Below are 72,089 nucleotides of genomic sequence, written 5' to 3' on the forward strand. Positions count from 1 at the left end.
TTATTTGTAAGTACGTATGTATGTATGTATGTATGTACAAAAACAAAATCAAACATTGTCGGAAACGGTTGTTTTTGCTTTTTGCTTGTTAACCACCTACGACAGAACCATTTGTTTATTTCCGTATGTGTGTGTGAGTGTATATGTGTGGGTGTGTATTCTTACTATATGGGTTAGTTTGAACTTTTAATAATTGGTTTAATGTTTTAATCATTTTTATTCTGACTTCAAACATTTTAAATATTTAATTTTATATTATTTATTATATTATTTATATTATATATATTATATTTTTTTTGATTTGCCCATTTTACCGTTGAAAAACTGTGCTTTTTCATTGCACTTTTCAGGGTCATTTCTGCTTTATTCTCACATGAAAATGTTGTTCCTTCTTTTGTGTTTTTCTTTTGTTTCACTTTCCCGTTTCATTGCATTGTTATGAATGACGTAGTTTTGCTTTTGGTTTTTTTTTTGGTTTATTTGATTTTGCGCTTCCATTTAACGTAGGAAATTTCAGCAATGCACTTGCCGTCGTCATTTCATGAATGAAATTTTTTTTTTGTTGTTTTTAATTTAAAGTTTCGTTTTAAGTAAAGAAAAAAATATTTAAATTGGAGAAGTAAATCATGAGAAACGAAGATTATTCCTGAATTTATTGTTTAAAATGAATAGAAAATATTTGAGGTTATGTTTTAAATCGTCAATAGGACCGTGTACGAGTTCGAGTAAATTGATGGTAAATTGAGGAAAATAGTAAATTATGTCGGTATGGCAGCGAATGTTGGTATTTACCAGAATTTCGAGTAAAATAAATTAAATAAAAATTAGGTAAATTAGGTGTTAGCATTGTGAAAATTTTAAAAGATGTTTAATAAATAAATTTGAAAACTTTTAACCAAAAATAATAAATAAATACAATAAATAACTAAATATATAATAATATATAGGAAATTTCAATTTACTTTACCTCAATTTACTCGAACTCGCACACGGTCTTAATAGATCTTTCGTCATCACCGAACAGTCTGATAAACTATCAGTGAAGTATCATCCTAAGAATCTTCATCTTCTGAACCCCAAAGCCGGGTATTAATAGAGAAAATGTATTATGGTTGCTTTTTACTACGGGTTTCCACAACTTCTGAGGAATGCGCAGTTTCTATGAGTGGGTTCCTATACACCAATGACCAGAAAGAACTGCAGTAAGCCTTGCAGGGTTCATGCAATTTCTTTTGATAAGTTCCGAGTTAATATATATATTAAATATTTACTTTGTGACTTCATAACAGGTGGTAACATCATTCATATGCTCTTGTCCTTCACATCACTGCAAGCTTTTTAAATATTCTTCAGTATGTAGAATATAGAATATTTCACAATGTCAAAATCAATTATATTTTGTATATTCTGCAATTTTTAACAGCTGTAAAAATTTAGCTTTTTGCAAATAATTGAAATAGTGCACTTTGGTGATTTCTTATAAAATGACAAAAATTGGATATCGTAGAGTAATAAAATTCCTCCATATGAAAGGACGATAATGCAAGGTTGCCGTAAAAGAATTTATTTCTTCCAATTTGATTCTATCATTGTTCATTCCTTTTAAATGAAGAAATTTTATTATTGAACGATATTCAATTTTTATTATTATATTTATTTATAGCTATAACTAAATGCAGCTGATTGGTACAGTTTGATTGATAATTAAATTTGTTGAATCTAGTAGTTATTTTTACTTAAAATCAGTTTTCTCTGTTCCCGTACCCAAAAACAAGTAATGTTCGAGAGTATGTGAAAGAGAGTTATTATTTCGTACTGTACAAAATTTATTTAAATTTTTATTGAAAAATAACTTTCAGTAAAATTCAAGTAAAGGGAAGTAAAAGTAGTTGATTTGCCCCTTAAAATAATTTACAGTTCATTTTATAATTAATTGTAGTATATATATATAAAGTAATGCAATGTTATTAAAATTCTAAAACTTAAACTTATTGTAGGCTTTAAATAAAAAGCGATTCAATAAAGACATATTGTAAAATTAAAAATATATATCATCATAATGCAAAATTTTTATATCGATATATTTTCTAATTTAATTAAATTGAAAAGTGAAGATTATTTGAATAAATATTTTTAATGAAATCACAAACTTAATAAATAATCTGTTAATTATTTATATGATAATGAAAATCCATACAAAAAAAAAGAATTTTTTATTAATGACATTGCGAAAAATAAGAAGAAAGCAGTGACATATATATATTATATATATACATATATATATATACGGCGACAATTTAAGCTTACATATAATTGAAAATTGATGTATTAAATTATCGGAACCAACTCTACTGTTATTCAAATTATGCTGCTACCCTTTACATTACTACAAGCCTTTTAAGAGTTCGAGTAAATTGATGGTAAATTGAGTAAAATAGTAAATTATTACGGTATGGCAGCGAATATTGGTATTTACCAGACTTTCGAGTAGGGTGAATTAGATAAAAATTAGTTATTACCATTGTGAAAATTTTATAAGATGTTTAATAAATAAATTTGAAAACTTTGAAAATTTGAAATTTCAATTTACTTTAGCTCAATTTACTCAAACTCGCACATGACCTATATATTTAGTGGGTGCCCTAATTTTTTAATATGTAGCATATATAAAATATTCGACACATATTGTAATATAAACTAGTTATTAATATCTAAATGTCCATTCCAGTAATCAAATGAAATGTAGACATTAAAATATACAAAGCTGAGCATTTAGACAAGAAATATTTTAACCAAAATTTAAAATAAATAAGGGGAGGAGGGGAGAATGTGCTATTCCTAGATAATAATTACTGACTAGAGGTAAACTCTATGCAATGGGTTGTTGTAACCACGATTGAAGTCTGTAGTTCTCTTTAAAAAAAAATTTCTTTTTACTTTTTCTTATGACATCAGCTTGGCATATGTAGGTGATTGGAGCTATTAATATTATAAGTTCAACCAAAAATTAAATAGGTGAAATTTTAAGTTATTGTCCACTAATATAATAAGAATTCCTTAGGGTTCAATTATTCAATTTTTTTTTTTTTTGCAATGAATGTATCAGATTAGTTTAGATAATTAATTAATAAGATTAAACGTATATAATATAAATGATAGATAATTGGTAATATATGAATTAGTGGTATAAATGGTCAAAAATTGTTTTTAACTTATTAGCTGATGATTGTTCAATTAAAAATATTATTGGTCTAAAAAGAAGATAAGTTTTGTTCGAAAGTTCATTTGAAATAAAGTATTACACTTACAAACTTATTTTAGAAATTTGTTTTTATTTATTTTAATTTATTTTACAGAAAAATCTAAATTTTTCACCAAATAAGTTATTTAAAATTTAAATCGTTTTATGCTACGTGCCGCTTGATGTCGCAGCAAACAGTAAAATGAAAAACATTATTTAACAGCTGATGTTGACAAGTGCAGAGAGCGCACAAGAAAGACATGCCACACAATAGCAATGATGAAAATGACAATAAAGTCGCAGCAGAAGTATAGACGCGTCTCATCACTTAAGTTTTAAAATTTCTTTACTTTCAAATTATAAATAAAACATAAAAATTATATAGATTATTAAGTGATTTCTTCAGTAATGTAATGTATACAATTTTTATAAAATGTAACGGCTTTAAAATTCTGACTAAATAAATTGTATGGCAACAGTACAACAGCAAATATAAATAAAACCTCAGTTGGGAGAAGTGTTAAAATAAAATTAAAGTGTAAATACATATTTGTCACATAGTTCACATTAAAAAACAACTAAAATAGTTTTTTAAAATAAGCTGGTAAAAATCTTTGTTTAAAAATTTGGTAATTAAAATAAAAATTAAATATTAATATTAAAATATTTTAAGAAAATTATTTGAGCAGCGAAGAGATAACAAAGAAAATAAGAGATTACCAGCTTCGTAAAAAATTGATTATAGCACAATTTGTGTAATAGAGTGTAATGTGCGCATATATGTGAAAAAGTTAAAAAAATTAATGATATAGGTAAAGTTTGTGAAATTTATATAATTTTTTTTTTATATTATTAAACTAAAAAAAATTAAAATAAAAAAAAATTAATACTAAGTTGAAATTTGATTGATACAATAAAATTTGTGTAAAATTGTATGTAAAAATATTTAAAATTTTATATAAAGAAAACTAAGTGTTTAAAATTATTGATTTCTTGAAACTATGTACATTATTAATATTTAATGCATACTGATAAAAGTTTACTGATAAAAGAGTTATACTTATTTAATAACATATCTTAAGCAAACCTATGTGTGGCATTTATAAGTAAATTGTATTATTTTGGTAGTCTTTTTACTAGTCTAAATTTGTAATATGCGCAAAATTGTTTTTTGAAGTGACTTTAATTTTCCTATAAAAATACTATAGAAAATAGTATTTATGTAGGAAATAGTATACTTATACAATACGTTAGAAATATTTATTTATAATTTTCAAGATTTTTTCTTATATCCCTAATACTAAAATCATTAATAATTTTTTATCATAATTATTTTGTGAGCTATAACTCTATTTATTTGTATATTTTTCTTTTTTCCGATATTTTATGGGAGACTTTTTCTTATCACTTTTTTATGCTCTATTTTGCTTTGTGTATTTTTAAAAATGAAAAGAATACTATAATTTTCATATTAAAGACGTTTTCTGTAATGTATAAAAACATTTCATTTTTCATTTTTTGTATTATTTATCATTATTGACATTATGAATATTGAAAAAGAGATCAGTGTTACATACAGTAGTCTACCATCTGATGTCTGATGCATCTTCTGTCTCACACATTAGATGGTTATAAGAGCCCATTGTAATATTACAATTGGCGCTTTTTCAAGGAAATCTAATTCAAAATGGCATCTCTACTCTTTTGATAAAACAGACAAGGTGCCAAAATTCTTTTTCCCTGATAATAAAGAAGTACTTGAGCAAGGCTACACTATAAACACCTTCTAGCTGATGCTAAGCAGTGCCAAAGTTTATGCTTGATATTTTCATTTTCCTATTCTGAGTCACAGTTAACAAGCAGATGCCTTGATGTTGAAAGATTTGTTGAAAAGTAAATATAAATATAAAATTAGTTTACAATAATTTAAATAATCTTTCTTTTTAAATATTTTTCCTAGAACAAAAGATCTTTCTATTTGTTAACTAAGACTGTATGGACTAGGTGATAACACAGAGTCACGGTCACAGTCACGTTAAATGTAAAATTATTATTTTCAATATAAAAATTAAAAAACTCACTAAAGTTCTAATCTTAATAAAATGAAAGAATAAATGTTTTTTTCCTAAAACAAACTCACTAAAGTTACATATAAAAATATAAAATAATTGAAGATAAATAAACAAATATGATCGGTAATGTATATACCAATACTATTTTTCTCTTAAAAACGTTTTTTATAATTTTTTTTTGTTATATATTTATATAATATATAATATTTTTAATATATTTATATAATAATTTTTGTTCTATTTAAATTATTTATTTATTTTGTTGATTAAATTAAATTATAATTAAATTAATATATGAAAAATTGAATTAACTAATTCAATCAAATAAATAAATTAATTTAAAAATAAATTAAATAAATATAATAAATAAATTAATTAACTATATTAATAGAAGAAATATATGAATAAAATAAATTTTTATTTATTATAATGTTAAATGAAAAATGTTTAATTTTGGTTTTATTTGAATCATTTATTAATTTTTGCAATTAATAAATGAATTAAATAAATGTATAGAAAAAATAAAATAAATAAAAAAATGAATTAACTAAATCAATAAAATGAATGAATTAATTTAAAAATGAATTAAATAAATATAATAAATAAATTAATTACTTTAATTAATAAATGAAATATATGAATAAAATAAATATAAGTATATTGAAAAATTAAATTAAATAAATAAATAATAAAATAAATGATAATTAAATAAATTAAAATAAATTAAATAAATAAATTAATTAGAATGTTCATATTAGTGTCGAATTCAATACTTATATTATTAATTATATATTTATAATATATATTTTATTATTATTATTTATATAATTTTATTATATAAAATATATATATAAATATATATATAAAATATATATAAATATATTTTATATTATATATTTATTATACTTAATAAAATATATATTATTAATTATTATATTATTAATAAGATATATTATTATTATTATATTTTTAATAAAATATATCACATTTGGAACTTCAATAATGTCTGGAACTTCAATAATGTGTTCCATTTCCAGCATTAATCTACGTCTATTTTTATATGTTTATTTACATGTATTTAAATATGTTATTTCTGTGTATGTTTATAATTATTATACACTGAAGATGGTCTAATTTTGTATAAAAATTAAAATATAACCAAATATTTAACACAATTTAAAAAGTGTAATTTTATTTTATTTAAAAAATATTTTTATAAATTTATGTATTAATGACATAAGCGCAATAACAAATAAAAAAACTAATTGAGTATTGGTCGTTATAAAAATTTATTATAAAAAAATAAACAGATAAATTAAACAAATAAAGTCAGTCAAATTAATGAATTAAATAAAATAAATAAATAAATTAAGTAAATTAATTGAATTAATTTGTTTATTATTCCAAAGTTAATTTTTTGTAATAATTGTGTAAGATTTGTGTAATGCAATAAGTATGCCAAATAAATTTGTGTAATGGTGGCAACCTATAATTTACTCTAATCAAATAAGAGAAGGCAATTTTTATGAGAATAACAAAATCCAACTGTCAAAAAATGAAGTTGTGAGAATAAAATTAGTGCAGAAATTAAACGAAGCACTGTTAGCGGAGCAGAGTAATGAGACCAATAATATTTCTGTTCATTATTTAAAGACACTACAGTGAAGTGAATGCGCGGCGGATGGATGAGAGGTCTTTGATAAAATTAAGAAAAATATCAATTCAACTAAAAAAAAATAATGTGAAAAAAATTATTAAATTTATTAATTGAAATAATACTGTGCAATATATTAATATTTTATTTGTATTCAAATAGATATTTAGTGAAATAAAGTGAACAAATTAAAAATGGTGAACTAAAGAAAAAAAAATTAGTTGAACCAATAACAAGAAGGCATGTGAGCTAATCATTTTAAAATTCATAAAAAAAAGTGTTAAGTTTTGTATGCAAAGCAATTGTTCGAAATATAGAGAAAAGAAAAGTTATTAAAATTAAAAATATATAAAAAACAACAATAAAAAAATGAAAAACATATATAAAACTGTATTGGCAATAAATTATGTTTTCTTTACAAGGTTTTATTACGAAGTGTTTGGATAATTGAAATATTCGCTTCCTCTGCAGCTGCTCTTTGAAAATTTACGTCGTTATACATACAAACAAACACATGCAGACGAGAGTTAATTGGCATAATCAAAATTAAAAAAAAAAGAAAATAACTTAACTATTAATAAATTTGGTGGTCGTAACCAAAAGAAATCACTTCACAAAAACAAGAAAAAAACTATATTTATTTTATATGAAATAAAATAATTAATTATAATAAAAATGACAGACTTTATGGATTCGACGCTGCTTAGCAGTATGTCGTCCACTTTTAACGCTGATTGCGCCACCACCACGGAAGAGGGTGGCGCCCTCTTAAATCTTGATTTGGCCGAGGATAAAACATTAAAATGGCGTAAATTAGCAAATAATCAATTTGCTAGCAAAAATAAAGAAAAAAAATTTATCAAATCTGAAACACAAATAGTGCAATTGCAAACAAATGCTGAGCATATACAAGAGCAAAAGCAGAATGAACAAAAACAACAACAACAACATCTGCCAAAGCACGAAAATACAGCTATCAATGATGATAATGCTACTAAAATAACTGCACAAACCACAACAACAACAACAACTACAGCAGCAACAGTAACAAAAATGATGTTAAACAATGAAAGTAATAGTAAAAATTTAATTGAAGAAAATTTGGAAATCGTGCAGGATACTACAAAACAAAACGACATTATAGTAACAGAAAAAGAACAAAAAATATCGGAAGGGGGGCTAAGAGTGCAAAAGAATGGTACTAATAAAGCCGATAGTGGCACGGTTATTGCTGCTACTTTTAATGAAACAGCATTATCCACCGTTCAAGGCCAGCAAGTACATAACAACAAAAACAGTGCTATGCACGACGACAACGACAACGACGACGACGACGTCTTTGTTATTCGTGCAGCTAGCGTCGGCGCAGAAAACAAAGCGAAAACAGAAACGAAAATAAACACAACATTAACAGTAGTAGCATCATCGCCACCACAAACGAAAAATGCTGATGCCCAAAATTTGGAATTATCAATTGCCGATGCTGATGCTGATGCTGTTGCTGTTACTGTTGCTGCTGGTACGATTGATACGATTGGTAATGTTGTATCTGCTGGTCTTATCATAAAATTGGAAAATGAAAATTGTGTTAAAAATGAAAATTGTGTTAAAAATGAAAAGACCGCAAAAAATACTGTCGCTCTTACTGCTGCAAGTGAATTTTCTGCAATACCAACAATAATAGCAACAACAACAACAACAACAACAAATACTCAAACCATTCGAACACAATCAACAGTTGCAGAAACAAAAATAGCAAAATTGCCTCCAGCATTAATTCCAACTATAACAGCTCCAACGTCAACATCTGCAACACCACTTGTTGTTGTTACAGCCGCTGCAGAGAACGCTGTTTCAGCTTCCTCGCCGATGACTGATGACGTTGGTTTTACGGCAACTGATAAAAATGTAAGCATTGGCAATACAAAATTAAAAATTAAAATTATCATAAATACTAACAAAATTTTTTAGTACATTTTTTTTTCTGCTTCTTCTTCTTCTATTGGAAATTTATTTATTTTAACTAAAGCTCTTCGTATAAAAATATTGTATTGTATATACAGGTTATATTTTTTCTCTATTAGTAATTAAAAAGTACTTTAGTATAGAAACAGATTATTTGTGTTCTCTTATTAATATCTATATTACATTAATAAGAAAACCTATACAAAATTTTGAGAAACTATTTAAGTTTACATATTCCAATTAACTCTTGCTAAAATGATATTACGTGCCAATCAGTTCGGGTTCGTTGTTGTAGTTGTTGTCGTATTTCTGTTGCCCTGTTGTTGTTTTTGCCTTTGTCGTATGTATACAGCGTTGTTTCTTCGTTTTTTCACTTTTTTTCACTTTTTTGCTTTATTGTTGTTGCTAGTCTTGCGTTTCTTTATCATTAATTGCTTCTTTCCATATTATTTGTTTAATGCAACATAAATTTTATTTTATATTATTTTTTCTTACAATTCTATAGAAAAATTTAGTTATTTTTAAATACAGAAATTAATATAAATAATATTCAAATATTATAATTTATTGTATGTGAAAATCGTAAATTTACTTATCTATCTTTTATTAGTTAACTTATTAGTTACTAGTATCCGAAAAAAAAACCTGAGTCATTGCTTAGCACATAGTTTGCAACATAAGATAAAATTTATTTTTATGTTTTCTATGAATGTTTTATTTCTTTATTTTTTTAAATTTATTTTATTTCTTTATTTATTTTATTTCTTTAGTTATTTTTTATTTTGTTTCTTTATTTATTTTATTTCTTCATTTATTTTATTTATTCATTTGATTTATTTCTTTATTTTTTTAAATTTATTTTATTTCTTTATTTATTTTTTTTCTTTATATGTTTTATATCTTTATTTATTTTATTCATTCATTTGTTTTATTTCTTTATTTATTTTATTTCTTTAAATTTTTATTTTATTTCTTTATTTATTTTATTTCATTTTTTGTTTTACTTTTAATCGATTTGAACAAGTTATAACAGAGCATTGTAATAGATTTTTCTCAATCACAGTTTCATCTATTCCATTTTTCATTGTTGTAGTTTCCCAGCCGTATTTTTTAAAAATAGATTTTTATCGATAAATTATATATATACGTAAATTATATATATTTTTTTATCTTTTATTGTAGTAGTTCCTCATTGTTTTAGTTTATTTTATAAATAATATTACATTGTTTTGTATCAATTTTTTTTGCACTTAGGCCGTATGCGAATTCGAGTAAATTAATGGTAAATTGATAGAAATAGTAAATTATGTCGGTATGCCAGCGAATGTTGGTATTAACCAGAATTTCCATTAAAGTAAATTAAATAAAAATTAGGTAAATTATATTATAAATAATATAAGATGTTTAATAAATAAATAAATAAATTCGAAAATTTTCAACCAAAAATAATAAATAAATAAATAAAAATGTACATAAGCGCAAAATATCCCTAGGAAATTTCAACTTTACCTCAATTTACTCGAACTCGCACACGGCCTTAATAGTTTACAACAAATTAGAATATATAATTTTGTTGTAGATTTTTAAAGCAAAGCTTCATCTATTATATATTTAATTGTAATAGTTCCTCATTGTTTTATTTTTTTTTGTATTTCAAAAATAATAGTACATCATTTTGTTTCATTTATTTTATATTTGTTAATAGTGTTAAATATTAATTATAATATAAATATATATATCTTTCATTGTTGCTGTTTTATGCCGCTGGGAGCCACAAAATACACAAGTTGGGATGTGGATGGGTAGTGATTAGGGAATGGGAGGTGGAATGAGGGAGAAGGATTAGATATGCGATGGGTGAGGAATATGCTACTTCATTGTAGTAGCTCCTCATTGTTTTATTTTTATTATTTATTATATATTATTTTAAATATTTCATTCTTTTTTTTCCTTTTTTTGTACTTATTAATAGTCCTAAATAAATTATCATATAAAACCATTGCTTTTCTTAAAGCAAAGCATGATATATTACATTTTTATTTTATTAGTGGCCTCCTGTTTTTTTCGTTTAAATTAATATATTATAAGATTGTGATAGATTTTTAAATCAATAATTCATCTAAATATCTTGCGTTGCAGTAGTTCTTCAGCTTTCTTTTTTAAAAACCAATTTTTATCGATAAAAGATAAATAAAAATATGTTTATATCCCTTTTTACAGTACTGTAATAGTTTATTATGGAACTGAGAAACGACAAAAAAATTATTGTCAAATTTCGTAATCAACAAATTTATTTTTAATATTAAAAATACTTTATACGACGTTCTTCACAAAAAATATTTCTTATTTTAAATGTATAAATGTTTATTTGCTTTTGTGGCACGTTTCCTATTTTCCGGGCACGCCTATTAGACAATGGGTTTTAGTAAAAATAGTTACATTAAATAATTTTTTATCTACGCTATTTATCAATATATTTTAATTTTTGGGAATTTATACGTGAAAACGACAAAATACGTCTACTTGCTACCCTTCGTGTGCGTAATTAATATGTAAAGTGTAAACTCTAGTTGGTACTAGATGGCGTATATATTTGTTTTATTAGTTAATAGCAAGTTGATATGCAGATATCTGAGTTGGTGATTCATCACCTTAATTCTATTATATCTGTGGACAGTTTTAAGTCACACTAAGAATAACTGAATACGGGGCTTTATAATATGATGGATCTGATGTCTTTGTATCTGCCTATGTTTATCAGATTTCGCTGTATTTTTAGGTTGCTGAGTGTTGGATTATTAGTGTAACCAATTCAAAGCTTTAGTAACTTTTGTTGTTGTTGTTGTTGTAACCCGCCGGGACCTGGTTGTGGGGTCCCTTTGGGAGGTGTTGAACGGTACTTGGTCGCCGTAGGTGACGAGTGGCTCCGGGACGTAGACCCGACCGTTCTTGGAACCTTTAGTAACTTTTAAACTTGTTCTCTTAAGAAGTACGCTATATCAATATATAACATATGTTACTCATAAATAATTTTTGTACACATAACTGAAAAATTCATATACTGAAAAGAATCGTCATTTACATACTGCTAAATGAACTGTAAAAACTTAGACTTAGAAATATTTAAGCTCATATAACACAGTCTTAAATTAACTGAGCAGAGAGAATGTCAAAATTTTTACTGGGTTTCTGCCAGGGCACTGCGCGCTGAGGTACCACATTAACCAGTTATGTTACCAAATTGACAAGAAAAAATGGAATTTATCATTCTTTGTAAATTGAGAAATAGCAGAATTATCCATCCGGCGGCAGATTTCTTGCTGCTTATAACATAAAAGACAATATAACATCATATATGGTGCGTACGTTTATTAAAAACCAAATTTTCGGTTAAAACACCTGTAGTTAGTACAATAGAACACCTGAGTCGCGGTGTTCTGTATTCTTTAATTAATAAATAATAAATAAACCAAACTTTGTAAGAAATTATGTTAGTAAAATAAAGATTATAGAGTTAAAGATAATATTACTAGTATACATATATAGTATATAATAATAACAGTATATAATATATATATATATTCATAAAATCAGTGTCTTTTGCATCAATAATTCCAACATTGATTGAAATCGAGAGGCGACTAATTTTCAATCTTAGATGAGATTATACTATAATTCTAAAGAATGTTATCTTGTTTTTTCTTATCTTGTTTTCATATATAAAAATGTTTCTATTTTTTGCTTTCAGTTTCGACTGCCCTCTTTCAATTAAATACATAGTCGCTATTACTGATAGAAATGAACCATGTTAAATGTAAATGTTTTATTTAGTTTAATTTTATTAATTAATATTGATTTTGACTTCATTAAATTGATTTCATCCAGAGAAAATGTTTGATATCTATCTTTCCTATATTAAGTTCTGGAACAAAGGGACACTTTAAAAATATGATTTATTCCATTATATTTTTGATTTTGATAAAGAAAATTAATCTAGAAAAAATTCATGATATTAATTCAAATTTTCTAAGTTAAGTTCCAGAACAACGGGAGTCTTAAAAATATGATTTATTCCATTATATATTATTATTGATTTTATTGAAGTAGATTAATCCGGAGAAAATGTATGATATCTATATTTTCTAAGTTATATCCTCAATCCGAAACTTGTCTCAATTAGATTTTAATTAATTTCATCATAAAATCAGTCTTGTATGTATCGGTACCATTGCACTGATACTAGTACATAATATCTACTTCGTAGTGTTCGCTTGTCCTAGTGTGGCATAGGGCAATAGGGCCGCATACTAGTAATATGCAGTAACTGAATCCCACATTCCAACATTAAAAATATTTTATTGGAGTTTTTTTTTCAACATACCATAATTTTAAGGATGCTCTTCATTTCTTCATAATTTGTTATATTTTACTTGAACTCCCTTTTTACCGCTAATATTCCTGATTTTGTACCAGTTGTACTTGTTGCTATAGTTTTTATTTCTGTTGCAATACATGTGTGTGTGAATGTATAGGTATGAATGTAAGTAAATATTAAATTTGGCTATAAGTGGTATAAATAACTGGTACTGTGGCTGCTTTTAACTTGATTTATCTAATATTAAAGTGTAACAAAAAGAAGTAAATGCATTTTGTAGTGCTAAATAGGTTAAGATGTCTTAGTTTATTTATAACTAATTAGTTTTGATATGTTTAATTTATTAATGTCTAAATAGGGTAATTTGTTAAATATTTGAATACTGATGTAGATTCTTTGTAAATAAATATTTAGTATATTAACAAGACTACTATAATATTAATATCTAATTTTTTTAATTAATTATAAATTCCTATATAATGGTACTAATTAAGTTACCAGTACGAAAAAAACAGTCCTTTCTTTACCAGTTAATTATATTTTATTAGCTAATTTAATAGTTAGCAAATATAAATATAAGTGACGATTGTTCTAATGTGCGGAAGTGTGCGGGGCACACCCTAACATAACTTGCAAATTATGAAATTATATATATAAATTTATTAAATATCTTTACATACAGAATTAATATTATTAATTACATTTTCATATATATATTTTTAAAAATTAAAGTTTTAGCAAAAACAAATAGAATTGTCTATGAAAACTCAATTAATTTGCTTCTCTTAGGTACTTATAGTCGTTAGTTGTGCTAATAAGTTTGCAGCTCATATCGCAAAACATTTCTATCATATTTCGTCTTTCCCTTTTAAGCAATTGCATTCATAAATTTCTGTCATAAGTGTGCACAAAAGTAGAAAGAACAAAATAATGTGCGTGTACTCTAGCTTCGTCTCTCCCCTTTTAGCTGTGGCTTCAGCGAATAATAGCCGCTTTGTGTGCGGAGTAGCTGGCCGCACATTTATAAGCTGCAAGTGCGTTCGATTTTGTTTGATCACTGCATAAACATGTATGGTTCTAAGTACAAACTCATTTGTTTGAAAAATGTTGATTTGATGTTATAAGAAGTATGTGAAAAGTTGTATTTATTCCATATTGATGTAATATTAAACTTATATATAAATTATTAATTTTTATGTTATGTTTTATGTTATTTTGTTAATGAATTGTTAAATGTTATATTATGAATATATTGTTGCCTAATGTGATGTAGTTATTATTAATAAAACATCTTATATATTTCAATTTATCATTTTTAAGTGGTAAATGTAAAAACAACATTGTAGAAGGGCCAGATACCCTTCCAGATAGGGCACGCGTCGCCACTGAACTATAATATATATAATTTCGCAATATCACTACTTTAAAATAAACAGTAGCATTACTAATATTATCGGAAACTGATTTATTATATTATATTAACGCTTTTGCGTAATAGGACTTTATTTTAAAAAAATTTCTATATAAGTTTGCATCTTTAATATTTTATTTTATGTAAAAATCTTAAAAATGACACATCAGCGGAACTTCTTTTCTTTGTGAGTTATGAGAATATTTTTTATATATAGCAAAAAATTTTAGATTCTTCATATTATTTTATTATATCTAAATTTTAACTTTTCATCTAAAAGTTTCTATCTGAAAGTTAAAAGTGATCACAGAGTGTAGAGGAAACAGATATGCAGTCATTATCTTTTTTAATATTTGAATGCATATATAAATTATGTTATGAATATATTACTGTATAAAATTGTATATAATTTATTTAATTTAATTAAATTATATATAAAATAAATTTGCTCAAGTGAAACACATAAAAGTTGGATTAAAATGCGGTGTTGACGTATTTAAGATTTTTACTTACAATTAGTCATCAACTTGCTATGATGTTTTAGAATGATAATGTAAGCTTCTGTTTTGATTACAAAACTATATTTTTATTATTAAAATAATCTTTATTACGAATTTGTTTATAATTGCTATAAATTTCATTTAAGAATTTACAAATGAAAGTTTTTTTTTTTCAAAAAAGTGATTTTTATTAATAATTAATTAACGTAATTGCTAAATAAGTGAAGAGTAAAATAGTTCAGATAATATTTTTTTCATTATAACCTTCCGATCTTATGTATATATAACAACATATATATATGAATTAATATATGTATACAAATATATAAATGTATGTATATAAATATATGTATTTAAATATAGGTTCATAAATATATGTATCTAAATAAATATGTCTATAAATATATGTTTATATATTATATAAATATTGGGGTTGTGTATGTGAGTATAAATAGGTTTAAATACTAATAATTTTAAATGTGTATGTGTATATTTAAATAAATGTGAAGGATATTAACAAATCACGGGAACTGTTTTGACGATAACACGAGATCTTTATAAAGTAAAAAATTTGAAGTTTTCGTATCTGTGATCTGCGAAATGTTGAGGGACTAAAGCTGTCTCCGAATTACACGGGTCGCACGGGCATAGTGCGACTTGTGGAATAACATTAGCATGACTTTCTCAGTATTACGTTCCTAGTTTAAATTCTCTTCATAAAAAACAATATATAAATCATGCAACAAATAACGCCTCTACAAACAGAATAGTATTGAAATTTAACAATTAAAATAAAAAATATTAATTAATTCAATTATTCTACAGCTGGTTTATGATTTCGTTTTAATATAAAGACAGCAAATGAATTTGTTAATAATACTTTGACAGCAAAGTAATAAAACTCCAGAAAAATTCGATTCCTGGTACTTGCAGTCTCAAAAAATATTATTTACGAATAATTAAATACAAGAATTAATTTCAAGACCACTGATGAAGAGTACTTGGCAATACTCGAAACTGCGTTGTATGGTCAGCCAAATTTTAATAAATTAAATGAATATTTGTCTTTGTCCTTTCTTTCTTTGCTATTTGAATCCGTCTAGCAAAAAATATTTGCTTTGACGACCTTTTATTTTTCAAGTCAAACCTTTTAAGAAGGAACGATTATCTAAGGTTAACATATAGGTAATATGTTAATCTCTAGAAAGCAGATCTAGGGAGGATGTTGAGCGAGGTTCTAAAAGTAGTTCACATAACTACTTTTTACTATTTATTTTTAATACTTATCTCGTTCTTCATACGCATCAATAATGTTAAATAATATATTGATAATTTTTCCGTCTTCAATGTAATTGTTATGCATTCTGAAATAACCTTAATCTTTAAACAGTTTAAAAAGTAGAATTATTGACCTTTGCTTGCAGCATTCTGATAATAAGGGAGCTTTTAAGGCAACCAGTTAGAAGTATTTATATGTGGGGCACATAAGTCGTGCATCTAGGTGAGGGGCTGAAGCACCCTTTGAATTTAATCGATTAGCTATATGCACAGAAATACATTGTCAATAAAATGCTCTTGAAACTGAGAATATATATATGTATATAGATATGGAAGAATAGTACATACCCATAAATTCTTGTAAATAATACAATACTGATATTTTGAAATTGATTAAACTTAATTTCTGGTAATGAAGTATTATCAAATAATTTTAGTTAATCTATTAATTGCAATAAGTATTGTTCATACGTTAGCTATCTATCTTACCTAGGTGAATTTTTTCTTGGTTAGGTGTATTTTTTAATACTTAATGAATTATTTAACCACTTAATGAAAATGCAATAACCATTCAGCTTACATATTATATGGGCTTAGCTATGAGCTGTTTGTGGGCCCTACAGAAAATTCACAGGTGTTGGTGGGTACACCTTAATCGACCAACGAAAAATGATGATATAGCTGTATTTCCCCCTTATTTTCAAGACGGCAAAATTATTTTTATTAAATAGTTTTTGTATTTTATATAGATAATTCCAGATATTTTGTACACTAAATGTTATCTATGTCTCATATGTTTGTAAATTGCATGGAAATGTATGAGTTCCAACTGATTGAATGCTTAAATCTCGAAACCCAGTGTTTTGAGCATATACGGATCCTTGAGCTTATGAATTGAATATAAGCTAATAAATAAATATTCAAGTATTTTGTAAGATCAGTAGCTTGCTGAAGATTACATATATATCTATGTTATTATTATATCTTGTTATAATTTTGAAGCGTTTCAGTTACAATAATTTTTTATTTAATTTATTTGATATATATCATAAAATACTACATTAAAACGTTATCGTTAACGTTGGTGTTTCAATAATCAATGGTTTTCGTATAGTTCCCAGGTTTGTGTTCCGTCACATTTCATATTAAAATATATGAGTAATAAACACTGCAAATTATTATTGTTTTAAAAAAATTCAAATGCAATAAAATAGTTTCATTCAATTACGTATTAATAATGAAGTAATAAAATAGTAAATTATAATGCTATCATTTATAAGTATATTTATATATATACTCGATGTGTAAATAAAAAAGTTTTCAGAGAAATTATGCTACATTTTCATTGCATTTTGAGATATTTGCAATGTACCCTGAAATACCTATATATCAAGTATTCCTAAGTATGTTAAGTGAAATTTATATTAAATAAAAATATGCGATTTCAGAAATTAGTGAAAAATATTTTAATATTGTGCATAAAACAATTTACTGCATAATTCTCTTAACAATATATTTAATATTAAAACTGCAGCGCATAAATTATAATTGGGAAGTCCCTAAAAATTTTTTTATCGTCAAGTCTTAAAATAACGTTTAAAAATGAAAATATTATACATAGATAAACTGATTGGAAAATATTTGTATATTTAGTAAAAATTTCTATAAAATATTTATTATTACAATGAAATCTAAAATCAATTAAAAAAAGTCATAACAATTTAATAATTATAGCGATGAACTTTATTATAATGGAGTATTGAAACATTTTGTATCTTATTAGCAATTCACATAGTTGCAATGAAAATATTTAAATTAGATGAAATTATTATTTTTATATTTAAATTAAAAATTTTATAAATGCTTAAAATGCTTTTAAGTATTTATAGCAATGTTATTTTTTTTTATTGCAAAATTGAAACGCCCTGCGTGGTTCGCTGCACTCAAAGTAGATTTTATTTTTCATTTTAATTTTAATCAAATAAAACTAAAATAAAATATTGATTTTACTAGTTCAGTTGGCGTATTAAATGTCAATAATTTAATCATTCCATCTGAACAACATATTTGCGATGCTTCCTTTTGAAATCCTTTAATAAATTGCAATTAAAAGTAATAAATGGAAATTTAAATAAAAATATTACTACTTAAATTGTACAACTCGACGGTTTTATGTGTTATAAATCTATGATTTATAATTTATACCCATGCATCAAGGTTTTAAAGAGCAAAAAACATACAATTCTATAAGGGAAAGTGCATTCTATAAGTCGAATTTTGTTTTAAATATAAACGCATTTTGCTTGCTGTTTGGGGGAAGTCCCTTTTTCCAAACCAAATGTTTAATTTTTTCTCTCTTAAGTTGCTTCTTTGTGCAAATGGCAGTCGCTGGCAGCGTGGTTGAAAGTAAATAAAATAACTTCCGATGCTTCTCTTAACGATTATGTATATTGAGCTTGACAATGAAATTTGTACATCAAGGTTTCCTACAGATGACGATATTGTTGAGCACTATAGCTCTAATTTACTGGATCCAATTCTAAGCGCAACGGAAAGTGATGTTGGGAGTTCGATGGATGTAATTGTTCAACAGCATTCCAAAAATGAAATAGAAGACTCATTCAAAATACTGAATTTTATTTGCAAACGAATGATACTACAACTGATGATCACTATAGGACTATGAATAAAGTGGAATCTCTTTTTACTGAAAAGAAGAAAAAAATTAAAGTCTCAAACCGTAATTTCTGAATATTTTACTTCACTATAACTTCTATGCTTTATTTGATGAATCTCTTTTTACTGAAAAGAAGAAAAAAATTAAAGTCTCAAACCGTAATTTCTGAATATTTTACTTCACTATAACTTCTATGCTTTATTTGATTGCATATAAATAAATATCTTGAAATGTGATTCTAGTTTCTTTCAAAAATAAAAAAAAAATAAAAAAATTCTCTAACTCTAGATCTTCATAAGTGGAACCTTTTCTTTGCAAAATTGCACTTCGAGTTATGGAAGTTTGACTGTATTTTATATTGATTACACTAACAATAATTTTTTTGTTATATTTTAACACTCATGGTATACCAACATATTATAACCCATTTCTTTAAGAATATCCACAAAGCTACAACAAATTACATACCAAAATAATGGCTATAGAATGGTTTTACAATGTATTATATTGTTGCGTCACTGTCTGTCTAAAATACACTATAACGATTAATTGATTCATTCATGTTAAATTTTGATGCCTAATTTCTCGTTAACTGAACTCTATTGACATAGAATGTAGTAAAAAAAGTTGCTCAAAATATCTGTGTTTACTAAAATAATTTGGATACGCCCAATCCGGGAAATTGGAATTTTCCAATAACCAGTTAAAAAACATATACAAAGTACAGTGAATTATTTGCAAACCAATAATAAGAATCTACTTCTCATGATGACAGATGAACACATCTGTTTGACTGACAGTTTGAAAAACTTACTTTAGCCCAATTTACATGTAAGTTTACACTCTTTGAAGTGACAATATTTCTACATTATCAATAGAACTATTTTCAATATTTTACCATATCTGCTTCCTACCATTCTTTTTCACTATTCTGTTGGCACACATGTTTTCTCTTGATAACCTTCACATCAGTTCTATAAACCGTGGAAACCGTATTTGTTTCTGATGTATAATAGTCAGAAACATATGGTTGAATAGATTTATTTCTTTGAGTTAAGTTATAATATACTCTATAAGTAATTCGTTATCTACTTTACTGTGTTACAGATATCTTATCAAACTTAAATAAACCAGTTTTAGTGTTGTGAGCTAAGGATAGTATTACAAAATAGTTGAGAAAATCTTTGTACTACTACACTTCACTTCTTTGTTCTAAACAGTTGTTCTAAACATTCTAAAAAATTGCTTAAGTAATCTAAATTCATTTAAAAGTGTAGATCTACAATATATATACCATATATGCGATTTAAATAATTTTAATGAATTAATTTTTAAAAAAATTAAAAAAAAATAGAGTTAGAAACTATAACACTTCGCTATTGTGGAAAATTCCAGGAAAAGCCTTATAAATGTTTAAATGTTTATTTTAACTATAAAAAGTGTATAAAATCTTAATAATAATTCACTGCCTATTAAATTAATCTATAAATTATATGACATATTCAAATGATAAAGTGTATACACAAATTATAGCACACAGTTTCATTCGCCTGTGTGTTCTTATAACCTAGGCCTTTTATATATATATATACATTTAAATAATATATATATTTATTATATATATATCTCCACTACACTATTTCACTACACTATCTACCAGTCATGTTCATAACGTGTGATCCGAATTTGAGTACTAACTCCGGACTACAAGGCACAAAATGCGTATATTACATTTTGGAATTTATTCGTAAAGCAAAAGAATTCGAATAACTGCAAATTATGATTAGCGGAGATTTTTTGTATATAAGAAGACGTTTCACTGTTCGAATAAACACACAAGTACAAAAGCAGTTTATTAATAATATTTCAATAAGTTTCTTTGGTAGAAAAAAATTATGTTCGGGTATCACTATAGATGAAAAGATTAAATTCTTTATTTCGAATAGTTTAACACTAATCGAGATTCTTAAAAAGCTAAGGCTTTAAAGAACTCATAAGGATACATAACAACCTTTTCCTTTTACCCAATGAAACACTTCACCGAGCTTATTTGATTCTGAAATTATGAAAGAGATCTGAAACAATTCGTTTCAGATTGAAAGTTCGTTCAAAACTTACTGCAATATCATAAATCTTTCAATAAGTTGATGATTAAAGTATTTGATTTAGCTCGAATGCTCTATTTTGTTAGGTTAAATGCTCTTAAGATTTGAAAATGAAATATTTTTCTCCGCTTTGACACAATCTAATAACCACAACTTTGGTTTTTTGGTGATTATTTTAATAGTGAAATATCAATTCGGGGTATTCTTCTACTCCCTATTTTTTTGTAGAAACTGAATAATGCCATTTTTAATTGGTAAATTTTGAATAACCTTTCAATGGAGATTTACTTTTAGTGATATTTTCATTTTCGATTGCTAAACTTCGAGAAAAATGTATAACAGTTGAGATTAATTTATAACACTCGAAATTAATTTATAACAGTTGAGATTAATTTATAACACTCGAAATTAATTTATAACACTCCAGATATTTTAGTGCAGTAGCAAGATTACTCTAAAATTAACAGCTTTTTTTTATTACTTGACAATCAAAGTGTAGTTTGATTCGATATATGTATTAACGGAAAATATAAATATAGTGAAACCTCTCTATAACAAAGTCGTTGGTGCCTACAAAAAACTTCGTTAGAGAGGTCTTCGTTATAGAGACGTCTCCGTTATAGAGAGGTTGAACCAATTTTTTTTGTTCGAATTTTTTTTTTTTGCATTTGAGAGAAATATGTACGTATTTATTTTAAAAATATATTTAATTCATGTTTATTCATATATATATATATACATAACATTAATTGTATATTGGTAAGCCTATAATTTTAGTTTGTTTAGACATTTTTACTTTTTCCTTATTAGGGAACTCTTTCAAATCTTCTAACAAGTTAATAGCTTGCATACAAAGAAGTTTCTCATAAGTTACAATGTATTAGTTGAGTGTTTAAATTGTATTTGAATAAATTCGTTATAGAGAGGTTTTTTTGTATGCAAACACTTGTGTGCGTATCTGAAAAAACTTCGTTATAGAGAAGAATTCGCTATAGAGAGGTTCGTTATAGAGAAATTCGCTATAGAGAGGTTCAAATATATGAAAATCGCTGTGTCTTCAACAAAACTTTGTTATAGATAGGAATTCGTTATAGGGAGCTTTGACTCTACTACAAAAATGTTGGATTTCCTACAAATGTTGGACTGGACAAAAAAATTTGAAAGATCAAGAGCAAATCTAAATTGAATCCAGATTTACTAATCAAAAACATCTTAAGTTTAGATTCTGGTATATATTATTATAAATAAACCTCTTTTAACAATAAATACCAATTAACTGATTCAATTGCAACGCTTATATGTATATCAAAGTTCTTAGTATGTACTTCTTCATCTTTGATGACATACGCAAAGTTTATATTGACCTTGGATGTAAAAGATACAAAAACTATTCATTGAAAAATAATTTATTTCCAAAACAATTTCATCCAAACGTTATGCACATACTTTCTGGCAATTTTACTTTGACAATAAATTTTTTTTTAATTTTTTTTAATGGAATTGTATAAACCGATTCAGTTTATTAAACGGTTTTCTGTTATAAATTTTGGTTGTAGTAATTCTTAGATTTTTATTAAAAATTTAAAAAAATTTCCATGCGTCAGCGATTTGTACGCGTGCAGTCGCAAGTGCCCATACAGACGACGTTTCGGAAGAGAATTGCACGTTGATGGGTGCAAATATTTATATGATCTTTGATTGTAGAAATTCTAAAGTAAACAAAACCGAAACTATGGTGCCTAAATTCTTTCTTCATACTGCCTTCATACTGCGGACAAAAACATCTAATTATTGCTTTGTTACCAGTTTTTGTTTTTGTTATTTTTATTTAATATTTTTTTATTTTTTAGATTTATATGTTAACGCAATAGAATATATTTCTTCTGATTTATTCAATATTAATTTAGAAGATAAATTCAATTTGTTTAATAAGTTCCTGGAACGGCAATAAGCCAATGGATTTTTAGTAGTAACATGGTTTTATTTTTCAATATGATCTCCCTTAACTAAACTATACTTACAAGAACGATGTTCGACTTCATGAATTCCATCTCTCTTTCCTATATCAGATATTATCAATCAATAAAGTGATAAAGTGAATTCATTTTTCAGGAGAGAATTTTTTTAAGATGTAATACTCGTAAGACCCATAAGTATATATAAAGGCTAAATTTTTAAAAACTTAACAGTTGTTTGGTCGACTTCTGAACCCGAACTCGCTTTGGAGTCGAATAGTCTGGTTAATACTGTTCTTTAACTTTCTATTTTGTTTTAGAGTTATGATAATAAATCCATGTGTCTACTGATATCTACTGATAAAAAGATACTCAAAATAGATATTTTTTTAAATATATGTTTTTATGAAGTAATTGGCACAGTTATTTATAAAATTTTTTTGTTATATATAAATTAATATAACATCCATTCTGTACATAACTTTTTAAAATCTAAAATTTAACACAAAAGATTGTTAACTGTGCTTAATAAAATACCTGATCATCAAATAAATTTCTCTTTACAAATCCTATATCCTATAGTTTATATTAATATTTCTATTTATATATTTATATTTATTTATATATTTATATTTATTTATATATTTATATTTATTTATATTTTATTATTATGTTGAAGCTATTTTAAGCCGGTGCACTTAAGCACTTTTATTCTTTCTTAACTCGAGGTATTTTCAAAACCCCTCTCTTTACACCTTGACTAGATTATTGTTTATCACTTCATCAGATTATGCAATAATTGACCTCAGATCTGCATACCTCCATTCTGATGAGTCTGGCTGGTTACCAGACGCAACACGTAAATGGAAACCACCTTTTCTGACCTTCATTGGTTCTACAACCAATTTATCAATAGTTATATACTATTAACAGTGTTACGGACACAAGACGAAGCAACATATGACAAATTCACATTAGAACCTTACTAATGGACTGTAATTTTTAGATCATTTATTTTATATTACCTTTTGAAAATTCGCACACTCTTAATAATATTCATACTTGTATTAATCTTCTGCTTATGATATTACTATTCAGTTATAACATAAATATCAATACCTATATTTTATCTATTATATTGATACTTCCGTATTCCTATGCATAACAATACGTATACAATATTCATATGACAATAGTTTGAAATTCATTATCTATTATTCTACGGTGTAAAATATACCATCAACAGTTAGCGTGTTGTTAGGGCGAGGTTAATGCTGGCAGTTTTAATTACTGTTCCGAAGAACTACCCTTCTGGTAGAAATTCCGAAGACTTCGGTTGCATGCAAAGTAAAGGTATTATGTCATGTCCGCGTAAGCGCCCGTGTCACACACAAAAAACCTGATATATATTTTATATTTATATAAAACTCTATTTTATAAATATTATAAATATAAATATTTACATAGTATATAAAATTGTTGTATTGTTGATACAATTTTAGGACTACCTTCACGTAGATCATCTTTAATGATTTATCACCAGCTCAGTATTAGTTTCCATTGCATTTACAACTTTTCTTTCAAAGAACTTAATCAGTACTCTTTCTTTGTTTTTGTCTATTGTTTAAAAATAGACTGCCCAATATTCTATTCAAATAATGAATTAAAATTAATTAAAATAATAAATTAAAATTTAATTTTTGCTTCTTTTATGAATGATAAAATAACAAAATGGCGTCATTATTGTAAATCTGCTATTGATAAACAGATGGCGTATAGGAAATTTATTGAACAACAAAATGCCATATCTTACAATCAAATAAATATTAATTTTTTTTTTGCAAAATAAACATTAGTCCTTCAAAGTGTAGTATTTCGCATCTACGATATATTCTTCAAACATTTCAACTGGATCCAGTGCAGGTTTTAATATTAGAAGCGCTTAAGCTAGCTTAGATTACTTTAGTATATTTTATCTACCATCCAGACCAATATAAAAAAAGCTCTGACTGACACTGTCGATTGATTGGTGAAAAATGTATGTAGTTGTCCGCAGCGAGCCTACTAGTATTGCGTACTGCTTAATAGGATCTAGTTGAGTTCCTGTTCACTGTTCCTGTTGACTGTTCCTGTTCACTGTTCCTGTTCACTGTTTATCTACAAACAAAAAAAAAGAAAATATTAAAGAAGCTTTATAATTTAATGCGATTAAAAATACAAAGACTTAATAGAAATTAAAATTCAAACTTATTTTAAATTTGCTGTGCGAAAAAAGATTTCCATGAAGTAAATCAATTCAGCAATATTAGCATAATGTAGATCTAAATGATAATTGTTACTATTACTACTGACTTGAAAGTTTCCTTAATTTATATTGATTTTTGTATTATTGATTATATTTCTAAAATAATAAACTTTATTTTCAAAAATAATCAAAAATCCCCTTTTTCAAGCATATTTGTATTAACTCTCCACATAGCTTTGGTTTGAATTGTTTATTTTTGCACTGACATTTCGCAACTGACAGGGAATTCGAACATATTTCCATTGAACATACACAATAGACAGATTCTGCGATATTGCCGCTGTAAATGTCAGGCTAAATTTTTCAATCGGCCATTTGCAATCAAAGACTACGTCTGGAAAGTTCTAAGAGTATAGTCTTTGTTTCATAGTTTTCGTTTTAAGTGTTGTGTGCTTTTGAGTTTTTAAGTGAAAAATTGTGACTATTGTTTAGTTATTATCAGAGGTAATCTTCATTATATAAATAAACATATCCTTTAAATATGTTCGTGACGTATATTATTTTATCATTCGCCAATAAGTCTTGTGAAATTTTTACGCGCGTTTTTCAAATGACAAATTTAGTTTTTACATAGAAGAAAAAAATGTGCTTTTCATTTCTATATATCAGCAGTCCATATTTTTTGGAATAATCAAATTGAAATAATGAAAATTTCCTAGTCTTTTAGATTCTCGGTTTTTATTCAATATTTTATTTTTTATTCAATTTTCGTATGCCTATAAGAACACATTTCTAAAAAGTAAGGGAAATCCATTATTTTCACATTTTATGTACGAGTATTATCTAATATTAAAATGAATGGAGATTTTGATTTTTAAATATGTAAATAAAAACAAAATAAGTGAATAAATATATAAAGTAAATGAAAATATTTTTGGTTCATGATAAATGAAAAAACGCGGTGCAACCGATGGGATACATCCAAATTTAATTTATCATTTTTAACTTTGTGGGAATCTTTGAAATTACAAAGTTTCTTAAAACATGTTATAAAAGTGTTAATTATATATCAGTATATAGCCGGAGCTAATTTTGAGTGTCAACAAAAATTGCTTTAAAAGCCTAACTAAACTGAACGATACCAACAACGCTAACCAAGAATATTCTAACAGAGGATAAGTTCTCTGCCTTTAAGCTCTTTTTCTCAAAATACTCTGAAGAAAAGCTAATACTTACTAAATCTTAATAGATTATATTAAGGTTTAAATTAATTTTAAAACAATAATTGGGGAGATACTTGGTCTCTGAGTTTTAAACAAGCATACAATGTTTGTAAAAATATCTGGATTATACCAGCAAAGCCAACCACAAAGGATCTAATGTTAATGGGGAATGTTTTCGCAGCATCAAGCTCTTCCCAATACGCTCGAAGAAAAGCAAATATCTACTAAATTTGAACAGATTGGAGTTCAAAACAATGATTTAATTGATAACTTGCCACTGGTTTTTCACAACATAAAGTGCTGTGAAATTTATCAGAAAGCGATGAATGCATGTTATGTATGGAAGACACAGAAGCATCCCTATATATGCTTGGACAATGCCTAGCTAGCTCCTATATACTATAAAAGAAGAATATTACACTTAGAATTGATCTACCATTCACAGTGACCAAGCATTGACTTCGAAAAGATTGAGCCTTTTTCTGGATATAGCTAATGCTAAAGAAAACCTTTAAAAATTTTGGACATGGCAAGATTCAATAAAATATTTAAAATTTTTTTCAGTTGTTGCGTCGAAAATATTTTAAAGTCCTGATATATTAGGGATTCTCCTGATGAAGACAAAAGCGAATTTGCCGATATGCGTAAGGAATATACAAAAAAAAAAATACCATCGAAATGGAACGACTTTAAAAAATAGAATAGTCCAACAATGGACACAATCTCATGGGACAGTTAGTGTTCGAACTTATATATCAATTATACCTATAACGATAGATAAAAGGATGGCAGGTATAAAATAATTTGATATAATTTGAACTTTAAATTCAACTATAATACCGAATCTGTGAAAGTTTCCTAATATGTTTAAGATAATACCTGTTTAAATCTTTAGTACTAGTAATTTAAAAATAATGAAGCAGTTGATAAACTTTCAAAGTAGAATATTGATACTTCTCTTATAAAACCCCGACTATTCTATGTTATCCTCATTTCTCAATTCTTCAATATAAACTATTTGCAATGTTATTTGAAAATATAGAAAATTTAAAACTATCACAACATTATAGTCGCTCAATAAGTTCCTCAAGCTTATTCGATTTCAGATTAATTACTCGGGATATGCTATTAATTAATAGGATGTGCTCAAGTTGTAAAATGGTGATGGAAGTATGTTAGTATCTTTACATTTTGTATAAAACTAGACAAAATATTCTGAGAATTTCTTTGTTCTTCCTCTATGATAACAATATACGATGCTAAATTCCCTTCCTTGTTTTATTAATGGTTTAAAGTTAATTAGGGATTGCTGAGCTCAAAACTACAATCCATAGATTTGACGGATTAAGAAACAAATGGTGATAGCGAAAATATGTATCTACTTATCCGTAGCAAGAATACTGAAAACAAAAATTGTATCTCTTGAAATAAAAAATTTTATTGTCTTTTCAAAACTTTGAAAAATCCAAAATTAACCTAAAACTATTGATAAGTGAAAAAAGAAAGAAAAAAATCGAATTTTTTGTCGATTAGTGCGATTAAAAAAAATTCAATTGAATTTCTTTTTGGAACTTTAGTTGGAATCCGTAAAAGAATTTGGTACTACCATCATTTCATTTTCATTGATTCGAAATAGATCTGAAAAGTTATACCAAAATAAATTGTAGAACTTACCAATTTCTTTAATCTGTTTTCGATTTCCATAAATTTGTTTTTATTTTAATTAATGAATCGCATGATTTATTAAAATCGTTTTCTTTGAAAACATTTATTTTCTTAGGTGCTGCTCACGATAACATTGCCTAGGTGATGTTAACGATAAAGATTTAGTTAGACCTATTGGTTCATTCTGTTGCTATGTAATATTTGAAAGTTTTAAAACCATTTCTAATCGTTTTATAAAGTCAAAGATATATCAGTGGAGAGTTTGCATTAAATTAATTTTTATAAAAATATAATTTCTTTTTCAATTATTAATAATTATGGCTATTTATAGCTTTATTAACTGTAGCTGTTAAATGTGTTAACAATTATATGATATACATATGTACAGCTTTATATGTTTGTAGTATTAAATCAATGCATATGTGATTTCTTAACTAGTTGTTTTTGTAAATTGTCAATACCTTTGCTTGTTATATTTTTCATTGCATATAGTCATGGGCGTAGCCACTAAGCTGGACAGTGAGAGCGAGCGAGAAGGGGCCAGAATAAATTTTATACAAACTAATGAGGCAAAAAAAAGTTATTAAAAAAATAATCATAATCAATGAAGTTCCGTAATTTATTACAACATTCATTTATTGTAACAAAAAAAGGTCAGCACTGATTGATACTTAAACACTTGACTATATACTTCATTTTTTGAAGAAAGCCCATTCATTGAGAAATAACAAATTATTAAAAAATTAGCTGAAACCGGCTTTACATATATTGTTATATTTATAAAATTATATAATAATTATAATAGATATATAACACATATAAAATATTTATACAAAACTCGTGACACATACGATTGGCCATAAGATATTGGCCTACTGAACGACATCAAATTACTTATTAGGTTCCAAGAACGACCGGGTTTACTTCCCGGAGTCACTCGTCACCAGTGACAAGTAGACTCACAAGGACTTCACTGAAATTGGTTTTACTTAAATTATATATATATGTAAAATATAATATCTATTATTAGTAGTAGTCGGTAAGTCCTTTTATTTACAATTATTAAAATATTATATTTATATAATATCTATTATTATGTTCATTTCAAAAACAAAATATATATACATTAAGACTGAAAAGTTTTCGGAAATTCTCATTTAAAATTCGCGCGCTGTATATTTTTCGATATTTTAAGTTTATGTAGTTTGGCAGCACTGTCCTTAATTACTATGCCAAAAATGAGCTCGATCTGTCAGACAGTTCGTTTACGGCAGCTGTTGAAACCAGTTCACCTCAGTAGTGCGTTGCGAAATGTCTTCGACGGTCGTACGACCGTCCTGGAAGGCTTTGTACCACTCATAAACTTGAGTTTTCGATAAAACTGATTCCCCATAAGCCTTTTGTAGCATTCGCAACGATTCTGCACACGAAATTTCGTTCGAAACACAAAATTTGATGCAAACTCTTTGTTCAATATTTTTTTCCATTGTTTTTTTCGCAACGCCCTACTGAGGTGAACTGGTTTCAACAGCTGCCGTAAACGAACTGTCTGACAGATCGCGCTCATTTTTGGCATAGTAATTAAGGACAGTGCTGCCAAACTACATAAACTTAAAATATCGGAAAATATACAGCGCGCGAATTTTAAATGAGAATTTCCGAAAGCTTTTCGGTCTAATTATTAGGGTGCCATTAATTTTCGAAAGTCGGAAAATTGCCCGCGGCACCCCCCAGATCAGTTCATTTTACTAAAAAAATAATCTGTGTGAAATTTTAGTTCAATTGGATAAGTGGAAATGGTGCCCCAAGAGCCTCAAAGATTGAAAAATTACGATTTTTTCCATAAAATTCATCTTTGATTGCTTTTATCTCCGACATATTTAATTTTACATAAAAACTGTCTTTTTAAAAGTTATAGATCTATTTAAAATAAACAATTCACTTATACTAAGTTTTTCTGTATTTCTAATAGTTATTGAATAAAACAAAAAATAAGTTGAAGTCACCTAATTGCTAGCTTTGAAAGTACTATGAATGTAATTGTCCGCTTCAGCTTTACAAAAAATTTAATATTTCTAAAAAATTTAAAATAAATTCAATATTTCCAAAATTTAAACTTTCTAATAATAAAAAAGTACTAATTCTAGGTTTGTCCGACATAATTTTTTTTATTTTAGTTAAAGTTGCTGGAGCAAAGTATCCTTATTACCTTCAGTTATTTTTGCGCGATCTATTGATACTCTCCTGACTTCCTTGTCATCACTATCTATATTCAAATTTGAAACCATCTTTTTCTTTGTCTCAGGTGATGTATTTAAATCCAAAAAAGCAAAATGAACAAGCTTTGAGCTTAAATGCCAAATACAATTTTTTGATATTGACTGAGAATAGAAAGAAGATTAAAATCTTGAAAATGAGCTTTGACTGATGGCAAAGCATTAAACCATACTTCAACATACACTTTAGTAATAAATATACATATATCGCAAAGAGAATTTTCTTCTTCTGTAGATTATTTGAACTCTTTCCTAAATAAAAATATTTTTAATACATGCATGACTTTCACCATCCATCTTGCATGATGTATAGCTCCAGGAGGTCGAAACTTTATGGTACAGTTCGGCTTTTCTCCTGAAAACATTAATGCAAGTTCCAGAAGTTCCTTATAATCATCTCTGGGTTGGTTATCCTTACGAATCTTATAAAGGAAACTTATAATTCGTAACACATCATCCATATTTAACGATTTTCTTACTTTTTTATTTTCTAAGCCGACTGTAAACTTATCAACGTTTATTTTCGGCCAAAACTTCTGAAATCGTTGAAATAGTTCAACATTTGGGCTTTCAGACTTGTACACTTTTTAATGTAATTACTTTGAATTCAAATTCACTTCGCATTCCAATGAATAATACAGAAACTCACTTATGTATATAACTATACAAGTATTGGACTTATTTTCTAGCACATTTAGTAGACAATTCATTCATTGAACTTACCTAAATTTAATAGGGGGATTTCAGCTTGTATTTGCTTTTATTCAATAACTATTAGAAATACAGAAAAACTTTGTATGAGTGAATTGTTTATTTTAAATAGATCTATAACTTTTAAAAAGACAGTTTTTATGTAAAATTAAATATGTCGGAGATAAAAGCAATCAAAGATGAATTTTATGGAAAAAATCATTATTTTCCAATCTTTGAGGCTCTTGGGGCACCATTTCCACTTATCTAATTGAACTAAAATTTTACACAGATTATTTTTTTAGTAAAATGAACCGATCTGAGGGGTGCCGTCATCCGATTTTACAAAAAAAAAATTGCCCATATACCTTAATGGCACCCTAATGAACATATATAATTTATATATATATAGTCAAACTTTCATAACTCGATTTTTCTATAGTTCAAACTAAATAGAGGTCAACAGGGTTTCGAGAGCAAATTACATACAATTATAAAAAAATTCTTTAACTCGAAATCTCCATGACTTATGAACCTTTTTTTTGCAATATGGTATTTCGAGTTATAAAAGTTTTTTATATATAATTATATATAAAAATTTAATTATTTTGTTATATATTAATTAAATAATATATATATATATAAATGTATAACGAATATATAATAGATATAATAAATTTATATATAATATATCTATTATTATATTCATTTATTAAAACAAAAAAAAAACATCAATACTGTTTGCACATACCAAAACACTTGGCAATCTTATATCCATTATATATAGTAATATATAATAAATCTTTATTTATTAGTGAGTTACCACTAAAATTAATTTTAAAGTTAACTTAGAATAACATTATATTTACGTTAAGTATTTTATCTAAATCTTATTTAATATGTCTTTGGGTAGGTGTAATTTTATTATATTGTAGTCTCTATTCTTGATTGCGTTGAAAAGGCTGGTGTAATTGGTTGGGTTGTTGGAACAGTTTATGAGAAGGCTGATGGTTAGAATATATCTTTATTTGGAGCATGTTGGTTGTACATCCTTTTATATAAAAAATATATAATAAATAATGGATATATAACATATAATAGGTGTATAACATATAATTGATATATACAGTCAAACCTCTTTATGGCGAACCGCCCTATAACGGATTCCTTTCTATAACGAAGTTTTGTTGAAGACACAGCGATTTTCATATATTTGAACCTCTCTATAGCGAATTTCTCTATAACGAACCTCTCTATAGCGAATTCCTCTCTATAACGAAGTTTTTTCAGATACGCAAGCAAATTTTTACATACAAAAAAACCTCTCTATAACGAATTTATTCAAATACAATTTAAACACTCAACACACTCAACTAATACATTGTAACTTATTAGAAACTTCTTTGTATGCAAGCTATTAACTTGTTAGAAGATTTGGATGAGTTCCCTAATAAGGAAAAAGTGGAAATGTCTAAACAAACTAAAATTATAGGCTTACCAATATACAATTAATGTTTTTAATGTTATGTATAAATATATATATATATATGAATAAACATGAATTAAATATATTTTTAAAATAAATACGTACATATTTCTCAATCAAATGCAAAAAAAAAAATTCAAACAAAAAAAATTTGGTTCAACCTCTCTATAACGAAAACCTCTCTATAACAAAGTTTTTTGTAGGCACCAACGACTTTGTTATAGAGAGGTTTGACTGTAACATATAATAGATATATAACGTATTATAGATATATAATATATATTTTATAAATAATTGTTAATACGACCAATCTTAACAATAAGTTTTTTAATTTTCACCGGGCTTAAAAAAAAAATAAACACCTATTAATTTGTGTTAAACTTTCTACGAGTTGGTCTACGAATTAGGCTGAAAAATCTGTATTATAAATATTTTTTAAAAATATAATAAAAAGTTTTAACACAAATTAATTAATGTAATTTTTTTTATCATTTATCATTACTATGATAAACCTAAGCCCGGTAAAAATTAAATAACTTGTGTTTTAATAAATATATAACATAATAGCTATTATTATATTTATTTATTAAAACAAAAAAAGTACACTATTGGTTGTACACACCGAAACACTTGACCGTCCATATAGTCCAGTCTTTAAGAAAGCCAACTACACAATAACATGACTTACTGAAAAATATAACTGAAACCGGTTTTACATTGTATTTTATTGTTGCATTAGTTGCCTTCCTTATTGAAACTCATTATACCATGTTTATGTAACTATAACATTTAGAGGGTGGAATGTTATGTGGGGCTTGATATTCCATTTTGTTTCTTTTAATTATATTACTTCGGGTTTAATATTAGAAGATCGTATTTTTTTAAAATAATGTTTTATATAAATACTGTTTTTTTTTTACTCAGTAGAGTTTGCAACTTGTCACGTTTTTGTCAAAAGACAAATCTTTTAAATGTACTTATATACTCAAGACTATACATATACATATATATCATATATATAGAGGCAAATACTTGTATACTATTAAGATAACACAATACATATGCTATTTTTTATTAGTTATTCTTGTAAACTTGGAATGTCTTTTTAATTGCTTTATATCGCTTATAATATCTGTTTTGTGTAATTGTTGTTATTTTAGATATAATACATATGGTTCTATTATTTGCGGCTATAAAATATATATATAAAATATTTATATAAATATTGTTCTTTAAACTTTACCATCTTTTTTTATATAACGTAAAAAAACTTCTCTTTCTATTTTTTCTTATAATGTCTATAGTTGGTTTATTCTATCCCATTATATATTTTTTTGCAATTTTTACGAGTTGCAATACAGCCGTAATGGTTTTTCTTAAACATATACTTCTTAGACAATTTTCCTCGGATTTTTCTGTTCTCATATATATATATATATATATATATATCTATATGTATAATATCTTTGTTAAATTTACGTTTATATGTTTAGATTTATTCACATTTTTAACATTGTTGAGACAACAGTTTATATATTAACATATGTTTTATTAGTACTATTGTATTTGTATGTTTCGCAATATTTTTTAATAATTAAATCATTCAGAGTGTTTATTTGCGTGGTTTGCATATTTAATTTCCACTTTATTTTTAGGATACACGTGCTACAAGCGTCAGTCCATTACGTCGTTTGCGGCGTGCACGTCGTCTTTCTGAAGTCGCTACCACAGCTGAAGTCGAATTTGGTTCTTCTCATGCAACAACCGCAGCACCAACTGATGCACCAAAACCCGTTTCACCTGATTCTCCTGTTATGGAACAAGCCAAGCCAATAACAACAAAAACAAATACAGTTACTGCACAAATACTACCGCCACCTAAACGTGGACGTGGACGTGCTAAAAAAATTCCCTCAACGGATGTCGTAAATACTGAGAAAAGTATAGAAATAAGCGAAAGTGTTAGTGGCGTTAGCAGCAATGAGGCCGCCACCGTACGTACCAATCCAGAGAAGAAGGTTGGACGTAAACGTAAACATGTGGAAGATATTGATAAAAAAGGTTTAGGCCACATTAAAGGTAATGAGGATGTGCAGTTAGATGAAGTTAAAGATGCTGCTTCCCAGGCATTACTTAATGACGGCAAGAGAATGCGAAGAAGTGTGCGTTTGGGTCAACGCATGGATGGATTTCGTATTTTGGTAAGAATTTGAAATAAGGAAAAATAACTGATAATTTTCATTTATTGGGTTCGGTGGGTACGGGTAGCATATCTTAAATTTGATAATATTTTTAACGTTAATTTTGTTTGTGTACCGCTGTGTGTTTTGTTGGTGTGCTATAATATTTTATGTTGATAAGCGGACTCAGTTTAGTTGTTTCGTGTTTTGCGATAAGAGATAAGTAAAAATCTTTCCTCATATGAGCTTATTAATTTACAATAAAATTGTCTTAGTTTGTTTTGATTTTAGAGAAATAGAAATAGTTAAAAAAAAATATTATAAATATTTTTATTTTATTATTTGAAGAAAAGTGCAATAAGAACTTAAAAATAAAACAAAAAAACTTTAATGTTCTACAATGCGATTCATATTATTAATTTTTAAACTATTACTACAGTACAATAATTGCATTAAAGAAAAAAATATACAAAAAAAAAGACATGAAATACGTGTCAATTCCTCCATTTGATTTGAAAATGAATCTAAAATCTATATTCAATTATATGAAAAAAATTGGTGCCAAAATAAATTTTGTACTTATTCAGATAATTTGAGTGAATAAAATAGTTGCCGACACAGAAGCCATGTTAGATATTTCCAATAACAAAGAATTGTAATTAGTCATAATTTAAAATTTGTTTTATATGTTAAAAATAATACATTGAGCTTATAGTTCTATACCACAATAACTCTAAATAGTCTGCTTTGAAAAATTTTTTAACTAAGATTCTATGATACCATTGCTGTTAACTCAACCTTACTATGTAATCTATTACATTTTTTGTCTCCCAATAATTTATTTATTATAAATTATTAAATAATTAATTTTTGCTAGTAATTCTGTTGCATTTTTAACTCGGACTATTCAACTTTTGGATCAATATGTGTTTTGAATACTATTACAAAGAATATAAAACCTTAGTAATAAATAGGTTAATTACAAACCTCAAAAATGATAGTAAGTAAGTCACTGTTCAAAGAAGTGAGTGTCAATGTATATTAATGGTCCAGAATCGATATACACTTCGTGTCTATATTACTAATTCTACGTTAAAAAAGTAGAGTAATTCTTTTCTATTACACTTTTGAGTCTGCCATAGCAGGCGTTACTTAAAAAAAAAATTCAGGAGATCAAAGAAATGCGTAAATAAGATACATACTCTTAGCTAACATTTAGTGACAATACAAAAGTTTTGAAATTCTACTCTTCTTAGTGTCCGTTTCCCATAGTGCATCATAGGGCCGCAGTGATTCTCCTAAACCATATTCTGTTACGTGCTGCTTTGCAGATATCGTTCCATGTGTTGTGCGATTCTGTTATTTCTGTTTCAATTGTCTTGCTCCAAGTTAAAGCCGGTGAACCAGGAAATCTGTTGCCTTGTGAGTTCCACGTCAAAGCTTAACGTACAATGTATTTATTTGGTCGTCGGATAGTATAATCAATCTAATGCCATTTTCGAATTTTTATTAAGTTTATAGCAGCTTTCTGATTTGTTTGGATCAAAAGATCTGGATTTGATATGTGCTTGGGTCACCATATTTGTAGAATTTACTGCAGGCATTTATTTAAAAATGTTTGTATCTTTCCTCCTATCTGTTTTGAATGCGAATCCATGTTTCGCAGCCAAAATAAAGGAATGCATTTACATTTGAATTGAAAATACGCATTTTGGTGCTTCTGTTAAGTTGTCGCGATTCTCATATGGTATATTCCGTATTGAATATATTTCAGAACGCCGCGAAGTTCTGAAATATACTCTCTATATATTCAACAAATTTGGAGTTCGTAACTGCAGTAAGAATTTTATATTTCTAATACTCTTATAGGTACTTATAGGTACTTACTTCCCTAAGTGGGAAGCGGTGGAAACATTTAAGTATGGTTTAAAAGAATCACTGTTTGAAAAGTTCTATAATTGGAAATTAGTTTCTTTGTCATAATTGACTTTAAAATAAGACTTGATTTATTTTCTAAATAGCACTAAATATTTATTTTACGTTATTAATTTACAATGTAGTTATAATTTTGATATGGCCTGATGCAATATTCCTTCTCTACAAGCGTCTTAACTGTGCGCATGTCTTCTGCCATCTCGTACAGTAAGGTCGGCTAGGGTTCTCTTTAATACAACCACTCATCCAGAGACACGTTTTATTCCTCCAACTGTTGTTATAAATACTTTTTTGCTGAAGCATCGCTAACGAACCTCACGGTATTACAAATCCAGCGAACCCGCTGGAGTGAATATTAATTCACTAAATAACGTTAATGTCGTGATAAAGCTCACATAAGGCTCGTTGTTCATATAGATGCGGTAATCGTTGCTGATTTTAAATTACTAAAGACCTTACAAAGAACTTTTCTCTCAAACATTTTCAGAGCTGCATCATTATTTTGTGATTATCTCCATTTTTCTACACGTTTATTCCCAAAACTATAATTGGCATGCTACAATGATTAATTAAAGTTTGTATCCTAATATATATATGTAAAATATGTGTATTGAAAATCTGTTTTCATATTGTGTTAGTTGATTCTTTAATTATTAGTATTAAATATATTTGCAAATGTTATTTATTTACTTATTTTATCTTTCTTTATCTTATCTACGTAGGGGATCTAGGAAGGTTTCTATTAAATATTAATTTTGGTTAACCGCTACTTAGTCATAAGTCTTGGCATGGTATTTTACTTCAAATTATTTAATAGTAAAATATTTTAGACATATTTATTTTCGTTTATTTATCAAGCTCATAACTTCTAAGATATATCCTTTGATCTACTTCGCGAATGAGAGTGTATAGAGGCCGCCATAAAAAGATTAAACACAAAGAAAAAAAAATTAAACACATTTGAGTCAAAATGTAATGTAATAAAATAATAAAAGTAAATAATAAATTAGAATAGAATTAGTCACGGTTTTATAAAGAATAAATGATAACTGATACTGAACCCTTCAGATGAATATTAGAACGCCTGTCATTAAGGGTTCCTTAACAACGAACAAGGACAGGAATATCTCAGTATGCGCTTTTAGTCCATATCAATGCCAGATACTGATATTTAATTTGACTAGTATCTTTTTGTACGCATCTTTTTGTCTGTTGCGCTAAAGTCTATTCAAATAATATTTAAAAATTATATTAAAAATAATAAAAATATAGTTAAGTACTTAAGAGGAGATATAAAGTATAAGACATAAAAGGTGGGCGTTGTTGTTGTTGTTGTTGTTGTAACCCGCCGGGACCTGAAAGCAGATAACATGAAAGGATTACAAGACGAATATATGGGATAAGGAATGGAAAAAGTGGGAGTGAGTAAGGTGGGCGTAATTAATTGTGATTACAATTACAATATTACAATTAAATATTGTAATTGCGAGTGATGTAGTAATATTAATAGTAAAAATCCTAATAGTAGAAAATTTATAGCATCCCCCACAAAAGAATTAAAAAAATATAGTTTATATGGAATAATGAGTTCGTCGAAGTTGTTCAAATTATTTAGATCTCAAAACCATATTACGAGAATCTGAGCTGTAATTCATAGAGAACGCAAAATTCTATTTTTATCTCCATTTTTATCTCTACCATACTCAGTTTTGACAAGACATTGGATAAGTCTCTCGTTAGGAGTGGATTTATCCATATATACTGACGGTCTAAAAATAGATAGTGGTGAAGACAGTAGAGTTTTTTCGGGGGGCTATATAAATTCATATATTATAGGCTTCCTGATAATTGCTATGCTTTCAGGAGCAGGTAATCGTTATTCGAGAAGCCATAGCTAGTCAGATAGTGTAACTGTCAGTCAGTCAGGTTGTTTTAAAGCTATTGAGTTCAATCAAATTTACATCCACGTCGGTATTTACCTGCTTCACATATCTAATGGAGATATCGATAAAGTTCAACATTTTTTTGTTCTGGATTCCTACTCATAGGAATATTTTCAGTAATTGCGAGATTTGAAGGATTTGGGCATATTGCTAACAGTTGTTGAAATATGCGCAGTTTAATATAAAGTAGAAAGACACAACGATAAACAAAGTCAGCGGTGTGTAACTTGGCCACGTGCTATTAATTGGAATTTCTCGGAGCTACTCCAACAGCAAATCTATTTAAAATCTGCTTAAAAACATACATTCGACAGCTGTACGAGCTGCTGGTTTTACTCGACCGAAATGTTCTAACACACTTCGGAATCTAAGGACGTGTGCGAGTTAGGCTAAGTTGATGCTAAACCAAATAGGAGATTTTTTGGGATTTTTTGCACTGCACACATTTAGCTATTTATCAACACGTATCGACACATCACTACATTATCGGCTCATCTTAGAATTTCCCCTCATTTAGAACGCAACTTAGCCTAACTCGCACACGTCCTAAATGCTCAAAGAACTAGAGTTAAGCATTAAATGATCTGTACCCTTTTTAAACCTTGACATAAAATTACAAATTCTTGATGGCTGATATTAAATTTTTTGAATTTAATATAGTACCAATTATTCGCATCTGAATATTTCTTGTGTATAAATATGTGTTCTTTGAAAATTATCAATATTGTGATAACTTTTAAAATAAACTTAATTGATGTAATTAATTGATGTAATTTTTTCTATTCTTTAGGAGGGACCCGGTTTGGATGAGCTTAAAACAGAAACTCCTTTACCTTCTAATAATCTAACTAAGGCAGATTGTGTCGATGCAATAAATCATTCCGAAAATATTCCAAGCAAACGTAAACATATGACAACAATGCTAATTGAGAAAGCTCCACCAAAAAAGCGTGGACGAAAAGCTAAAGTCCAACAGTTGGATAATCAAAAAATTCAACCTACTCAGCAAACTGTGTTGAATATTACTACGAATAATGGCAATAGCAGTGGAGACAGTAGTCAAAATTCACCACCAAATTCAGAGAAGAAAAAATCTTCTAATATGACACATTTCATACCAAAGCGATCTCAACGACGCATAAAACCTACAACAAAAATACTAGAAAATGATGAACTGCGTTACGAGTTCGAAACCAAAAATATTGAACGTATAACAGCTCAAAATTGGGAATCAAATAATGAGATTAAATTTGAAAGTCCAACGCATCAAATTTCAACTAATGATAACACACCAGGTACATCTAAGCAAAAAAGCGAGAAATCTGAAGCTAGCAACGATAGCAATAATCAACATCCAAACGGTTCGCATGCAATTAAAAAAAAACTTTTTAGCAAAAACCGTCGTGATATTGCAGCATCTATTACTGCACTTAAGGTAAAGAATGCACTAAAACCAGCACCAGAAGTAGATAAGTTTTTAAGCGAAGTTAAAACATTAAAATTGAATCTAAACAGATCGCCTGAAGAGAAGAAACTAAATAAAAAACAATTACGTCGATTAGCTAAACAAAAAGAAAAGCATTTGGATAAGCTCGGCTTACGACGTGTCACAAATAAAGAGACTAGCGATATTGACAGTTCTACAGACAATGAGGAATTTGTACCGAATACTCGTGTACAAGTCAGTAAACCCAGTCTTACTTTGCGCACACGTACCGCTAAGGAGTCGACGCCCCCGCAAACACAGTCACAAACAACAGCTCCTGCTAAAGTATCTCGTAGAGTACAAAAACACAAGTCAACGGTTTCACGTAACGAAAATGAACAAATAGAAATAGAATCCACACAATTGCGCACATTAAATGCCATACAGGCGGTTGGAACTACGGTCACGCCAACAACTTCTCCCAAGCAAACACTTAATTTCATCTGCCTATGTCAAAGTCAATCTCAGTATTTCACCAAAAACACTAAGTCATCATTTTGTTGTGCCATTGACAATATTGAAGATCAGAAAGTTGGTTGCTGCAATGAATTAAATGGACAGATCCTTAATTTATTACGCCCCAGTCAACGTGTTGGTTATATGATATTGTGTGATGATCATAAAAAACGCTTAAAAGCACATAATTGCTGTTCGGGTTGTGGAGTTTTCTGTACGCAGGTAATGAAGACAGTTAATATCTTTTAGTGGATCATAATTTATAATTTGTTTTATTTTTTTTTTTTTTTTGTCTATTTGTAGGGAAAGTTTGTATTGTGTAAACAACAACACTTCTTTCATGGCGAATGTGCACAGAAATATATACTTAATAGTCCTTACGATCCTTTACAACCTGCAACAAGTTATTCTAGTCCAACATTGGTGCTAAAATGTCCGCATTGCGGCACAGATACACCGGAACGTACCTCAACTGTAACAATGAAATGCCAATCCTTGCCAGTCTTTATATCTAGTCAGAAAAATAAAATGTAAGTTTAACTAAAAATTTTAATACATATAGTTTAAATTGTTGAGAACAATATATATATTTATATGAGTTTTTTATATATTCGAAAGTTTACCTTTTTTTTTGTAGACTTGTAAAAATACTTTTCTAGATACATACTACTTTTTTGTGTTAGTGTAATGATTTTGAAGATACATTTTTTAAAGATCATTTTCTGTAAATATCGTGTCATTACTTTGAGATTTGAAATTGAAACAACTTTTTAGTGTTTTGATGTGTATGTTATCTTAGATCTTATCTATATTCTAATCAGAAAATTAATTTTTCCCATGGCAAAAAATCTATTTCGAATAGAAAAGCAGATAATGGTAAAGAAATATTCAAAGCCACAATGTTTAATGATTTTAATAAAATTAATTATCGGGCTGACTTGACTATACAACTGTTGTCGATATCATCATATATCTATTATCAGTGGTTTTTGAATACCTATATTGATTATATTATTATTATATATTATTATTTTATATTATAATATATTTTATTATATTATTATATATTATAATAATTATATTATTATAACAAGGTTTTTGGAACAGTAGTCAAGTACAACAACAAAAATTTATTTTATATTATTTTAATTAATTGAATTTTTGACTGACCATACAACTGTTTCGAGTATTACCAAATACCCATCATCAGTGGTCTTGGAAATATTTATTGTATTTAATTATTTAATTATTTATTTAATTATACTATTATATATTACAATTATATATAATATATTATTATATATTATAATAATATATTATTATATATTATAATAATATATTATTATATATTATAATAATATATAATAATATTTATTATATATTATAATAATATATAATATATTATTATATATTATAATAATATATAATATATTATTATATTTATAATAATATATAATATATTATTATATATTATAATAATATATAATATATTATTATATATTATAATAATATATTATTATATATTATAATAATTTATCATATATTACAATAATATATAATATATTATAATAATTCATAATAATTATTATTTATAATAATAAATTATATTTTTTATATAAAAAAATTGACAAAGTTACTGCCTTCCTTATCAAGTCAGGATATTATCACAATTAATCTTATAATTATTGAATTACGACTATAAATAATGCTTTGAATAAAATCACTTTAAGTAACGATAAAATGTTTCTTTAAAAGATGTATTTAATAACTTTTTTCTAACTTATTGTTTTAATTATAATTAATTACTTCAATGTAATTATTTCAACATTACAACTACCTTTTTCTTTATACTACCCATATACCTTAAAGAATCTCAACAATTGTCTCTATTTTCAATGAGAAAAGATGCTTTTATTCTGCTAGACTATATATACTTAATTGATAATGTACTTTTTTGTCTTGTCGAAAAGTATGTAATCATATAATTGTTTAATCTTTTTATTTACTTTATCTTAATTAGTATGCTTTAGTATTAAACCAGCTCGTTAATCAACTTTTACGATATCTAAAATAATTAGGTTTTAGAAGCCCTATTATTATCTTAAATGCACCCTCATTATCATTGAATGCAACAAAAACGACAGCGTATTCTAATGAAGCCATATTAAATACAACTCAGTTTTACTCAATTTTTCTTGAAAATCAAATTTTATTTTACATATTTTTTGAAATTGATAGGACATCAATTTCAATTCAATTCAACGAATTTTAAAAACTTTAGCACCGAAGTTATTTTCTTTAATATATAGTATTACTGTTATTCAAACCTAAGCATGAATGTGAATTTATAAAATAAATATATAGAGTGGTTGTTGTTCTGGTGGTCGTAGTATCTCTTAAAAGTCTGCTGAGCTTGTACTTGTTTGATAGAGTCATAGTCATTTGGTTATCTGATCAGTCAGATAACTGTTCAGTATCTGATCAGTGCTTCAAGCACTACGGGGTGGTATGACACTTGTTTCGACATCATAGCTATTAATCACATCTTGTTACCAGTAATAAGTTAAAAACTCATTTGACTCTCGAAATTGAGAATCCTTTAATCCATGAAAATTTGTAGGCAATCATAATTAAGATATCATGCAAAGAGTTGATTTTTCTCGGTAGTATAAAGAAGAATGTTGATGACAATCAAGTAAATGTCTATATGGCATTTGATAGGTTGGTAAGGAAATAATAAATAAATATACAATATATCATACATATCATATATATATCAATCCTGCTTCGTTCTATGAGTTTGGCCGAGTCTAGTAGTCTTCTCTACCAAACTCGATTAGTGTTTTGCTGTCACTAGCTGGTAGCATTGATTGCCTTTAATCATTGGTCACCGAATCCTTCTACCGAAAATGCGGATGTCCGCGTTTTCCACTAGCGAGTACCGGGCTCAATTTCTTTCTAGCCGAAACATTTTGTTCCATTCGCGGGATTCTCCAGCAAACTCGGATCAATGGTTTGTTGTCGTTAGTTGGTATTATCGCCTTTATATAGTTGTCACCTTTATATATATATAGACACCTGGTCTTCCCGCCCAAGATGCGTATGTCCTCTTACGCGTTTTCCACATCGTATACCGGGTTAAACATATTTCTACTCGAAACATTTTCTTCCATTCGCATGATATGATCAATCAATCAATGCCTCCGTGATTTCTATGCAATTATGATAATATCGCGGTATAGCTCATAAAGCTCATCGTTCCATCTAATTCGATACTTGTTGTCAATCTGTAGGGGACCATAAATTTTCAGAAGAATGTTTTTCTCGAATGCTCCTAATGCCTACCCATCACTGTAGTGACAAAAAAGAAATAAAAAATTAATAAAATTAATATTATCGGATACAGAATCATAAATACTTTATAACTGATTTTTGTACCAAGCTAAGAGAGCCACTCCCGGTTAAGAGAGGTGAGCGGAGTTGGTTCGTCACAATGGATAAAAAGCTTTGGATGTAGAGCTGGCTGCTCCTGGAAATAATTACAAAACAACTCTGTTTCCTAAAAGATATATACATTAGAAAATTTATAATATATAAAAAACGATTGTACTTCCTGAATATTAATCTATAATGTATTTATACTTTTTTCTTATAGTAAACCAGCTAAAATGTCTATTTCGGGTGACTTACCAGTTATTGGTAATAATCGTTCATCGAATACAAATGGCGCTTCTGGTTCATCTAACACAAATAACAAAATTAGGTGCAATAGTATAAATTTTGAACAATTAATACCAGAATCGGTTATGAATATTATTGGTAATATGGTCGAAAGAACCGTAATGGAAAGGAATAGTAGAACCCCAGAGTTCTCAACTCGTGATATGTTCTATGCAATAAAAAACGATGATCTCGAACGCGTTGCACAGATACTTGGTAAGTTTTCGCATAAACGAGCACAAATTCAGTATTATAGAAGAATAATGATATCTGTTTTTCAGCTTCCGATTATGATGTCACAGTACGTATGCGTGAAGCTATTAATGGCACATGTTTGCATTTGGTCGCCCACTACGGTACACTGCAAATGGCGTACTTACTGTTGTGTCAGGGAGTTGGAAGTGAATTTATAAATGTTATAGATCGTGAACTGCGTACCTCGGCTATGTGTGCCGTAATGTCAGACAAATGTGATATTCTCAATTTGTTTATACAATGTGGTTCCGAATTAATGATAAAAGTATGTTTAGAAATGTTTAATATGAATTTACTTGATATTTAAACTAACAACTTTTTTTTTTCTTTTTTGCTTATTGCAGGGTCCTGATGGTAAGACCTGTCTTCATATCGCCGCTAAATTGGGGAATCTGGAAGCAACACAGTTAATTGTTGATAGTTTCAAATCAAGTAAAAGTATTTCACAATTTTTGAGTTTTCTTAATGCGCAAGATGATGGTGGTTGGACGGCTATGGTGTGGGCAGCTGAGTTGGGACACACTGAGATTGTTACGTATGTTCTAAAAATAAAAACAATTAATGTGTGTTGATAAATTAATATAAAATAATTATACATTGATTAGTATGTTGCTGCATTATGGCGCCGATCCAGATATTTGTGATAACGATAATAACACAGTGTTGCATTGGGCAACACTACACAACAATGGTTTGGAAACTATTACGGTATTATTACAAGCCGGAACTGACTGTAATGTACAAAATATTGAAGGCGATACACCACTGTAAGTTGAATAATTTTATGTTTATAATGACGTAGCTATGATAGTGTAATGTTGCAAATTTTATAGACATATTGCTTGTCGTCATTCTATTACACGCCTTTGTCTCGCACTCATTGCAAATGGTGCTGATTTAATGATTAAAAATAAAGGTGGACAATTACCATATGACTGTATACCACATGAAGATTCCGAATGTGCACGTACAGTAGGTTTTAATATTCACATGCGTTCCTTTAAGCCGCTTGGACTGCGCAATCGTATTATATGTAGTGATATCTCAAATGGTCGTGAGATACGGCCTATACAAGCAATACGTAGAGATAGAATATTGTTAGCACCGGATGAAGCTGATGATATAATGTTACCTGATTTCAAATATATTACAAAGACAATTATATTACAAAATTCAATACAAATAGATAATCGTATATCACAAATGCGTATTTGCTCTTGTATTGATGGGTAAGTGGCTACTAATGTCTTTTTTAAAACATAAATAATAGAAATAAAATATATATTTTTATTATAGTTGCAGCACGGACCTTTGTCAATGTACGGGCGCATCTGTACAAATCTGGTATACTGTTGAAGGACGTTTAAATACTGAATTTAATTATGATGACCCCGCTGTTATATTTGAATGTAACGATGTCTGTGGTTGCAATAAGGTTCGTTTTTAAAATATTATTAGAAAATACAATACATAGTATATACCTATAGAATTGATATAATTTGTTAGCCTATCTTTCTTTTTTAATGTAAATGAATTTGAAATTCACAAAGAATCTTAAAATATTCGAATTGGTGATATCATGAGTTCAGAGTATATTTCCAAGTTCATATACTTTATTGAGATTTGCTTCTTTATCAAGTAAAAAATTGTCATCTAGATATTTCTTTTATTTATGCATCAGTGCTGAACAAACTCCTAGCAGAGGCTGTAATTTCATTCTCTTCCCTATGATGTCTGAGGTAGAAGGTTCTCAATTTTTGGAGGTGCCAATATAGTCAGAATTCATATAACAATTGTATATCACATTTACCATTTAAACTGAACAGTTAAAATTTTATTTTTTTATTTAATAAGTATTGAAGTCAAATTTAGTGTATGATAGATGTAAAAAATTTGAATGCTTGATGTATATATATAGTATACAGACTATAGTACCATGTACAGCAATATGTACTTGATATATACAGTTTGATATATACAAACTGATTGCGTATATAAATACTTGTATGATACTAATGAATAATACATTATCCATAAATTTTGATAGATTTTTAGATTAAGTCAGTTTGGGTTGACCTAATCTGCGTGCTGATGCAACTATCAACACTTCCACCCTAAGTTATCGAATGTACATTGTGATGACCTTAAAACTACCCGGGAGAATCGAGTTATACTAATCGTAATTATCTCCACTTATTATTCCACCATTAAAGCATTTTGAAGCTATTTGATATCTACACCAGATATTTCCACCAAAAATTGTATAGTAGTATATAGTGGACATCCCAATGGCGACATGGCTAGTAGAGGACTCCCTCCTAGATGCATTCGTCGATACTTCCCTTCTTATTATCGATATATCGACACGCTTTACAATGAAGCCAACATCAGTGAGGTCGAATATAAACGTGGATTGACGGCCCTCCACACAGATGCAGTCTCGTCTTCAAGACCTAGATTGTCTGACAACAAGGCTCTCAATAGGCCTCCGCTTGACATGTCTCTTAAAGAACGACGTCTCGCCCGTGCAGCAAGAACTGTCCTAGCTCAATTGAGATCAAGATATAGCCGAGTGCAAAATAGTTACTATATGTTAGTTACTTGTCACGCATAAACATGTGTATTTCCAATGTGTGTCCTAACTGCTGCTCTTCTCTCCATGACGGCGTACATTTGTTCTCCTGTCCTACAACTCACACAAACCTTCGTCCAATCTTTGGACCCACCCCGTTGAAGTGGACAGGTTTCTCTGGCTGGATTTCTTTTTTTGGGTCTTCTCCAGAATTTGACGCACTGTCAAATATCTAGACCAAATGGTTTAGGATGGATTTGTCAGATCTGAATCTACACTGATAAGGTCCAATCAGTTGGTTGACGATTATCTTCAATCTTTCAGATAGTACGTTTGGCAGAACCTTATATGCGATATTTAAAAGACTGATTCCGCGATAGTTGTAAAGCACACTTAGATTCCAATTATCTCTATCTGGTCAACTAAATATTTGGTTTTCTCTTTTGTTAATTTGTACAATGTGGTAGAATAAACATAAACCTTTATAATAAAAATTGTAGCTTATATTAAAATGTTTATTAAATTAATTTACTTTTTTTTTTGCAGCTCTCTTGTAAAAATCGTGTGGTGCAGAGCGGAATACGTGTACCTATGCAAATAACAGAATGTGAAGATCCATGTAAGGGATGGGGTGTTCGTGCATTGGTCAATGTGCCCAAGGGATCATTTGTGTCGGAATATACTGGAGAAATACTAACTGAATTCGAAGCAAATCGTAGAACTGACGACAGCTACTTTTTTGATTTGGGAGAAGGTCACTTCATTGACGCTAATTATTATGGCAATATTAGTCGGTTCTTTAATCACTCGTGCGATGCTAACGTGGTACCCGTTCGTGTTTACTTTGAGCATCAGGATTATCGTTTTCCAAAAATTGCATTTTTTGCCTGCCGTGATATAGCAGCTGGCGAAGAAATTTGGTGAGTATTTTATATTTAAAATTAATTAGCTCTAATTTAATTTATTTTATTTAATAATTAGCTTTGATTACGGCGACAAATTTTGGATGATTAAGAAACGTTATTTTAATTGTGCATGCTTATCATCTATCTGCCGTTATTCACAAAACACTCCTGAACCTGATTTGATGGTTTCTGAATTAAATGATGCGCAATCACAAAATGGTATATCAAACGAAGGTAATTCAGTAAATGATAACTTATCATTGTCGTAGCTTTAAAATGTAATATTTGTTTAATTTTTGAAACTTGTAAGATTTTTACAAATGACAACACTACTATTTTAAAGCAACATAGAATAAGTAATTACATAAATATCTATATCCCCTAATTTAATTATAATATTTCATACAACTAAAAGCTTTTTTATGCTCTTTTAAAAAATAATAATACACTAGTTTCTGATTAAAAAGAAATTTTGAATGTGTTAGTTAATTAATACATAACACAAAATTAAAAAAAAATATTAAGTTCATTTCTATACGTTAAAATTTCAGAAACTTGTAAAGAGCATATTAATTTTTGATTTTTATTCACTTTGTTCCCTTAATTCACGTATCTATCCATTCCCTTAGAGATAAAAAAAGACTGACAAATCTGAGTTTTCAATTAAATGTTTGCCTATTTTCTTTAGTGAAATAAACTATAAACAGTAAAGCATCTACACCCTCTTCCCTCTACCTATACCAGCAACCATACTATCCCGTGTTTTCGTTTTGTAATTCTAATAATGCTTCCTGCTAGTAATAACAACAACAAATGCACTTTAAACAATAAAACATACTATTGGGCATTATTTCTTTTTTTTTAATGCAGTTACAAGAGCATTACACATTCATTTATTACAGCAGAGTTACACTTCCATTTATGGAGATTGAACTCGTACTAACCATGACTGCCCATCTGTTTTTACTCAAACTATGCTCTGAGGTTTTGAGTCATGCGAACGAACTTTTTCATAGGTTTTTGGAATAAAAATTTGTTGTAATTTTCTTGAGTATGGCTAATTGTTGCTATATATGTACTAAGCAATATGGAAGTAGTCTACAAATATGTTGAATATATCTCTTAAATATATTAGGTTTCGTTAAATATTGATACAGTTGCAAAATAAGCTAACCTTTAGAATATAAATATAAATTTTTATCGAGTGTCCCCCATAGAAGGAAGAAGTGACACTTGTTTTGATTCTGCTCTGGAATCAATTGTTTATAAGTTCTTATAAGAATAACTTTGGGAAGCAAATGTTTAACGTCTAACATATATTGTCGATGTAAGGTTCAACATTTGTGATATCTTCTACATCAAATGTCGCCTATTGTTTACCACAATTACCAACAATGTTACCAATAAATTCATTTCCCTTATTTATTTGAACCTTAAAACATATTTAAATAATTGTTTTATAAATATACATATTAATGCATAAATATAAAATAATTAGTAAATAAAGTTTTGGATTTTTTATAAAAAAAAATAAAATAAAATATATAATGGAATTTTGATTAAAGCTTGCAGTGCTTATTGTTCGGTTTCTTATAAAGACTGAAAATAATATTGAATAAATGGTTTCAAAATACAATTTTCCTAAACAAGCATTTCACGTTTCTAATGTAAAATAAATCTATTTACATACAAAAAACAGAAGTTTTTATATTTGGTTTTATAGGACACAAAATTTTTTTTATCACTACAGTTAGTTAAAGAAATGTACTTAATAATAAAAGATATTTAAAATTGTTGTATTTATTACAATTTTGTGTAGTTGAGTCCCACAAAAAGAATATAGTTACCTTAGACATCAATAACAAGTTCGCTATTCTGAGTATGTAGATACTATATTATCCACCCCTTATCATCACGCCCAAACTAAGAGAACGTTTAGTACCATACAAAAAATGTTGTTACTCAGAATGTCGATGATTGTACTCTAATCTATCATTGATATCAAGAAAGCTTCTAGATTTTTCTGAGTGTGACGAATAACCTACTTGTTGGGATATTGCTGACATTTCATTAGAGTCATCTACTAATGTCTTTTCTTAGTATGAGCATAAGGATAAATGAATATTTTGCATCCTTTATCTTTACGCTCAATATAAGATAATATTTTAGTCGGTGACTCTCCTGAAATAACAACAGCACCCCAACAAGTAGGATATTCTGAATGTAGCAATTCTATGCAATGTACCCATTGCCTGCATGCTTATAATACAAGAAAATGCAGTTTTACAATGAGAACATAACATCACGAACGTCGACAACTTATTGTTGACTTATTAGCAGCACCCTAGCAAAAAATATATCATCGTTCTATACAAGTTCTACAGAAAGAACACTGATACTGCGTATGCCGACGACTTTCCGTGAGCCATAAATCACACCCCACATAAGATAGGCTATCGCAAGTGTTGTAATTTGTGTATTCAGCCCTTATTTACATACTAACACTCCGGGAATGTTTAGTTCCACACTTGAAACCTGATACCCGCAGCGCAGTCCATTCTTCCTGATATATCAACAACACTGCGACAAGAAGTATGTACCCAAAACATTAATTCTTAAACAACTTTGACGTAATGTTGATATTGATTATTTTTCAATATTAATGATGTTATTCCAATATTATTTGACTACGAATGATTAGTAGCTTACGTTGCTTGTTTAAACTTTAATAAAATCCGGGTGTTTCTGGTGTATGTATGTATGGAGTATGACGTGCACCCAGCATATTATCGTAACTCTCAAAATATCTCGTTGTAGTAGATTATCATAATGTATATAGATTTTATTTTGAATATCATTTCGGTAGTGTATATAAAAATTATACTTTTATATGATTACTTATCTTCTGCTCAATAAGTACCCGGATTTTGTAAATAAAACACACAAATTTAAATTTTATTCCAAATTTATTTTATCTCCTTCAAAATATGTTCCTTCTGAAGCGATGCACATATGGGCAATTTGGGTTTCGGGAACAGAAAAAGTCGAACGGATCCAGATCTGGCGAATATGGTGCCTGAGCGATGACAGTGGTGCCGTGAAGAATCCAATTGTTGGTTTTCCACAAATCTGGTCTTTTCTTACGGATGAACTAACGCAAATGCCGCATAACAACGAGGTAATATTCTTTGTTGATGGTATGACCCTCTAGCAAGAATTCGTAATGAACAACACCGCGGTAGTCGAAAAAAACAGTGAGCATAACTTTAATTTTCGAGCGACTTTTGCGCGGTTTTTTGGGTTTTGGCTCGTTTTTGAAGCGCCATTCGCTCGATTGTTGACTGGTTTCGACGTCATACTCATAAACCCATGTCTCATCACCTGTTATGATGCGTTTCATGAATGTAGAGTCGTTTCCATGCTCAAAAATCATTTCTTCACACACGTTCTTTTGGTATTCTTTTTGCAAAAACTCAAGGTGTTTCTTTACAAGTCGAGCTGCAACGCGTCTCATGCCCAATATATCATGTAAAAGGTGGTGAATGGATCCATTTGAGATGTTTAAGTCACGAGGAATCTCCCTTTCAGTCATACGACGGTCTTCCAACACAATTTTCTTGATTTTTGCCACGTTTTCTTCGGTATTTGATGTTGATGGACGTCCAGAACGAATGAATGATTTATACCACTCGTATGCCTGTATTCGAGACAAAGAAGAGTCCCCGTAAGCTTTCTGCACCATTTTCAATGCTTCAACACATGAAATTTCGTTCAAAACACAAAATTTCAAACAAACTCGTTGTTCAACTGAATTTTCCATAGTAAAAATCGCTAAATGCACTTAAGGTAGTCTCACATTAACAGCTACTGTAAACAGACTAATTGACAGCTGGCGCTCAAATTTGTACCATATGTCAAGAAAGGGACATATGGTACAAATTGAAAAAGGTCTATTACTTAAGGAGTAGTTAACAAAATCCGGATACTTATTGAGCAGAAGGTATGTTATACAAACATAAGATTAAATAAATTATATCGCAGTTGTTAACTTATGTATATATTTGTTCAACAGATATTTCGATCTACAAAGTAGAACCGTAGTAGAACAAATATCACAATTGTTAAATAAATATATACATAAGTTAATAACTGTGATATCTTTTATTTAATTCTAAATTTGTGTTTATATAATATACATTATTATATAAAAATATAATTTTTAAAAACACGACCTAAATCCCAGCAAGATTTCTAAAGTTTTGATATAGAAATATGTCAACAATTTCTAAAAAGTTTAGAATACACAAAGAAAAGATAACGATAGGTTTTTTATACTCATTTATATGTAAAACAAGTGTTCGTTCATTTTTTTTTTTTAAATCGCTAAAATACTATATCTTTATTACAATAATTAGATACAGATAGTATTTTGTTATATCGATAATTAGAACACATTTGTTTACTTTGAATATAAGTAAGCTTTCTGAAAGATAGAGAAAGGGGTGGCACAATAGACCCGATGGTCGCAGTGCCACATCCCGTAACAATAATAGTAGACGAAGATAAAAAAAAAACTGATTATAATAGCTTTATTTATTGTACTATAAATATAAATAGCTTTATAGTAAAATACATAAAGATAGATGGCATTGTATTTTGCTTGATGAAGATTAAAAAATATATATTTTTTAAAAATAGCTGTATGTAGTGTAAAATAAAAGTTTTACCAATTGCATTCAATTGAAAATTTATGGGTTTTAAAAAAAAAAAATACAATAATAAACATATTTTAGGGGATATATATAATTATGTATTACTTATTTTATTGTTGCACTTTAATAGTCCTAAAAACTATTTTAAGTATTATCTATGTAAACTTAGTAATGTAAAGGAAAACGGCATTTAAATTACATATGCTGTTTATTGTAAAATAGTTTGCATATACGTTTACCTTCAGGTTTATATATTTGTAAAATAATGTTTTTTATATTTATTTTATTTTAATTTTTTTATTAATTTTTTTCTTTTATTTTTATTAATTTTTTTTTATTTTTTTTTTAATATTTTTGCTATTTAATTTCTCATTATTTAATTTTTTATTTAGTCTGAAGTAGTTTATTATTGTTTAACATCACATGTAGTTTAATGTAATGCTTATTATTTTGTTAATACTAATATTTTTGTCTAATTTTCAGTTCAAATTTTTTTTTGGGTGTGCTTAATTGCATTAATCTATACATATTTATGCATTTTGTACCGCTGAACTAAACTGACTACCACTTATTTGAAAAATTGAATTAAATTTTCTTGTAATTTGTTTTGTACTAACAAAATTGAAATAACCATAAATAAATTGTTTAATAAATGGTGTCAAATTAGTAGTTCTTTATTGCATGCTAAATTATATTTTGTTAACTATTATAATATTATAACAGACGCCGCACTATTTCCTTCGTTTCGCTAAACAACCTCGTACAACGAAGCTTTAATTTTTGGATATAATACTTATTTAATACTTTATTACTTTAATACTAATACTTTATTACTTTTAATCCGATAATAATATCTAGTATATTAATTATATCTATTAAAAATAATTTATTATTATCGGAGAAGGAGGGAAGACCTTAAGATTTTGTTATGTCTTAGGTAGAAGTATATAGTAATAATTTGTTTGACATTATTCTCTACTAAGATCTAGTATATATCCTTACATAATTGTAATGGATGGTTACTACATTGTCGTATATAAAACACAAATCAAAAATATATATATTTTGACTTGAATTATTCAGATTTATACAAATTTTTTCAAAATATCAGGATACTAGTTGTTAGTGATAAAAAGTGCTATGGTAAAATCGATCTTATAATGGTCTTTAGAGAACTGCAGAATAAAATATTACAATTATCAGCATTATTATTACTATCCAAACTTTCTAATTAAACTTCAATTTTATCTAAAATGTCTAAGAAAAATATTTGAATATTAAAAGGTTTATCATATGAATGGTTAAAAACCGGGATAATTCATTATATCATAGAAAGAGTCATATTATTAGGAATTGATTTGATTATTTAATTTACATTGCTTAATATGTATTTGTGTATTTAGGAGTATTTTATGCCTACAAGCAACAGGAAAAACAGTACATTCTTGAGTAAAGAATAACTCGGTATAGCAAGCTAACTGAATAATAAAGGGTCATACTAATAATCACACAAAAAAAAAATAAAAAATTATATGCTTTACACATATAAAATGCATTCGTAATAACTTACATTATATCTTTAGTTATATCGAGAATTTACTGTATAACAGTAAGTTCGTAACTGGTTATATTTCCATAGATTTATGTGTACTATGTACGAATTGAACGCAGCTAATATTAAATTAATATTTTCTCTTCTAACTTTATAAATAATCTGTATGAGATGAGTGCTCAATGACTACATATTTGCTATATATGTTATTATAAAAAAATACTTAACCATAAAAATATATGTTTTCCTTTAAACAATATGACAGCTCATCCTTTATATACACAAAAATATAAAATTAACGATTTATTGCCACAACCACTGACTACTTATATATAGACATTTAACGTCAATTAAAGTTTTGATTGGTGGCCTTATGCCCCAAAGCCTTTCAAAAGCATTAAAATGGGCCTAATTGGCCTGATAACATTGATGAGATACCGTCCATACGCTCGACTTAAAAAACAATCTTAAGGGTAGGTCGTGCACGAACAGTATCACTTTGACAAGTGATTCTCCTCAGATTCTCCTATTCAAACAAAAGAGAGTCAATCTGAGAAGTCTATTAACTTGACATTTCTGACAGTTCTGCCAGGAAAGTTCTCCTGAAGATTTGGCATATTTTTCCTACTCAATGCTGTGCACTAATACATGCGATCGAGTATAGATTCCGCAGAACCACAGCCCCAGTACACAAAAATCTGAAACGAATTTGAGAGTTCAGATATCAAATTTTTCTAAATCATAGTTAATCTTATTAACAATTGAATCGTAATTTCTAAAAGTTAAATTTTTATGATTTGCTCTCTGAGCACATATGCATTTCTTTATTTTACATACTTTTGTATTGTCTATGGAAGACTCTTATTCTCTCTTTAAGTAAATGTATGTTTTTTTTATTTATAGGATAAATCGGATTGACAATACGTTGTTGTAGATTTAACGGCGATCGAACGATAAAATTTTAAAATATTAGTGAAAATTTATTTTGTAAATATATCCTTGAACATATAGCTATCCAAGCAGTACGAATATAAGTTGTTAATGCTAGAAATATCGTTTCTGTTTAAACGATAGTTTAAACTGTTAAAGACATGATCCATTGATATAGAACTTTTAACTAGTTTATTTTAACGTTATTTGCTTTAATAATTACTAAAGTAGTCATAATAATTTATTATCTTATAACTTATTATTTCAATTAACAACTCATATACAAAATAAGTATATATATTGCTGTGCTAGAAAACTAAGTAGATATATAGTTATATATATATTTAAATTTCAAAGTACTGTGCATGTTTTTATCTGTGACATTCCTATAAATAACTACCATATATACAATATATGACCCATCCTTCACAACATATTTCGGGAAATAGGCTAAAATATTTGATCCAAAATAATTTTGAAAGTCTTAACATTGTCTGCAGTCTATTTGCACTTACAGTATCCTATCTGCTAAGAAAATATAATGTATAGTGCCAGGGCGAAGAACCTAGTAGTACAGTTCCTTATTTTTAGTTAACTTTAAAATGAATTTTAATGTTAACCCACAAATAAATAATGAAATAAAATAATAAATAGTGAGCTGAGCGGATAATTATAAGTCAGCTAGCTTGTTTATGTTCAGGAGGAGATTTCGACTAAGAGTCCAAATTTAATTAATATTAAAAAAGAATTGAATTAAAAAAAGTGTGTACCGAAAATGAGCGGTACCCATTAGAAGAGTTTGGTCTGCATAATTATCCATTAGTTCTAATAAATACTTTATTAATATTAATATTTTTATAAATCTATCTATTTAACTATTATTTGCTGGTTTTTTTTAATAATATATGAATTTTCGATCCCTTCATCACAATTACCTGTTTATATTCCTAACGGTGTAAAGAGAACTCTCTATTAAATAACCCATATATATACAAAATAAGATTATTTGGGTTCTATGACTTGCGCCTGTAATGTTTGGCAATATATATGTGAGTAAGTATGTTTAGTATATGAACTCTGACTCTACGAAGGTTAATACAAAGCGTCGTTATTGTACACACATTATTAATTAATATACAATAATTACTTTAATTAAATTTATTTTTTTTTTTAATGCTTTTCTACCTTATTTTTGCAGTTTTATTTTATTATGATTTTGTATTGTGCAACATTAAAAATTGTTTTTGTTTATTTTACACACGTTTTTTTTTTTGTTAATATATTTTTAATATTTAATAATAATATTGAATAATTTTATTAAAACTTATCTTTAGACTGAAATAAAACATGAAAATTGCACTGCTTTTCATAAATTTTCATTAGCTTTTCTTTTATTTTATTTTTTTAACCGAAAGTGCCTGAATAGATTTTGTTTAAAAACAAAAAAAAAATAAAATAAAATACAAAATACACATATATTATATGACTTAATAATTATTAATTAAATAATATGAGCAACAAATTATTTGTACACAAAAGTTTAGTGTATTTTATAAAATTTTGTTAATTATTTGTTTTATTAGAAATATTTTGTATAAATCGTCCCAAATATTTGTTTTGATAATACAAATATAAATGCATATATATGAGCATAAATAAATATTACAAACGTTCCTGGCGATCGTTAATTATAAGTCAATTACGTTAAGTTAAAATATTAATTATAAAAATTAAAGAAAAAGAAAAACATTACAAAAATTTATAAAATAATGCATTATCACAATTTTATGAATTATTTTTCCAAAGAGACTGTGTAACTGTTTTTGCAATGTTAAATATAATAATTTTAAAACAAAAATGCAAAACTTTAATTACATGTTATGAACAAAACTATATACTTTATATACTAATTTACTTTTTTATTAGAAATTTATAATTTGGCAATAAATTATTTAAATAATATTCAACGAAATTACAAAAACAAAAAAGTAAACCAAACCAATATTAAGTGTGTTATCTAAGTTCTTGTCAAAAGTGTTTATTAAATGTAAACATTAAAATACAATTATCTTTAAGCATTTTAAATCTATAACTATAAAGTATCCAAAACATTATGTTATTTATAACATTATTTAGTAGAAATTTGAAAAAAAAAAATATGTTAATCTAAACAAATTTTTATTTGCATTTCAGTTGTGTAAACAAAAAATAAATTTTATCTATACAATTTTTGTATATATTTATACATACATACACATCAAGAAGTGAATGAAAGATACACTTGTATATCAGCAAAAAAGAAAAAAACTATATCTCTATGTATTTAATAAATATTGATATCAAATAAATAAGAAATTCAAATGAAGTTAATTTAATGTAGTATTAATTTTTAATTAAATATAAGGTGAGTAGAGAGATAGAAAGAGAGAGAGAGAGAGAGAGAGAAAGAGAATTTGTAAGATATTTCATAAATGTTTTTTACTAAAATAAAAATACAACCAGCTAATTGGTAATATTATTGTTTATATATGAAGTTATTTTCTTTGTTTTACCAAAATATGTTTATTTTTTAAACACAAAGGTTCGCTAATGCACATACGAAATAGGCTGCTAGAAATGTATATTCTTACGGAAAAGGCAATAAAACTCTGTAAAGTAGTTTCTATACTACTTTTTATTGTCGCAACAGGGCTTAAAGACCTACTCTAAGCCCAGAAGAGGCACAATAGACCCGACGGTCGCAGTGTCACATTCCCTAACAATAAAAAAAATACAATTACTATTGAAATAGTTTTTCAATAGTAAACCTATTGAAGGTGGAGGAATGTGCGGGACTAGGCATAGTCAGATCAGGCAAGAAGGATTAAGAAGCGCTAGGACAAATTACTTGTATTTTTTAAGCGGAAATTTACGCAATATTCAAGTGCGTGTTATCAATATTGAACGGAATCACCAGGGAAAAACTATCGCAATACTGACAGATAGCCAACCAGTGATCAAGGTACAAAACTCGCATCAGATGCTTTCAATACTGGTGCAAGAATGCTTGATAAGTTAAATATGCTAGGCGAATCAAATCAGGTGTCGATTCTCTGGGTACCGGATCATACTGGCCAACGTGGAAACGAATACACAGACAAACTAGCCTGGAAAGGAGCCAGTCACACCGATGATGGGGCCGGAACCTTTCTGTGAATTAGAACATAGTCCCCTACTTTTTTTCATAAAGATAAAGGAGAACCAGAACAGACAATATAACTGAGATAATATACCAGGATTAACACTAACCAATTCACTAATTGGTACCTATAACAATAATAGATATCAGGAGTGTATGAACCTATAAAGGAAAAACTCGAAATCATTACAGGAATTCTAACTGATCACTGCAAATTAAAATATCACCTTGCAAATCTCGATATATGTTATATACGGATGTAAACTGCAGATTCTGCGAAGAAAATGAGGTGTCAGCCACACATTTGCTGTTCGAATACCCTGCAATAATGCACAAACGGAATAGACTCCTTGGAATGTATACCTTTACGGAAGAGACAAGAGGTGATAAATGGAATTTATGACGGACTGAAAATCTCATTCGAGTATTGCCAAATACTCATCAACAGTAGTCTTTGGAAACATTTGTTAAATTTATTTATTTGTTAATATTATCTTATGGCGTTTTCGAGGAAATCTAAATCTGGAGAAATTTTTTCATTCGATTAGCTCTTTTAATGAACTTTTAGTGCGGTTTTATTTTCGATTGGTAAATACGGAGTGTTTTATATAATTTGACAGATAAATAAAAATATGAATGTCTACTAACAGTCCTACAAAAATTTTAAATTACTTCGATTGGGCAACAAAATTTAAAAGATCGAGCCTATTGATATAGTGTGAGGCTTTAGACAAAGTGATTCCTTATCATGTGATCTTTTCAATTTCGTAATGGAAGTGATAATGTGCAGGTCAGGTATTCATGGTAATGGAACAATATTTTACAAATGTGTCCAGCTCCTTGCTTACGCCGACGATATTGACATTATTGGGCGTAGCAAACGTGATGTTGTTGTTGTCTTTGCTGCTATCAAAAAGGAATCTGCAAGAATGAGCTTAGCGGTAAATGAGAGGAAAACGAAGTATATGTGGGTTACTGGTAGAAATGTGCATCACATGGACGCCGAGCTAGTGGCTGGCGACTATTTTTCAAATCTGTTAAAGATTTCATCTAAGCAAATATCGACAATATCCGCCTGAAGATCAGACAAATAATCACTAACTAAAAGGTGCTACCATGGGCTAAGTAGGCCATTGAGATGTAGAGCTCTATATGTCGCTCATCATTTCTGTACTTCTGTATAGTGCAGAAGCATGGACGTTATCACAGAATGAGGAAGCAGTACTGGAAGTGTTAGAGAAAAAAGTTCTTTGTGACATCTTTGGTCCTCTATGAGTTGGCAACGACTAGCGAATACAAATGAACCACGAGCTGTACGAGCTTTATCACATCATTAATATAATACTGTAAATTATCATCCACCGACATCACTGGCTTGGTCATGTCGTGAAAATGGATGGAGATGCTCCAGCGAAAAAGGTGCTTGAAGCAGTGGTTGAATGAAGAAAGCGTAGACGTAGACCGTGTCTCCGGTGGAGTGATCAAATTAAGGTAGCACTAACCGGATTTGATGAACTAGACTGAAAAAGTCACGCACACAGCAGAAGCGCCTGGAGAAGCATGCTGCGTCAGTTTGAAACCCGGTAACGGTTTGTTATGGCCAAACTAGTAAGTAAGTACAAAAAATTTTACCCTATTTCCGAAGAAATCTAAAAACAACAAATGAAAACTTCAACGACATGAAAATAATGAATTACTACCTATAGAGCAGTAAATACAAGAAAACAATGTAAATAGTTAAAACTATTCTAACAACTGTCAGCGGCTATACGTTAAACATTATTAAAATAAACTTATAAGATCGCCTTAATTTTATTAAAAAAACCAAACTGTTTAACAAAGTAAATCAAAAAACTACATTAGAAACAATGGTTATGTACCTTCCATGTACTGGCAACTTTGAGGGCAGTATATGGGTAAGAAAATAAAACATTGATGATATAATATGGGTAAAATAACTATATAGGTAATAGTTATCTCCGAGTATGAGAAAATATATTGGAAGCAATACTCATCTCCTGGTGTCCTTTTTACAAAGAACACAATGGGTAATAGTTATTTTTGACTTTAAGTGTTGATGGTTGGATCAACACACGTCTTCATTCTATCTAAAAGAAATGGTTTTGCTGGAAGGGATAATTTTTTTAAGTTATTTAAAAAGAATTTATAAAATTAAATAAAAATAATTTAAGAATCTACAGATTTTCAGAGTACCTTATATTGAATGAAGAAATAAGGTTCAATTTATTGCGGAAATTGGAATCAGAGAAATACTCTGAATTTAAGAAGATAACAAAATACATTTTGAGTATGAATTCTCCAGAAATAGAAAACTTAGTATATGATTTTTGCATTCACCCCTATTTCATATATTTCTAGGTAATAAGTTTCTCCCAAAACGTATTGCTCCCTAGAATTGAATTGAAATTTTTTTTTGACTTTGGCAGCACTTACATTTTTTGATAGCGAAAAGTACGAATATAAGAAGCAAAATAAACAAATGAAGAAAAATTGAGCATCAGTTAATGCTTTAAATAAAAAAAATTTGTATTTTATAAATGCATTCAATTGCATTTAATAATGAATACATTTGAGTAAATAATTAAAAACATTTATTTCATTTATTTTTTATTTTAATTATTTTTTTATTTTTTAAATACTTACATAACTCGTTTTTTTTTTCTTAAAAATAATAAAAAATAATATATCTTATATATTAATGTAACAATATTGGAATTATTTATGTTTTCACTGAAGTTTGAGTTTCTCCATTTCCAAATGTCGACGTTATTTCAGTTTTGTTTTTAATTTTCAATAAATTGTTATTACGACCAATATTTATTTAGTTTTTATATTTTTTACCAGGCTTAGGTCGTTTATTTAACCCGTAACTTTATGAAAATGATTTTTAAATAAAATAAAAAATTACACTTTTTAAACGGTTTAAATATTTAGTTTTCAATTTTCCGTAACTTTAATTTCTCCACATCTTCTATTGTTTTCATTATTTTAAATTAAAACACTTGAGGATAACAAAAAAATATATATTATATATATATATTCGAAAAACTGATCATTATTGATTACTTACATATTAAATTTAACTCTTTTTAACTAATCTCTAACATAACTTACTTATAACTTACTTACTAATATAGGGAAAAAACTCCCATTCCCAATCCATTAGAATAGGGGTACGTAACGCATTGAAAGATTAGGTTAGGTTATACCGGCGATTACTAGGGGATCCACTAATGCCTATTGGCCCATTGTGTTACCGTATGTAGAAGAAAACTCAGGGTTTAAAACCACCTAGAACCTTCGACTAAGCTCAGAATGCTGTTAAGTGGGAGGTCTTGTAATTTATCAAGATCTTCAAGAAAGGTGGCTTCTAAAGTGTTCAGTAGATAGAGGCACTCTCATCATCATCTCCACAGCTGCGAGAGGTATGATTGAAACGGATATTTAATCTTCTAGTATAGTTCCTTAGTTCGCAGTGACCTGTAAGTAAACCTACCATGAGACTATCTCTACGGGGCATCTCAATGAGAATATTGGATTTCTTTTAAGTAGTATGAAGTTGCCAGGTTGCATACAGATGCCAAACGCCAAATAAAAAGCAAAAGTTAAATTTTTCTCAAAAGTTCATTCTTTATTTTTTATGCATTAATCTTATTACAATATATATAATTTGTTTGTTTTTTTTTTAATATAAAAATTTTTAATTTTAAATTAATCAGTTAATTTATAATTGTATTTTCAATTTTTGTAAAAATTCATATTTTAGAACTTATATACAAAATCTAATCAAAGTATTTATGCGTACTTAAAGTTTATATAAATAAAAAAATGCGTTGCAAAATTCTACTAAATGCTCTTTTCCAACTTAATTCGATTACTTTTTGTTTTAATTATTACTAAATAAATGCATATAAATAATTTAAGCACAAAATCGTATAAAACATAATTAATTTATGAATAATTTTAAATAAATATTAAATAAATAAATAGCGAATATTTTGAGCTGAAATGATGAGATTTTCGTGGTGGGACGCAGTCTCTATTGAAGTTAAAAAATTATTAACAAAAAAATTCTGTTATGTAGAATTTTCAGTTATTTTTTTATATATTATGAATTTTAGAACTTCATAGAAAGTGGCCTATAGCTAAATTAAGTTTAGTTAAGTGGTAAGTACTGATGAGAAAATTGATCGAATATATAATAGACAGTTTCAGAAATGAGATAGTTGCTTCACTTCTGAAATTTATTTTCGTATTAGGTGTGTGCGTTTCAGCAGGGTCTTTATTTAAATTTGTGCGATTTTCAATTAATTATAATATATATTCAAAGCTCTTTTCTAGCTTTTTCTATTATTAACTAATATTTCTTTAATTGCTTTCGATTTAAATAAATTATTTATTAATTTTATTGTCTTTAAAATGTATATTTACTTTGTTGACTCTAAAATTGCACGAAAATTGTTTTTCGCGCACTTTTGCCGCAACATTTCAGTTAACATTTTAAAAACAGCCCTAAACTAGATATTATATTCTTTAAACTTAGCAACTATTTAATTTTTAACTTTAATTAATCCTTAAAATATTAATTATTGCGTTTTCTTATCGAACTTCATTTGCTACGCAAATTATTTCGAAATATTAAGCATTTTTGTTAGTTCTTTAGTAGGAAAATTTGAAGTACTCGTAAGTGTCTAATAATTTTTCTCGGTAGTTTCTCTGCGCCTCAGTTTATGCTACAATTTTGTGTGGTTGCATCCATTTCTTCATGTAGTAGCAGAACAACGTTGAGATATACAATAAGATCATGAGCGCACAGGTAACAGCGAGTGCCAATACTGATGTTTTGGTGGGGCAAGGCTCAATGATAGTGACAGTCTTATCTGCAGGGGAAATAAGAACGTATAAAGTTGTATTTAAAATTTTTATTTCTTAATTAATTTCATATACGAACCTTTAGCAAAATCTGTGCTTGGATCAGCCTTAAAGAACTCACGTTTCTCATCACCAAAGTCCAGCACAAGTATTTCTTGTGAAATGTTCATATCCTCATCAGCTTCTTTAGTTTCATTACTGATTTAATGAGTTAATTATGTATTAATAATTTTGTTTAAAATAAATATTTAAAATAAATATAATAAATCATAACTGACTGTACTTACCCCTCAATTGAACGACGACGTCTTCTGCCCAAAGATTCAAATGATTCCATATTCCATTCACATACCGCTGGTTCACATGGTCCCAAACAGTATTTAACATTACATTGGAAGATAACACCGTAACTTTCAGTGAAACGGAAAGCTTCATATGTCGATTGTAGAGCATTACCATCAGCAGTGAAGCCAGGGAAGATTGTAGGATCAGTTGGACAACCATCATCATCAATAATTTTGAAGCTTGTACGTGCATCCTTAGCCATGGCAACACAAGAACGAGCAAAGATGCCATATGGTGCTAATAAAATATACGATTAAATTTGAGTCATACTACTTCTTTGGTATATTAAACTTACTGTCTTCTGGAATTTCAATACGGAAGTTAAGACGATCACCAATACGCACAGTTTCCACTTCACGTTGACGTGTATCCAAAATGCGAATTCTTGGTGGTGGTGCTTCAGGTGATGAATTGATGTGAATCATTTCTGGATCACGTATTGGCATCATGCCGAAGGTAATGTTTTTAGAGCTCATATCGTAGGTACATTTTACCTGAGTTAAATAAAAGTAATACTATGTTTAAAATAATATCTTGATTAGCTACTTACTTTGTAAATCTTATCGGCCTTAGTCATAACAACGCTATGATGTTGTAATACAACAGTATTGGAATAAACACCAGTCTAAAAAGTTGAAGATTGATTAGTGATTAAATTTATATATTGTTTTAAAACTATAATTTAAAAAAAACAGTATCACTCACCACGCTTTGAGTATTACAATCCTGTCCGGCCATAGTCAAATCCAAGCGGAAAGCATCAGAGTTGATGACATCAATATTACAAGTTTCTGACCGACCAAGTGCATATATACGTCCATTGAAGGGTTTATTAGTACGCACTTGTACGGCAATGCGTGTATCTTTGCAGTGTACCGAAACTGGTGAAATAAATATTTTGTTGTGTTTTTAATATTTTTAGTTCACTTTTCTTTATAATTTTGATTTGTTCTTAAGGTTTTTGCCAACATAAAAAACTTTTTATTAGTCATTATTTTAAATATTTTGTTATATATACAAATTTTTACAAAATTTTCTCAGTTATATGATCTTCACACTATAAAGTACGAAGATCATACGAACTGCGAAGATTTTTCACGGAGTGTGGATTCACATTCCATGTTTGCTCTCAGAGCAGCTACAAACGAAAATTTGAATGACACATGCCTATAACGAATGAGATGTGACTAAAGCAATATGTGTGATAATGCAAGAATCTCTACATAATTCTGATATAATATGAATGAGTATGAATAGAATAAGAAGAAGATTTTTCATACATTCATGCTCCCGAAGACAACAAGAAGTGGTCACTTCAGAAAGTGACTAGCATAGTGTGACTATTCCTCTGGGCTCAGAGTTAAATCTTCAGTCATAAAGCATTTAATTTATCATCACAACTGTCTCCGTCTCCGTCAAATAGAACTCCGACCATATTATTCAAATAATATCCACTTAGGTAATCCGACTCTGCCTATCAAAGAGAAACGACTTTTTTAGTTGTAAGAAGGACACATCTGGCGATTACCGGAATGTCGTTCCAATATTTATATTCTATGTAATTTGCCATTGCTTAATAGCGTGGTAAGTGCAGAGACTTGAAATTCTAACTGATGATTTTTGATGATTTTTTTTATATCATTTGAAAAAAAAAATCAAGGTCTTATCTATTGAGCAAATGTCCGACATTGGTAAGGAGCAGGGTTAAAATTCTTGAAGAACCCTTTTTTGAGGACCTCTAATAACTGTCATAAACTGATGCTATAGGCCCATAGGGGGTGTACATGGACTCTGTGACAGACACGCCATTAAAAGCTAACCTTACTTAATTATGGACAAACTAAGTCCATAAAAATGCTCAGCAGAATTGTGTAATTAAGCAGGTTCCAGTGAATCCTTCCAGAATAATATAATGTAATATTAATAAACAAAATAAAAAGATAAGTTTGTTAAATAACTTTTTATGAACTCTAAATAAATTACACCCAATCTTATTTTTTATATCAAAATTTTCTGTATAAATATCAAGAATTTTGTTTGACTTCTAGATCATGATTTTAGAACAACTCTTATGTAAATATGTTTTTGTTCATATATTTTTGTTAACCAAAATAAATAAAAAGAATTATAAAATATAAAAAGTAAAAAATTAAAAAATTCAAATTCAAATAGTGTTAAATTAAATAATTTTAATAAATAAATAATAAAAAAAATCGCACAACTTACCATCATAACAAGTGCCAGTCTTATCACAGTTCACATCATTTCTGGTTAAATTATTTAAAGTAGGATCTTCGGTGGTGTCTAAGCTAACTGGTAATGTATCCAATTTATCCAAGGTACCTGGTGGTGAAGCAGCAGATTTCTCACATTGATTTTCGAAGTATTGACCAATTGGTTCGCCATGATCAATAAGTGGACGTTCATGATTCAAATAAGTTGAGGGACCATCGGGTAAAGTTTTATGATCCAAATGATACAAACGGCAGTTATATTGAGAACCTTGTGGTTGTCCAAGATACAAGAATGAGCGACATAAAAATTCTGATTCGATTTCGCAAGCGAGACGGCAAGCTGATTCAGAAGTAACTTGTAATTCTTTATCAGTATAATAATGTAAGCCGACATATTGTGCAACTTTCTCATCAGAAACACCCATGCGTGCATTGGCAAAGGAACGTGTATTCTTACAAGCCTGTTGTGGTTTCAAACAAAGATTTTCAAAGTAATCTGTACCTTGAGCATCTGCCAATTGTACGAATTGACCAGAGCTACGACGATCGGAATCACTTAAAACACATTTCATATTATTATAATCGTATTCTACGGAGCGACAGACGAAGCGTTTTTCATTTAAGCAAGCCGATAGGCAGGCTTCTTTTGTGCTGGTGTAGATGAGCGCATTATCGAGACCACGTATAACTTTATTAGGTACTCTCTCAAAGGACCAAGGACGATGACAAACATTTTCACTGCGTAATTGCAATTTTACCATATAGTACATATTAGCTGAACGTTGTGGTGCTGCGGATGGATTATGCGCAGATGAATCATTCTGCAATTGACAGTGTGTCTCTTGTGATGGTGAGAGTGGATTTAGCACAAAACTGAAAGCTGCTGCTTGACAGTCAGCCTCTTCACGACACCAACCCTGACATTCGTAGAGTGACAGATTTTTTACGCTGTAATATGTAGTACCGGCGAAATCAAAATCTGTTAGTTTTTCGAATGCCATACGAGCCGTTGCATCACTCGGTAATAGTATGAACAAGGCACAGAAGGCTATTAGTATGCTGGCCGATGAAATGCCATTAAAATGGAAATTGTGGCTATTTAACAGTCGCATCTGTAAGTGAAAAGAAGATAATAATTTAATATATGGAATATATGGTAATTATTTCTTATACTCTAAACAAAATTAATGTATTACAGTATATATAATTAAGTATTATAAATATATAAAATATATATAAATATATAATATATATAAATATATAATATATATAATACATTATAATTAATATTACAAAATATAAAATTTTAAAAATGAAAGACACAATGAAAAGGGTTAATATATAATTTTATTTAAATGTATATGTATGTAGTTTTATATTTTTAATTTTAACAAAGTTCCTTTAATAATTTTAATTTCTATCTCTAATGTCAGAATTCTCTACTTGCTATAGAAAGAGAAATTGTCTATAATAATATAATTTTTTATTGAATAATTGTTAGGATGATCATACAGTGGTTTTTGATACAGTTAAAGAACTGTAATCAGTAGTTTTTGAAATTATTATTGTCGATTTGACAATAACAATATTTATATTATTATTAAAGAATATAAATTTTTTTAAGAACTATTGGAATATTTACACAGAAGTCTAAGAAAAAAATAATGAAACTTAATACGAAGTGTGGAAAAATATTTAAAGATTATTAATGAAATATAAGATATAAGTGGAAAAAATCAGAAATCTCTTTGTCAGACCTCTTTTTTATTGACTTGTCCGCGCTGTTATCCTGCAGATTTAGAGACTTATCCAAATTGATAGAACTGTCAGGTTCTGTGGTACCACAACGGATCATTATTTGTGGTCAAGTATTCTTTCTTGAGCAAGAGGCCACCATTTCAACCTAACTTAACCTAAGATATAGTATACCGACAATTTTAATACTTCTGTTTCCCTAAATACGAGTATAGTGATATAATTTCAGTATTAGCTTTATGCTTGGAAATTATGAGTATGTGAAGTTCATCAAAAATATTTGTAAAGTAGCATAGACAACATTGGACTCCATATATAATCTAGTAATATTATTGTTTATAATGAGATAACGATTTTCTTAATACACATCTACGTTTGTGTTTGTCTATTTAGATATTTGATATGTAATTTTTAAAGTAAAAAAAAAAAAACAAGAAATTAAAAAAACAAAAAAAATTTTATTACAATAACAACCCTGTTCTACACAGTAACAAATAGCTATGTTTCGTACTTATATGATACCATTCCGTGGTAAATTACCGGTAGTTTTAGCGTAAAATAATTTTCTTGGAGTTGAATATGTATATATGATTCATTTGAAAAGGCTATAAGCCGAAAATTGGTTATTAAAAGATATCGCTTTACCAGTACAAGCTAGTTCATTCCTAATATATACATTGAAAGGTCACTTTTCTGAGATAGCTAGTTGGTTATTTGATGGATCGTCTTAACCTGACTTCAGTCGAAAATTGGTTATTAAAAGATGTCGTTACCAGTACAAGCTAGTAAATTCATAATATTACATTAAAAGGTCACTCTTCAGAGGTAGTTAGTGGATTATATTATGGGTCGGCTTAACTTGCGTGACTAATTGTCATCCATAAAGCAATCGCAAATTCTACGTTCTACATTGCTATTAAAATCTAATCACATTTATTTATATTCAAAACTTATTACCGTTGGGTGTAGTGATAATATTGAACTTATTATTTAATTTAAATAAAATTTATCATTAAATGGAACCAATGTGTTTTCTTTTAAAATATAAATATTGTCCTAATAGTTTAATAGAATAAAATAATAAAATTGAGTAATAGTCCATAAAAAAATCTTTAATACTGGATTCACACAAGACTTTTATTTGTAATTTTAGCTGTCAAAAATTTTTATTTTGCAGTGAAAGCAACAACAATTGACAGCTAAAATTATAAATAAAACTCTAGTGTGAATTCACTATAAAATAAAACAATTTTCTAATGATTAAAATAAACGAATGCTTCAAAAAATATAGAAATTTACAGAATAAATATGCAGTACTAAAAAATAATTTAAAATAATAAATAAACAATATAACTAAATAAATAAATAGACAAGTAATTCATTAAAGATCTATCAACTTGAAAGGTATTGAAGATGCAGCAAAGCCAAAGCTAATCATTTTAATTATTTCTAAAATATTTAAAAATATATAAAATATTATTTTCGAATGATTAGTTTCTAAAAAGAAATGTTTATAGAATATGTATACTAAACATTCTCAATTCTCAATTACTGTAAAAATTTTAGACTTCCGCTTAACCCAAGATAATTTTAAGCTTGACTGGTTGTCATACCGCAAAGATTAGTGAGGCGCATAAGTAATATAAAAATCTGATTTTTATTTAAAAGAAAAAAAGAAGAAAAGTATTGACAAAGCTAATATAAAATTTTTATTTTCGAACAATAAAACCATAACTGTGTAAATGTATATATAGGTATATATATAATTTTATTGAATAATTGCCTATGTTTTTACTGTACGATGGCCTGTCCTCTCATAGATATTGTATTTTTATACAAGAATAAACTCGCATATATTAAATTTAATTACATTTATTACACTTTAATGGCAGCATAGATTATTTAAGTGATGCCAATGTATCTGACTTAGCGTTTCTTTTAAATAGTTTACAAAGAAAAACAACGAATTCAGATACTTGTACACTTCTATTGTTGTTGTTAAGTGTATTTTGCATGTGAACTCCAATGAACCTGTGCGCTTCATTTGTTTTGTTCTATGGTCTTTGTTCGGAACTGCAGATACTTACTGACTGCCACTATGATTCGCCATTAACCGTGGCTTTGTCAATTTCGCTAAAGTCGTTCTTAATGTGGCCGTTTGGTATATGCCGTTCTGCTGTTTGCCATTTGCTAGACTCCAAGTTGCTGTACAAAATGCGGTTAAGTCATTTATCTAACGGCATAAAGTGTATTTTTAAGTTTGAAGATTTAAGTGAGAACATCGGAATCGGCAATGGTTGCGATTCCGTCCACTTTTGCTGCTCACGGCATTGTGCCACAGCTCAGTTGTCTTGCGGTTTGGCTATTATGTCACGTTAAAAGTGTCATTAGGTGTGAAATAGCTTACAGAACTATAGAACTAACTTGGAAATGTGCTAACAATAGCAGGAGAATTTAAAATTGAAAAAAAAAAACAGAAACAGAAAAGAAAAGAATTTCTTATAATAATGCTTGCAAAAACGATGATTAAAAAATTATCTTTAATTGGTTAAGAATTCCTTAATTTTCACTGCTTCTTCAAAACATCGGTTCCGTAAGTTAGTACTATATATTTGAGCAAATTTGTCAATGGATTACTTTGAGTTTAGTTTAAAATTAAAAATAATTAAAAAGCTATTAAAGTACCGAAAATTCTTTAAATGGTCATTAGTTTGAGTCTCCTCTTCATTTTAACAATTAGCATAACCTCACGATTAGGTTTATTTGTCTTAATGGATTTTTACTGTTGTTCACAAGCATGTCTTGTTTAAATTACAATTTATTAGCTTTAAGTTAATTATTAAGTTATTGCTAATAATAATATTAAAATTATTTTTTTTAAATAATTTGTAAACATAAAAACTTCATAATAAACCAATGTGTTGCGATAGTTCATCTTAGTTATTCAGTGGCCCCATTCACAAGTTGTTTATAGTGGAAAAGGTATATATATATTTATAATTATATTGGTCCCTTTATTCACAGAGATATATTATGCAATTCAAAGTAGATGCGCAGATACAGAGAGTGCCTCAGGTAAGTATTCGGAACATGTAAAAGATCGTGTCAAATCATCGTTATCATGTTATTGAAATCATTGGCGAATTTAGTGGATCGTATAACCTAACCTAACAAGAAGAGGAATATTAAAAAACGGTTGTGGCAAAAATTCAAAGTGATTTTTAAATCTCTGAGGTCTTTTATGATTTATACGGACTTATTCTTAATGGGATCTTCGCCATCTCCAAGCTTTGTAGACATAACTTTAAAGTTAAGTCAGTTCTTAACAGTCTGTTAACAGTTAAGTCATAAGTTTTAGGTGATTTTTAAACCCATGAGTTTTTGTATGTTGATATAATAGGTTAATATAAAATAGATCTGTCCGAAGAGATGGAGTGTTGACTCTGCTTAGAGGCAGACGAGACTTCCAGTCACATTCTCTGTGACTCTGCCCAGCCTTGATCTGGGCCAGGAGGAGGTCACTGGGAGGAGAGCTGCTCTCCCCTTCTGACATTAGGAGGTCTTCAACGGACGACATTCTGGCTCTCATTCGAATGGCGGAATGTCTTTAATTCGGTTAGGGTATGTTGCAGCATAAAAGATCAATCTGGTCACAGTATCTAGTATCTCGCTCATTCCTATTTCTATTTCTAATGGTCTTAAGTTGATTCTAGGATCGTATAACTTAACCTACCGGAAGAGAAAAGGTATTTGCTTTTTAGAAAGTTTCTGAACATAAATGTGTGCTGTAATATATGCGGTGTTCAACTGGCAGAATAATTTATATTATGTATATAATAAACAATGAAGGTAATTTGAATTTTCCCAGAACCTTTGCTTGCGTATTAATGCCTCTTGAAGTAAAATGTTTAATTATAAATATTATGTTATCATTAAATTCATTTTATAATGTGTTTAAAATAAAGTGTTAAAATAGAAGACTTACTTACTTAAATTCACTATATAGTATTCATTAAATCTAATGAAATCCTTTTAACTGTACAGCGATTTGCATTTATAGCGTAAAATATAATAAAGTGGACAATTAAATAAAATTAAATTAAATTAAATTAAATTAAATTGAATTAAATTTAAATAAAATAAAAAAAAAATTTAAAATAATAATGTGAACCAAATCAACATAACAACAATGAATAATGCTGTTGTTAAAGATTCTGTTG

General features: G+C 28.0%; 2 protein-coding genes across 2 annotated transcripts; one reads left to right on the forward strand and one right to left on the reverse strand.

The window, feature by feature from the left end:
- Positions 1 to 6,761: 6,761 nt before the first annotated feature.
- On the forward strand, positions 6,762 to 53,544 carry LOC119670128. The gene is made up of 13 exons (XM_038080264.1): positions 6,762 to 8,875; positions 34,474 to 35,019; positions 39,667 to 41,040; positions 41,122 to 41,348; positions 44,474 to 44,754; positions 44,820 to 45,058; positions 45,138 to 45,328; positions 45,399 to 45,560; positions 45,627 to 46,022; positions 46,090 to 46,228; positions 47,912 to 48,285; positions 48,347 to 48,504; positions 53,466 to 53,544. The coding sequence occupies exons 1-13, from the start codon at positions 7,643 to 7,645 to the stop codon at positions 53,531 to 53,533; spliced, it is 5,388 nt and encodes a 1,795-aa protein (XP_037936192.1). The 5' UTR covers positions 6,762 to 7,642; the 3' UTR covers positions 53,534 to 53,544.
- A 9,491-nt stretch (positions 53,545 to 63,035) lies between these two features.
- LOC119670129 lies at positions 63,036 to 67,226 on the reverse strand (the record flags this gene model as incomplete). Its single annotated transcript, XM_038080265.1, is given in 7 exon segments — positions 63,036 to 63,543; positions 63,615 to 63,733; positions 63,823 to 64,117; positions 64,176 to 64,374; positions 64,431 to 64,505; positions 64,586 to 64,761; positions 66,107 to 67,226. Coding segments are annotated over 7 exon segments (2,136 nt in total). The 3' UTR covers positions 63,036 to 63,391.
- Between the last annotated feature and the right edge of the window lie 4,863 nt (positions 67,227 to 72,089).

Source organism: Teleopsis dalmanni, chromosome 1, assembly GCF_002237135.1.
Source record: "Teleopsis dalmanni isolate 2A chromosome 1, ASM223713v2, whole genome shotgun sequence".
In the NCBI taxonomy this organism is placed as follows: Eukaryota; Metazoa; Arthropoda; class Insecta; order Diptera; family Diopsidae; genus Teleopsis; species Teleopsis dalmanni.

Bases quoted from the DNA above. Each gene is read 5' to 3' on its own strand.
- LOC119670128 (XM_038080264.1), top strand. From the start codon at position 7,643: ATGACAGACTTTATGGATTCGACGCTGCTTAGCAGTATGTCGTCCACT. The intron at 41,041-41,121 runs GTAATGAAGACA...GTCTATTTGTAG, and splicing joins GTGGAGTTTTCTGTACGCAG to GGAAAGTTTGTATTGTGTAA. The intron at 45,059-45,137 runs GTATGTTTAGAA...TGCTTATTGCAG, and splicing joins GTTCCGAATTAATGATAAAA to GGTCCTGATGGTAAGACCTG.